The sequence below is a fragment of the Rattus norvegicus genome, chromosome 2, assembly GCF_036323735.1.
Source record: "Rattus norvegicus strain BN/NHsdMcwi chromosome 2, GRCr8, whole genome shotgun sequence".
In the NCBI taxonomy this organism is placed as follows: domain Eukaryota; kingdom Metazoa; phylum Chordata; class Mammalia; order Rodentia; family Muridae; genus Rattus; species Rattus norvegicus.
In genome coordinates this window covers 71,975,518-72,047,606 of record NC_086020.1, presented here as the reverse complement: position 1 = coordinate 72,047,606, position 72,089 = coordinate 71,975,518, and positions in this window count along the sequence as shown.

Below are 72,089 nucleotides of genomic sequence, written 5' to 3'. Positions count from 1 at the left end.
ATTGTGTAAATTTGGTTTTGTCATGGAATATCTTGGTTTCTCCATCAATGTTAATTGATAGTTTTGCTGGATACAGTAACCTGGGCTGGCATTTGTGTTCTCTTAGGGTCTGTATAACATCAGTCCAGGATCTTCTGGCCTTCATAGTTTCTGGCGAGAAGTCTGGTGTGATTCTGATAAGTCTCCCTTTATACGTTACTTGACCTTTTTCCCTTACTGCTTTTAATATTCTTTCTTTATTTTGTGCGTTTGGTGTTTTGACAATTATGTGACGGGAGGTGTTTCTTTTCTGGTCCAATCTATTTGGAGTTCTGTAGGCTTCTTGTATGTCTATGGGTATCTCTTTTAGGTTAGGGAAGTTTTCTTCTATGTTTTTGTTGAAGATATTTACTGGTCCTTTGAGCTGGGAGTCCTCACTCTCTTCTATACCTATTATCCTTAGGTTTGATCTTCTCATTGAGTCCTGGATTTCCTGTATGTTTTGGACCAGTAGCTTTTTCTGCTTTACATTATCTTTGACAGTTGAGTCAATGATTTCTATGGAATCTTCTGCTCCTGAGATTCTCTCTTCCATCTCTTGTATTCTGTTGGTGAAGCTTGTATCTACAGCTCCTTGTCTCTTCTTTTGGTTTTCTATATCCAGGGTTGTTTCCATGTGTTCTTTCTTGATTGCTTCTATTTCCATTTTTAATTCCTTCAACTGTTTGATTGTGTTTTCCTGGAATTCTTTCAGGGATTTTTGTGTCTCCTCTCTATGGGCTTCTACTTGTTTATTAATGTTTTCCTGGAATTCTTTCAGGGATTTTTGCGATTCTTTCAGGCATTTTTGCGATTCCTCTCTGTAGGCTTCTACTTGTTCTCTAAGGGAGTTCTTCACGTCTTTCTTGAAGTCCTCCAGCATCATGATCAAAAATGATTTTGAAACTAGATCTTGCTTTTCTGGTGTGTTTGGATATTCCATGTTTGTTTTGATGGGAGAATTGGGCTCCGATCGTGCCATGTAATCTTGGTTTCTGTTGCTTGGGTTCCTGCGCTTGCCTCTCGCCATCAGATTATCTCTAGTGTTACTTTGTTCTGCTATTTCTGACAGTGGCTAGACTGTCCTAGAAGCCTGTGTGTCAGGAGTGCTGTAGACCTGTTTTCCTCTCTTTCAGTCAGTTATGGGGACAGAGTGTTCTGCTTTCGGGCGTGTAGTTTTTCCTCTCTACAGGTCTTCAGCTGTTCCTGTGGGCCTGTGTCTTGAGTTCACCAGGCAGCTTTCTTGCAGCAGAAAATTTGGTCTTACCCGTGGTCCCGAGGCTCAAGTTCGCTCGTGGGGTGCTGCCCAGGGGCTCTCTGCAGTGGCAGCAACCAGGAAGACCTGTGCTGCCCCTTCCGGGAGCTTCAGTGCACCAGGGTTCCATATGGTCTTTGGCTTTTTCCTCTGGCGTCCGAGATGTGTGTGCAGAGAGCAGTCTCTTCTGGTTTCCCAGGCTTGTCTGCCTCTCTGAAGGTTTAGCTCTCCCTCCCACGGGATTTGGGTGCAGAGAACTGTTTATCTGGTCTGTTTCCTTCAGGTTCCAGCGTTGTCTCAGGCAGGGGTCCTGCCTCTTCTGGGCCCTCCCCCACGGGAGCCCAGAGGCCTTATACAGTTTCCTCTTGGGCCAGGGATGTGGGCAGGGGTGAGCAGTGTTGGTGGTCTCTTCCGCTCTGCAGCCTCAGGAGTGCCCACCTGACCAGGCGGTTGGGTCTCTCTCTCACAGGGTCTGGGGGCAGAGAGCTGCTGCGGGCCGGGATCTGCGGGTGTGGGACCGAGATATTTCTTATAAGTCAAAGATTATTTTAAAAGGAAATCATAGAAGAACAGTTATAGGAACATGGACAGTTATGGACTGTAAATGGTACTATACACACACACACCCACAAACACACAAATATATATATATATATATATATATATATATATATATATATATATATTCCTTGATTTACATGACTATATGTATACATTGAATCAGTATATTAACTTTGTAGCTAATGCAAAACATTGACCCTTTTCAGTCAATTTATAGGGTACAATAAGTATGATGGTTTAAATAAAAACAAATCTAGTTTTAAAAACATTCTATCATCTTTGAGAATGAGAGCTAATGAATCATAATTTTCTGAGTCATGATTTTCTCATAAGGCACAGAAACAAGTGACTGCTATTTTTGAACTTGGAAATGTGTATAGTTAGAAGAGTTATTATTGAAACAAAATGTTCTATTGTCATTGGTTAATGTTAGTATGTTACCCAACAGTTATTTTTAATACTGGGGATGAATAGATGGGATCTTTTTTTTCCCTTCATATCGTGTGAGCTCCAACATCTCCATCTGTTCCTGTAGTTCATAGGGCTGGTTAGCTTTACTTTTATCTTTTCTTCCATACTTTCTCTAAACAAGCTTTCCAAAAATGATGAATGTTGTAACTCTCCTAAACTCTTTGGTTGATATGTTTTGTGGATCCTAAATGAACTCCTAAATATCAGCCTTGTATCTGGAAGCTCCAACAGTTTCTTCCTCTTAAATGTAAAGTGCAATCTGTGAGTACTTCCTAACTCATAGGATGTGATTAAGACCAAATTCAACTACACCTTAGATTTTTTTTACCTTGATTGAGACTCTCTAGACAATTGGAGAGAAGTCAAGACCTGTTCCTCTTGAAGAACAACTGTCATAGAGCATTAGAATGTAAAGGAACAGTAACTTGGAAATAACATGTGTGTTGGATCTGAAAACATTTACACAAAGGTGCATGCAATTCAGGGATTCTATCAACCACAAAGTAAGGTTGGAAAATGAAAGAAGTTTCTAGAAGCAATACAGCTGTAACTAACAACTCATCTTGTTTGGGCCATGTTGATCAGAGAAGAAAGAAAATCATGTTGGGATTCTCATCTCATTCGAAGTAGTGAGCATTTGAATCTTCTTCAGGCAGATGCTTCTGTGAAATTTATCATACTGAAAATGAAAACAACATTCCCATAATTCTCTCATGGATTTCTGACTTCTTGATGAATATTTAATCGTTGGATACTGCAGAGTTAAGATTATAGCCAAATTTTAGGCTTGCTTTATTCATTTTTATTTTGTGAAGCTGGAAATTTTATATAATGTGTATCACTGATATTTCTAATTCAGATTAAACAAGCATAAAAAACAAACAAATGAACGAACAAAACCCCACCTAATTTGTTCTGTTGGAATAATAATGACTTATGAATTTAAGCAATGCACATTGATAAAGTACATACTTCATGATAATACTGTTTATAAAACAAGAATGACAATAGACATTAAAATGTTCCTTTTCCTATGTAAGAACATTTATTTAAAAGATAAATAAAAGTATATATAAATTCTATCTTAATGGTGCTTTTGTGTGAGTTTAGAAGCCACTTTTTTTGCTATTTCTTTTTATTTTATTATTAGATATTATATTTCAAATATTATCACCTTTCCTGGTTTCCCCTCTGAAAATCCCCTACCCCAATTCTCCTTCCTCTGCTTCTATGAGGGTGTTCCCCCACCCATCACCCCCCCCTTCTACCTCCCCATCCTGGTATACTGCTACACCAGGCAATTGAGCCTTCCAAGGACCAAGGAACTCTCCTCCCACTGATGCCCAACAAAGCCATGCTGTGCTACATTTACAGTTGAAGACATATGTCTATCCATGTGTAGTCTTTGGGTAGTAGTTTAGTCCATGGGAGCTCTAGTTGGTTGATATTGTTGCTCTGATATGGTTGCAAGCCCCTTCAGTTACTTCAATCCTTTCTCTAACTCCACCAAAGGGGACCACATTCGCATTTCAGTGGTTTGCACTGAGCATCCACCACTGTATTTGTCATGTTCTTGCAGAGTCTCTCAGGAGACAGCTATACCAGGCTTCTGTTAGCATGCACTTCTTGGCATCAGCAATATTGTATGGGTTTGGTGGCTGTATGTATATATGGGCTGGCTCCCCAGGTGGGATGGTCTCTGGATGGCTTTTCTTTCAGTCTCTGCTCCAAACTTTGTCTCTGTATTTTCTGCTATTAATATTTTTGTTCCCCTTTGTAAGATGGACTGAACATCACACTTTGGTCTTCCTTCTTGAGCTTCAAGTGGTCTGTAGATTGTATCTTGGGTAATCCGAACTTTTGGGCTCCACTTATCAGTGAGTGAATACCATGCGTGTTTTTTTAAAATTTAATTTAATTGGGTTACCTCGCTTAACATGATATTATCTAGTTACATCTATTTGGCTTTGTATTTTATGAAGTCAGTTTTTTAATAGCTGAGTACATTGTGCAATGTACCAAATTTTCTGTGTTCATTCCTCTGCTGAAAGGCATCTGGATTCTTTCCAGCTTCTGGCTATTATAAAAAAGGCTGTTATGAAAATAGTGGAACATGTATTCTTGCCATATGTTGGAGCATCTTTTGAGTACATGCCCAGGAGGGGTATAGCTGGGTCCTCAGGTAGTATTATGTCCAATTTTCTGAGCAACTGCCAGAATGATTTCAAGAATGATTGTATGTGCTTGCAATCCCACCAAGAATGGAGGGGTGTTCCACTTTCTCCACATCCTCGGCAGAATCTGTTGTCACCTGAGGATTTTTATTTATTTTTTTTTATCTTAGACATTCTGACTGGTGCGAGGTAGAATTTTGGGTTGTTTTGATTAGGCTGGATCCCAGGGATGCAGGGATGGTTCAATATATAGAAATGCCTCAATGTAATCTACTATAATATACAAATTCAAACACCTGATCGTTTCATTAGATGCTGAGACATCTAATGCATTTGACAAAATTTGACACCACTTGTTGTTAAAAGTCTTGGAAAGATCAGGAACTCAAGGCCCACACCTAAACATCATAAAAACAATATACAGCAAACCAGTAGTCAACATCAAACTAAATGGAGAGTAATTAGAAACAATCCCACTAAAATCAGGGACTAGACAGGCTACCCACTCTCTCCGTACCTATTAAATATAGTGCTAGAAGTCCTAGCTAGAACAAATTAGACAGCAAAAGGAGGTCAAAGAGATACAAATTGGAAAGGAAATATGACTATTTGCAGATGATTTGATAGTATATTTAGTGACCCCAAATTTCCATCAGAGAAATATTAAGCCTGATAAATAACTGTTAAGCAAAGTGGCTGGATATAAAATTAACTCAAACAAATCAGTAACCTTCTCCAACTCAAAAGATAGACAGGCTGAGGAAGAAATAAGTGAAAGGACACCAATAGTCACAAATAACATAAAATACCTCAGTGTGACTCCAACCATGCCATTGAAAGATCTGTATGAAATGAACTTCAAATCTCTGAAGAAAGAAATTGAAGAAGATCTCAGAAAATGGAAAGACCTCCCATGCTCATGGATTGACAGGATTAATATAGTAAAAATGGCCATCTTGCCAAAAGCAATCTACAGATTCAATGCAATCCCCATCAAAATTCCAACTTAATTCTTCATAGAGATAGAAAGAGTAATTTGAAAATTTATTTGGAAGAACAAAAAAACCTAGGATAGTGAAAACTATGCTCAATAGTAAAAGAACTTCTGAGGGTCGCACCATCCCTGACATCAAGCTGTATTACAGACCAATAGTGATAAAAACTGAACGGTATTGGTACAGATATAGGTAGGTAGATCAATGGAATAGAATTGAAGACCCAGAAATGAACTCACACACCTATGGTCACTTGATCTTTGACAAAGGTGCTAAAACTGGCCATTGGATATAAAACAGCATTTTCAAAATATGGTGCTGCTTCAGTTGGCAGTCAGCTTTTACAAGAATTCAAATTGATCCATACTTCTTGCCCTGTATAAATCTCAAATACAAGTGGATCAAGGAACTCCACATAAAATCAGATACACTCAAACTAATACAAGAATAATTGTGGTAGAGATTTGAACACATGTGCACTGGGGAATATTTCCTGAATAGAACACCAATGGCTTATGCTCTAGGATAAACAATCAACAAAAGGGACTTCATAAAGTTGCAAAGCTTCTATAAGACAAAGGAAACTGTCATTAGGACAAAATGGCAACCAACAGATTGGGAAAAGATCTTTACTAATCCTAGTTCTGATAGAGGGTTAATATCCCATATACACAAAGAATTTAAGTTAGACTCCAGAAAATCAAATAACCTTATTAAAAATGTGGTACAGAGCTAAACAAATAATTCTCAACTGCGGAATATCGAATGACTGAGAAGTACCTAAAAAATGTACAACATCCTTAGTCATCAGGGAAATGAAAATCAATATAAAATTTAATGAGCCAATAACTGCCAATGCTCATTTCATTAGCTATCCTTCTCTGAGTTAAATGATAGCACAAGATACTGCTGTTATTTCCTAATGATTTATTTGAATGAGACACTTTTTATAATTAAAATACAAACATTTTATATTTGGCTAAAAAAATAGTCATTCTAAAAAATACAGGACTTTCCTTTTCATCTCAGTGAAATAGGAGCATAATATGGATGTCTCCTGAAAGGCTTTTCCAGAATCTGACCAATACAGATGCAGATGCTTGCAGCAAACCATTAGAACGAGCAAGGGAACCAATATAGGAGTTAGAGAAAGGAATGAAGAAGCTGAAGGGGTTTGCAACCCCATAGGAAGAACAATAATATCAACCAACCATACCCCCCCCCCAGAGATCCCAAGGACTAAACTACCAACCAAAAAGTTCACGTGGAGGGACCCATGGCTCCAACCAAATATGTAGCAGTCAATGGCATTGTCTAGCATCAGTAGGAGCAGAGGTCCTTTGTTCTGTGAAGTCTCAATGCCGAAGTGTAGGGAAATTCCAAAGAGGCAAGAGTTTATGGGTGGATGGGGAAGCACCCTCAGAGAAGCAGGGTGAAGTGGAAAGGAATAGGGAGTTTCCATAGTAGAAATTTGGAAATGGTAACATTTGAAATGTAAAACAATAAAATATCCAGTTTTAAAAAAATGCTTTTCTATTACATCATTAATGTTCTTGATTTTAAAATGGTGTTTTTAATACACTTTTCTTATATAATAATTGTAGAATTTCCTGGGATGAAAAAATTGACACAAACACACACACACACACACACACACACACACACACACACACACACGTCCATCCTGACATTAGAAAGGAAAATACTTTGCTATCAGTTTTCAAGGAGCACCTAAAAATCTGTGGCTTATTAAAAAAATGTATAAATGAATGGAACTAATGGAGATGGTTTAACCAGTAATGCCACTGTTCTTCTGTCATCCATCTCTAAAAATAATGCTCCACTATTTGGTTTATAGTTATGTTTCTTCCAAGAGACAAAAGGGGCAAACTCCAGACAGAGACACCCAAACCAGCAAACACTAGGTATAACCAGATATTGCGAGGCAAGCACGAAACCATAAGCAACAGAAACCAATACACACACGCACCGTCAGAACCCAGTTCTCCCACCACAGCAAGTCCTGAATACACCAACACACCTTAAATTCAGGAAGCTGACCTAAAATCCTATTTCATGAAGATAATAGAGTCCTTTAATGAGGATATAAATAACTCGTTGAAAGAAATACAGAAAAACACAGGAAAACTGGAATAAGCTCTTAAAGTGGAAACAAATAAATCCCTTAAATAAGTACAGGAAAACACAAACAGGTGAAGGAATTGCATGAAGTGGTCAGCACCTCATGGTACCTTCTCCAAAATCAACCATATAATTGGTCACAAAACAAACCTCAACTGATACAAGAAAATTGCATGCATCCTGTCAAACCACTATGAACTTAAGCTGGTTTTCTATAACAGCAAAAGCAATGGAAATCCCACATACATGTGGAAATTGAACAACTCACTACTCAATGACAATTTGGTTAGGGAGGAAATAAAGAAATTAAAGACTTCCAGGAATTTAAGAAAAATGTTGACACATCATTCCCAAACTTATGGGACACAGTGAAAACAGTGGTAAGAGGAAAATTCATAGCACTAAGTGCAATGTTAAAGAAACTGGAGAGATCTTACACTGGGAACTTAACAGCAAACCTGAGAGCTGTAGGAAAAAAAGAACCAAACTCATCCAAGAGGAATAGATGGTAGAAAATAGTCAAACTCAGAGTTGAATTCAACCAAATAGAAACAAAGAGGAAAAAATAAAGAATCGCTAAACCAAAAGCTGTTTCCTTGAAAGAATCAACAAGATAGATAAACTCCAAGTCAAACTATAGAAGTCAGAAGCAGTATCCAAATTATCAAAATCAGAAATGAAAAGGGAGACACAACAAACAAAACAGAGGAAATTCAAAAAAATTATCTCATCTTAATTACAAAAGTCTATACTCAGCAAAACTGGAAAATCTAGATTAAATGCACAGTTTTCTAGACAGTTACCACATACCAAAGTTAATTCAAGATCAGATAAACTTTCTGAACAGGCCCATATACAATAAAGAAAGGGAAGAAGTCATTAAAAAACTCCCAACCAAAAGAAAAAAATCAAAGACAAAAACAAAACAAAATCCCAGGGCCAGATGGATTCAATTCAGAATCCTACAAGAACATCAAAGAAGACCTGATCCAATATTTCTCAAAATATTCCATAAAATAGACAGAGAAGAAACACTACATAATTCATTCTATGGAGCCACAATTACTCTAAACCACACAAGGATTCTACAAAAAAAGAGAAATTCAGAGCAATCTCACTTGTGAATATTGATGCAAAAATACTCAATAAAATTCTTGCAAACAAAATCCAAAAATAAATCAAAATCATCATTCACCATTATCAAGTAGGTTACATCCCAAGGTTGCAAGGTTGGTTTAAAAGTCAAAGAAAAAAAAACACATGATCATCTCCTTAGATGCAGGAAAAGCATTTGACAAAATACAACACCCCTTCATGTTAAAAGTATAAGAGAGATCAGGAATTCAAGGCTGATACCTAAACATAATAAAAGCAATTCACTGCAAATCAACAGTCAATATCAAATTAAAAGCAGAGATACTTGAAGCAATCCCAATAAATTGGTGATAAGACAAGGATGTCCAGTCTCCCCATATCTATTCAATATAGTACTCAAAACGTTAGCTAGAAAAGACAACAAAAAGACCAAGAGGATACAAATTGGCAAAGAAGAAATAAATGTGTCACTCGTTGCAAAGATATGATAATATACATAAGCCACCAAAAATTCTACCGAAGAATTTCTTCAGCTTATAAACTACTCCAGCCAAGTGGCCTGATACAAAATTAACTTAAAAAAATCAATAGCCTTTCTTTGTACAAATGATAAGTAGGATGAGAAAGAAATTAGGGAAACAACTCCTTTTAATGTAGCCACAAATAATATAAAATATCTTGGGGTAAAACTAACCAAACAAGTGAAAGTTTTTTATAATAAGAAGTTCAAGCCTTTCAAGAAAAAAAGGAAAGAGAGAGATTTCCCATGCTCTTGAATTGGCAGAATTAACATAGTAAAAATGGCCATCCTATCAAAAACAATCTACAGATACATACAATTGCCATAAAATCCCAATAAAATTTGTCACAGACATGGAGAGAGCAATTCTCAAATTGTGGAAAGGAAAAAATCCCAGAATAGCAAAAACAATTCTTAACAATAAAGGAATGGCTGTAGGAATCACCATCCTTTACCTCAAGCTCTAATACAGAGGAATAGTGATAAAAACTGCATGGCATTCATATAGAGATAGTCAGGTTGATCAATGGAATAGAACTGAAGACCAATAAATAAAACTGCACACTTAAGCATATTTAATCTTGGAAAAGAAGCCAAAAATATACAATGAAATAAAACAAAACATCTTTAATAAATGGTGGTGGTCTAATTGGCTGTCGGTATGTAGAAAAAAGAAAATAGACCCATATTTTTCACCATGCACTAAGTTCAAGTCCAATTGGATCAGGGATCTCAACATAAAACCAGATACACTGAATCTAGTAGGAGAGAAAGTGGGAAAGAACCTTGTGCTCATTGGCACAGGGGAAATTTCCTAAACAGAACTCAAATGGCTCATGCTCTAAGATCAAGAATTGATATATGGAACCTCATGAACCTGGAAACCTGTAAGGCAAAGTACATAGTCAATAACACAAATCAGAATCCTACAGATTGGGAAAAAACTTCACTAAATCCACATTTCATAGAGGACTAATCTCCAAAATATATAAAGAACTCAAGAAACCAACCACCAAAAAATATCAAACAACCTAATCAAAAAATGAGTTATAGAACTAAACAGAGAATTCAAAACAGAGAAATCTCGAATGGCTGAAAAGCACCTAAAGAAATCTTCAAAGTCCTTATTGATCAGAGAAATGCAAATCAAAATGACCCTGAGATTCTGCCTTAGACCAGTCAGAATGACTAAGATCAAAAGCTCAGTTGACAGCACATGTTGGTGAGGATTTGGAGAAAGAGGAACACTCCTCCATTTCTTGTTGAACAGCAAACTGGTATAACTACACTGGAAATCAATTTGGAGGTCCTCGGATAATTGGAAATAAACCTACCTAAAGGCAAAGAAATAAAACCCTTGAGAATATACCCCAAAGATGCCCCACCATACCACAGGGGCAAGTGTTCCACTTTGATCATAACAAACTTATTTGTGATAGCCAGAAGCTGAAAACAACCCAGATGTCCCATGATAGAAAAATGGATACTGACAACCTAGTTCATTTACAAAATGGAAAACTACTAAGGTATTAAGAACGAGGACATCCTGAGTTTTGCAGGCAAATGGATGGAACTAGAAAATGTCACCCTGAGTGAAGTAACTCAGACTCAAAAGGACATGCGTGTTATGTTCTCACTAATCAGTGGATATTAGCTAAAAAAATTTACAGAATACCCAAGATACAGTCCACAGAACTCAAAAGGTCATCAAGCTGAAGGGCTCAAGTGAGGAAACCTCAGTCCCACTTCAGAGTTAGAAGAAAGAAATCACACTGCGAGTGGGGAGGGAGGAAGGGACAGCAGAAGGAAAGGTGATTGAGTATGGGGAGGGGAACTTGATGTGGTATTACAGGGTTGGGGGCTGGGGGGAACTGAAGCCATGAGGGCCAACTAAAAGAATGGAAACAGGTGTGCTCAGGAAGAAGGAGGTTGGGAGGATCCTCTAGAATGTACCAGACACATGGGAAGTGAGAGACTCAGGACTCAAAGGGGATAACCTATATGAAAGGCCTACAATGGGGAGAGGGAACTTATTGAACCCACCTCCACTAGAAAGACAGGGCATCAAGTGAGAGATGGGATTGCTATCACACAGTCAAAGATCTGATCCATTAGTTCTTCCCATCTGGAGGAACTGCCGGGATAGAAATGGGGAAGAGCCTGAGGAAAAGAAGGTCCAGCAAATGGTCTGAAGTGGGGTCCATCTTAAGGGGAGTCCCCAAGACCTGACAACATTACTGAAGCTATGGGGCATTTGCAAAAAGGGACCTATCATGACTACTCTCCAAAAGACCTAACAAGCAGCTGAAAGTGTCAGGTGCAGATATGTGCGTCCAACACATGAACAGAGAATCTACTGACCTCTCTGGTACAATTACTGAAAAGCTAGAGGAAGCTGAGGAAGAGGGTAATACTGTAGAAGGACCAGCAGTCTCGATTAACTCGAACCCTGGGAACTCTCAGACACTGGATCACCCAGCCAACATATAGCATAGGAGATGAGGCCTCCATCACATACACAACAAAGCTCTCCAGGATCTATGTTCAGTCAGAAGAGATGTACCTAACCTTCAAGGAACCCTAACGCCAGGAAGTGGGGTGCATATGGAGGAGGAGGGGGTATGGGATGTGGAACTGTGAAGGAGGGGTGGACTATGTGGAGAATAAAATCTGGAGTGTAAAAGTAAATAAATAAATAAATAAATAAATAAATAAATAAATAAATAAATAAATAAATAAATAAATCTTTTTAAGTCAAGCCATATACAGCTGTCTTGGGGAGAGTTAACATATTGATCACAAAAATTTCAAGAATTCCTAATTTCTACCCTCTCTTTTACCTCTTACCAAAAATATTCTCCAGGTAGATCCATTGTTTTCAATGGTTCAAAATTTATATTATTCAGAATCTGATTCCTAACATTTTATTCAATTGACAGATTTAAGGCTATTTTTCCAAATATTAACAACATTTTAAACTATTTTCTGCTTTTTGATATCAATCCTTTAAATGATTTATGTTTAAATAATGTCAGAACAAGAGAAAAAAACAAGTGAATATTTGACAGAAAGGGAATTTAATTGTCACTTTTTTAAAGTGGATTTTGTACCTATTATAGCTTAAAACTTTAAGTGTTTAGAACAAGTGTTGTATTGGCATCACCATCAATTTAACATGGAATTACAATTCTTTATCTACTGGTGATCTTTTAGTCTCTAAGTAATATAAATGTAACAGTTATCTTCCTGTGTTCTATTTATTTTAATTAGTGTGTATGTTTTCAACAATTGAAATTGTTATTCAATTATTTTAATTATTGAAATATTGAAATTATTTTAATTTTCATCTGAGAACACAAAGGTTGACCAAAATACTTTTATTATTTTTAAGGCAGTCTAGAATCCCTAGATTTACATACTTCAGGTCTGCACATTCTGTCAGTCTTAAAATATCAAGATGTGATCTCTAGTGAACAAATATAATAAACAAAAAGGGAGAGAGCAATTAAGCATTCAAAATGAATGCTGTTCATTTGTCTATGTCATCTAATCTGTATATTAAGAGTATCAATTTTGTGAGTTTACAAATTTTTCTTTCTTAGGAAAAAAAAGCATGTATCTTCTTCAAGATTTCTTTCTACATGTATTTTACATTTATTTGTTAATAAAAGGGGATGAGATTTTTATATATAATTAGGTTTCTAAGCACATAGGAAAATAAGTTAAAAATCAAAGCATGAGTTCTGCAAACAATTGTAAATAATGTTCAGATAACACTTTCCAAATATTTTTGTTATTAATCATCATCAGAAAGAAGAATTTTATATGTTTGAGGAATTTGAAGGCACAATTATTACTGGAAGAAAAGTAAATAAAAGATTCTATGACTCTCCTTCCCCAATCATGGGAAACTTTTTTGGATATATCAACTTGATGAGGAATTCCACAAAGTTCTTATGTTTCTTAATTTAAGTTTCCACTCATAAATATGAATGGACAAGCAAAATCTGCTAGCTGTTTAAGGAAAATCAACTTACAAATTAAGATAAAAATATCTAAATGGAACATTCAGCTTAACTTTCATGATTTAGGGCTAAATCAAGAAGTAGAAAAGAATTTAAAGCAACCTTAATTAGTTGCTTAGAAAGAGTCAGAAAGTTAGTGGATATATGAAAATGAAATAAGCTGACATATAGAGGAGAAATAAAAAAAGAACTAAGAAATAGCTTATACATGTAGAAAGTGTGAGTGAGTAAGTAAAATATGTAATCTAAATGCTAGAAGAAAGGAATCATGGAATTCTCCCAAATGTGTGTGAGAAGGCATAGAACTTTTTAATATGATGGGATATGTTAGTCTTTAATTTGAGAGATTTAATATTTATTTCAAAGGAATTGCATAAAAGGAGAGAATAGAAAGTTGAAGATATTCAATAAAATGAGGGAATCCAGTTCGTAAAGATGAGACACATGCCTTGAAACCATCTAGTAGAATGTCAGATAGATCAGAATATAAGACATCAAAGGAAAGAATAATGGCCCTGTGATGAAGGCAAGTGAATTTAATAGTTAAATATCCCTACTGTTTCTTCATTCCATTCATTCATTCTACTTTAAATCTCTCACATTCTTGAGGTTGATAGAACCAATATCAATGTGCTGCTAAGTTGAGTTCAGGCCAGGGTACTTTGTCTAAAACTTCATAATCTAATTTAATCTTTTTCGTTTTCTAACACCAACACTACACTCTTAGGATGTCACCTTATGCGTGCATTTAAATTTAAGAACCTCCTTCAAACACCTCGTGGTAGAATAGAGAATCATATTTGTATTTGTTGTTTTAGAATATGAATGCACATACAACATGTGCAGAAGAACAATGCTATATTTGGAAACACAAATTAATACATGTTTTGTATTGAAAGAAACTTGGACACAAGCATTTTAGGTAAAGCCTAAACAAAATTTTGAGATGATTGAATTCATTCATCAATTCAGTTGGCTACAGAGTGTCCACATATTTGTTTAAATATTGTCATGAGCATTCCAAAAAGAATAATTTAAACTACAAAAGTAATGTTTAAAAAAATCTGTCTATGGAGCTAAGTGATAGTGTTAGTTAAGGAGAAGAGAGAGTTCAGTTTCAGAACCTTTTGAGTCATTCTACTGGACTTGGAGGCACTAAGAAAATAGTACCTTGTAATCATATAAATATGTATATATACATATAAGTTATATTTAAAAGTCTTTCCAGCTAAGCTTCAGATATGGAATCTTCCCCTTCCTATTTCCTCTTCTAATTTTTCTAGAGAATTTTGACTGCGAACCCAATACATTGTGTAGGGGTGTCAAGGAAGAATTTAGAAGAATCATGGTAGATCTATAATTATTAAAATGAATGACATAAATATATACCTGAATATTAGAATGAGTTATGACCTCATAGAGTTATTCAGAGACCAACAATAAGAATTTCAATATTGTTTCATTAAAGAAAAATCTTTGGTAGTTTCCTAATACCTTCAAACAACTTAAGTTATTTATATTCCCCAATTTCCCTGAATATACATGGATTAACAGTAATACCCAGTTCTAATCTCAGGTACCTGCAAACAAAGAGAAGATTGAAAAAAATGCAAGAGTCACAGAAAGAAGAGAAATGTAGTAAAGATAATTGTACACTGGACATAACACAGCCATAATATTCAAGATATCAATTTTATTCTAGGTATAATTTTTTAAAAAAATGTTTCCATGCTTTGCCTAGAAATATTTGTTTTCTATATTTCATTCCATCACTGCTCACTCCAGTTGTTTTATGAACAGTAAACTTTGGAGATAGAAGAGAAAATAAACAGAGTTGACAGAAAAGTCATTTTAGTGATTCAAATGAGAAAACAACATGCATGATGCAAAGCTAATTTAAGATATGGAAGAGAATTTTAAAGAATCCTAATTAGTATCTGCAGAAGGATTCAAGACAACATTTCATCCATAAGATGAACAGCTCAAAAAAAGATGCAATTAGATGCTGAAGGAATTCTTGGAAAATGAAAATGAGGTCAACTCTGTCAGCCATTCAGTTATACATCAGAAAGGCAGAGTCACTGCCAGTGTCATAAGTGTCACTGATGGTATATTCTATACTCAGGGGAAGAAACCTCACGGTTGGTTCAAGAAACTTTTTATGTGAAAAGGTAGAGGTAAGCATTGTAAAAGTCTTCTTTCAGTAACCCCTATGTACTGTTGATTAATGATAAATGTGAGCTCATTGAGACCAAAGAAATATTTCCAGGTTTATTTTGCCTTATTTATTCTGGTTGCCCTAGATTGCATTGTTTGACTTCAGTAAATGTTCTCTTGCTCACTTTGATCATTGTTTACCATTCATTTTTTAATCTTTTTATATTTACATAACTGAACTTTATGGCTTTAAAAATATTAGTTGAATGTCTATCAATTTCACATTTGAAAATACTGTTCATTAATCCCATTCAAAAATATTAAGTCATTATATAATTATCCAGTCCTGTAATGTAAACTTTATGGAATAAATTAGAATTTTTATGGAGTCATTTAAAATAATCAGTGTTCTTTTTACTTATATTATATTTGCTCTCACATGGTAACTAGGATTTTCTAAATTTAACATTTACAAAGGGGAATTTCAACCCTGGAAGTATGAGCTTTGTTTTTACATATGTATGTTGAAATAACAAATCTCATTACATAAATTATTTAAAAATACATCCAAATTCCTAAATAATTTGTTCACAAAATTTTAGGATAAATTATTAAACAACTTAAATTTTAAAGCGGAAATGAAGTAGAAAACAACCCCATGATGTGGGATTTATATTCAAGATTTTTTCAAAACTTATGTTAATAAATATAATTTTAGTTCTAGGATTTCCCTTCTCCACATAAGCATGCTTATTAATGTCATCTTGTACAGTTCTTGTTTAGACAAACATGTTGACACTCCACGGATATAGTTCCTCCTACATTTTTAAGATACGAAATCTCAGATCAGAGAAGCAAAATATCTTGCTCTTATGGCTCTTACAATTTTTCCAGCATTGTTATGTTGATAGTCACTGCGTGAATATAATAAACACAAAGAATTTTGAGTGAGATATTCAATAAAAAGTATGAGTTATGTTTTACATTTATCAGATGGTAATGGGATCACATATTCAATATTCTCTGCAATTTGACAAAATTGTTTTCTGGAATCACTTTTTTTTTGGTTCTTTTTTTTTTTTCGGAGCTGGGGACCGAACCCAGGGCCTTGTGCTTCCTAGGCAAGTGCTCTACCACTGAGCTAAATCCCCAACCCCCTGGAATCACTCCTGTTTCAATGAGAACTATAGGAAATTAAGTTATAGGGAGGGTGGAAAAAAACTGATGGGAGAGGAACCCATCAGTTATTTACCAAATGATCTTTCTATAATAATATACACAAAATGACAATATATGGACTGAGAAGTTTTTACTTATATATTTAAAAATATAAAGTCACATAATTAAAAAAATTATTTACACATACAAACATGTACATACATATATGATTTTGAATGAGCTAAGTAAAAAGTACATGAAAGAATTTATAAGGAGATTATAGAAGACAGAAAATGATGTCACAACTTTTATAATTTATTCAGTTTTCTGCAATGCATGGTGAACCAGTTACCCTTTCATGAACATACTCAAGACAGGGCACAGCAAAGCTTTTCCATTGAGATATGCTTTTCCACTTGCTTGAGGTGGACATTGGTATGAGTCTCTCTAAATATATGCATTATATAAATTTTTCAGCCTGCTAATTATCAGTTATTATTACTGTTTTACTACTGCTATGAAAACATATAGTTTGATAGCAAACACTAATTTACTTCTTTCATGTAGAGTCCACCTCCTTAGCATTGTGTATAACCCTATAAAAATCTCATGTGATCTTTGTGGTAACACTTCATAATTCATAAACAAACTCTGCCTGATTATGTTGACTTAAAGAATTATGTCAGCCCTTGGGCCATAATGTAGTGTAGCTATAAATGCCCCCTTTATTTCCTCAGAAGAAGTGATGAGATGAGTGCTATATCCAATCCAGGGTCTAGGTGAACCTAGAGAGTTTCTACTTTTCTTTTAAATATCTGTAGTCCTAAAGCCTGCCATTTTCTAGCCTATGTACAATCCAATCTTCTGCAAGCATATAACCTAAATTCTTAGCTTTCATCCTATGTCTGTTTCCTTAGGCATAGAATGTTTCAGACTCAGAGCTGTACTGAAAAATTAACTCACCCTTATTAGCTCTTTCTGAATCCTGGCTGGCTGGTTCAACTCAGCTGTTGTAGGTCAAACTCAAACTCTAATTTGATTGATTCAAATTTACTTTTCTTGACTTGTGACTGAACCGGTCTGTGTGGAAGTAATGCCTTTGAACTGCACCAAACTGAGCTTTTGAATTCAACTTCTCTGCTCTAAGTTTAGCTCAACTGAACTGCATCAAACTGAATGAATGGAACTGAATTCGACTCCTCTATTCTGAACTGAAGTCTCCTCTCTCTCCTTTGCTGCTCTTGAAGTCGCCACTCTCTCTTTTCTGCTGTTATGACAGTTGGGCATATTCTATCTCTAATTTATTCTGTTAAATCTTTCTCTCCTCATTCATCAATTTGTCTGACCCATAATTAGATGACAATATCTGGAACTAATGGTATATACCAAGCTTATGTCTGTTTGATAACTTTAGATGTGACTCCTTGACAGAGAAGCCATAATGTTAGGTTAAAATTACTCTACTATTCATTATCTGTTTCACTAAATTTTCATGCTGTGTTCTGGTCTTATCATATTTCTTTTATCTCTTAGTGGTTAGCTTAAATAAAACACTAGTTAAAAAGTGAGAATGCTGGCTTTTTATACCCTAAAATTTGAATGTTGACAGTGTTTGTAAGAGAGTACAACATATAATTTATATGATATAGAATTCTGACCAACAACCATTCTAATTGAAAATTAATAAGTAAAAAGGTTTCATAGTGATCAGTCATGACTGAATAACAGGGACACTATTCTAAATTTGTCTCAAAATCTGTAGTTAACGTTATTAAAAATTCTTTAAATTTTGAAAAATTCTTGAAATGTCAACATTTTGTCAAAAAATTTCACAGGACATATATCATTTTCTAAAATTATTCTTTATTTGAGCATTAAATTTCAATAAAATGTGGACAAAATACTATCAAACTTTTTAAAATTATTATCATACTATTGACCATTATCCTGCTAAAACATTTCAAGTTGTTCAAATCTAGTAACAATGCAATGATGTTTTGAATTTCAATTTATATTTTCTTGATTTTTATTCGGGTTGAAAAACTCCATAATTTCATTGATCCTTTGCATGACAATTGTGTTATGTTTGTGATTATAACATCTATCTGTTTATACAGAAAAGAAAATGCAGCACTCCCTTCAAATCTTCATGGACAGCAGGCTGATGAGTCACAAGACAAAAAGACAGTGTTGGGTAAACTTCTGGCATCTGATTCTAATTGCCGTTTTCTAGGTTTTCTTAAGCACAGCATGCTCTGGTGGAAACTATACTTTTGGCAATTAACTCAGTTAAATATACACAACAAAGTACACCTAAATCTCTTCGAAGAACGAAGTAAGGTAACTATAAATTAGATTTGACTACATAAAAATAATGTTGCAAAGTCCATGTGAAACCTTCAGAAAGAGAGGTTCTACAGATTGAGAGAAAAACTAGTTCATGAAAAGGGTCTAGCAGCATGCATTTACCCACACAGATTGCACAATGGTCATCAGGCTAGAAAGCATGCCCATTCCAGCCTTTTGTGTTGAAAATAAGTTCTTCATTGCTTTCCTGAAAGAACTATCCTTTGTGTTTTATATTCCAGGTTCCCATAATATGTGGTTGGAAGCACAAAATTTTTCTTTGTTCCCTACATCATCTCCTCCTCCTCCTTCTCTTCCTCCTTCTCCTCCTCTTTTCCTCCTCCTCCTTCCCCCTCCTCCTCTTCATTCTCCTCCTCCTTGTTTTTAATTAGAAAATTGTGGTTCTTATAAAGACCAAGGTAGAATGCCACGCTTTCATGGCTAGTACAATTATTATAGGTAAGCATTACAGAATTATGAGAATAGGAAGTAAACAACCAAAGAAAGGGGTTGACGGGGTTGGGGATTTAGCTCAGTGGTAGAGCGCTTGCCTAGGAACGCAAGGCCCTGAATTTGGTCCCCAGCTCCGAAAAAAAAAGAACCAAAAAAAAAAAAAAAAGAAAGAAAGAAAGAAAGGGGTTGACATCTTCACAATGATTGCAATTCAAAAGTCACTTAAGAGACTTTTGTTAACACTTTATAAAGATTATAAATTTGACCACTGGTAGGATGAGAAAATCCTAGCACATTAAAACAATTCATAACAGGTAATTGTTGAAAACCAAGTTTATGCTTTAGAAACAATAATTTACACTAGCAATATCATTTTTAAACTGTAGTTGTCAATGTCTGCATCTATTGATTATTTACTGCTAATATTTTCTATATGATATTAATAGTTCTACTAATTATACAAAACATTTTTAATTATTTTGATATTTCTGCAACGTTAAAATCTTATTTATATTTCAGCAATAATTAGATTAATAATGATGATGATGATAATAATAAAAGTAATAATTGACGTGGAAACTTTAGTGTTCCTTGGAAAGTCAGTTCTGTTGAATGATATTTTGTTGGTACAAACACGTTAAGGAACATTTCACTAAAACCAATATAGGAGAAAGGTTGTTTTGCTAAACACATGAAAGAACAAGTGGTAAAGGATTCTTTGCTAAGAACAAGATTGTATTGGTCTTCCTTACAGTGTGTAGCTGAGCTTCTTTGGTCAGAACTCCATAGATAGAAATACTCAGAAAACTTGGTATGCTGGAAAATTCTTGTTGATACTGTGGATTTGGGCTGATTGGCAGAGTGATGTCAGCTGAGATAGACACAAGTGCTGAGACAAGAAACCCGCTGAGGCAAAAAAGGGAGTATAAAAAGTACTAGACATACAGTGATGGAGGATGACATTGACTTTGCTATAGAACTCTCTGTACAATGCTTGTTGATCTTGGATCTTAGGTGATTTTTACTTTGCTGAGAGAGTCAGAGAACTTTTCCTGGTATTCTTGTCCCTTGTCATTCCTGCCATTTTGTGCCAAGGCTATCTTAGTGAGAAGGCACCACCACTGCTGAGTCATGTTTGCTATTTGACTCTACTGAACTGGATTGCTGAAATGTTTGCCAATAGATTAAGCTGCCACCACTAACCATTGAACTGAACTTCTGATTTCCAGACAACACAGATTATAGTTGGTAAAAAGAAACATTTCTAAACAAGTCTCTTAAATTCCTATTCTTTCTTTTCCACTACCTCTCTTGAATTTTGGGGTTACAGGGAGGTTAAAATGCTTAAGAACAATCATTAAAAAGAGAGAATCCCAGGGGCAGAAGATACCATAAAAAAACATCAAAATAACCATCAAAGATAAAGTAAAATGCAAAAAGCTCCTAGCACAAAACATCCAGGAAATCCAGGACAAGATGAGTAGATCAAACCTAAGGACAATAGGTATAGAAGACAGTGAAGACTCCCAAATTAAAGGGCCAGTAAATATTTTCAACAATATTATAGAAGAAAACTTCCCTAACCTAAAGAAAGATGCCCCAAAACATACAAGAAATCTACAGAACTCCAAATAGATTGGACCAGAAAAGTCCAAAATTGTTGGATTCAATTCCCCAACAAAAAAGCATAAGCTAAAGACTGGATAACTAAAGAGGACCCAGCATTTTGCTGCATACTGGAAACACAGTTCAGAGACAAAGGCAGATACTACCTGAGAGTTAAAAGGCAGGAAAACAATTTTTCCAAGCAAATGGTCCAAAGAAACAAACAGGAGTAACCATTCTAATATTGAATATAATCGACTTTCAACCAAAAGTTATCAAAAAAGATAAGGAAAGACACTTGCTATTCATCAAAGGAAAAAGTCCACCAAGGTGAACTCACAATCCTAAATACCTGTGCTCCAAAATCAAGAACACCTACATTCAAAAAAGAAACCTTACTAAAGCGCTCAAAGCACACATTGCACCTAACAGAACAATAAGAGGAGATTTCAACACCCCAGTCTCATCAATGGACAGACCATGGAAACAGAAACTAAACATAGACATAGAGAAACTAATAAAAGTTATGCACCAAATAGATTTAACCAATATTTATGGAGCAGTTCATCCTAAAACAAAAGAAAATACCTTCTTCTCGGCACCTGACAGTACTTTATCCAAAATTGACCCTAAAATCGATCACAAAAGCAGCCACAACAGATACAAGAAGATTGAAATAATCCTCTCAGATCACTATGGACCAAGGCTGGTCTTCAATAACAACAGAAACGACTGAAAGCCCACATATACATGGAACTTGAACAACACTCTCTTCAATGATAACTTGGTCAAGAAAGAAAAAAAGAAAGAAATTAAAGACTTCTTAGAATTTAATGAAAATGAAGTCACAACATACCCAAACTTATGGGACACAAAGAAAGCAGTGCTAAAAGGGGGGAAAATCATATTTCTGAGTGCCTCCAAAAAGAAACAGGACAGAGCATGCATTAGCAGCTTGACAGCACACCTAAAGCTCTAGAAGAAAACAAAGCAAATATACCCAAGAGAAGGAGAAGGCAGGAAATAATCAAACTCAGGGCTGAAATCAACAGATTTCAACCAAGTAGAAGCAAAAAGGACTGTGCAAAAAAATCAACAAAAGCTGGAGCTGTTTCTTTGAGAAAATCAACAAGATAGATAAACCCTTAGCCAGACTTAAAAAAAGGCCCAGAGACAGTATTGAAATCAACAAAATCAGAAATGAAAAGGAAGACATAAAACAGTATCTGAAGAAATTAAAAAACAATCATCGGATTGTACTACAAAAGCCTATATTAAACAAAAGTGGAAAATCTAGAGGAATTGGACAATTTTCTAGACAAATAATAGGTGCCATAGTTAAATCAGGAGCCAATAAACCATCGAATGAACCACATAACTCATAAAGAAATAGAAGCAGTTATGAGAAGTCTCCCAACAAAAAAGAGCCCAGGACCAGATGGGTTTAGGGCAGACTTTTATGAGACCTTCATAGAAGACCTCATACCAATACTGTCCAAACTATTCCACAAATTAGAAACAGAGTGAGAAGAAACCAATTCCTTTTATAGAGCCACAATTATGCTTATAACTAAACCACACAAAGACACAACAAAGAAAGAGAACTTCAGACCAACTTTCCTTACACATATCCACACAAAAATACTCAATAAAATTCTTGCAAACTGAATCCAAGAACACATCAAAATGATCATCTATCATGATCAAGTAGGTTTTATCCCAGGGATGTAGGAATTGTTCAACATTTGAAAATCCATCAACATAATCCACTATATAAACCAAGCTTAAAGATAAAAAACACATGATCATTTCATTAGATGCTGAGGAAGCGTTTGACAAAATTCAGTACCCTTCATGATAAAAGTCCTGGAAAGTTCAGGAATTCATGGCCCATACCTAAACATAGTAAAAACAATATACAGCAAAACATAGCTAATAAAAATAAATGGAAGGAAACTTGAATCAATTCCACTAAAATCAGGGTCTAGACAAGACTGCCCATTCTCTCCCTACTTATTCATTAGAGTACTTGAAGCCCTAGCCAGAGGAATAAACAATGAAAGGAGGTTAAAGGGATACAAATTAGAAAGGAATGAGTCAAAATATCACTGTGTGCAGGTGATAAGATAGTATACTTACATAACCCCCAAAATTCCACCAGGAATATTAAACCTGATAAACAAATTCAGGAACATATCTGGGTATAAAATTAAATCAAACAGATCAGTAGCCTTCCTTTACTCAAAGGATAAACAGGGTGAGAAAGAAATTAGGGAAATCACACCCTTCACAAGTGTTCTAAATAATATAAAATACCTCTGTGTGACTTTAACCAAACAAGTGAAAGATCTGTTTGACAAAAACTTCAAATGTCTGAAGAAAGAAATTGAATAATATCTCAGAAAAAATTGAAGAAGATCTCCCATGTTCATGGATTGGCACGATTAATACAGTAAAAATGGCCATTTTGCCAAAAGCAATTTAGAGATCAATTCAATCCCCATCAAAATTCCAATTCAATTCTCCATAGAGCTAGAAAGACCAATTTGCAAATTCATTAGGAATAAAAAAACAAGAATAGCAAAAACTATATTCAACAATAAAAGAACTTCTAGGGACATTACTGTCCATGACCTTAAGCAGTATTACTGAGCAATAGTGATTAAAAAAAACAAAAAACAAAAAACTGTGTGGTATTGGTACAGAGACAGACAGATAGACCAGTGGAATAGAATTGAAGACCCAGAAATGAACCCACACATCTGTGGTCACTTGATCTTTGACAAAGGAACTAAAACTATCCAATGGAAAAAGATAGCATTTTCAACAAATTGTGCTGGTTGAACTGGAAGTCAGCATGTAGAAGCATGGGCATCGATCCATTCTTATTGTCCTATACAAAGCTTAAGTCCAAGTGGATCAAGGACCTCCAGATCAAACCAGATACTCAAACTAATAGAAAAAAGTGGGGAAGAGTCTCGAACACATGGGCACTGGGGAAAATTTCCTGAAAAAAAAAACAAAAAACTAATAGCTTACGCTTTAAGATCAAGAATTGACAAATGGGACCTCATAAAACTGCAAGACATCTGTAAAGCAAAGGGTACTGTCATTAAGACAAAATGGCATCCAACAGATTGGGAAAAGATCTTTACCAATCCTACATCTCATAGAGTGCTAATATCCAAAATGTACAAAGATCCTAAGAAGTTAGACCCCAGAGAGCAAAATATCCCTATTAAAAATGTGGCACAGAATTAGACAAAGAGTTATCAGCTGAGGAATATCGAATGGCTGAGTAGTACCTAAAGAAATCCTCAACGTTCTTAGTCATCAGAGAAATATAAATAAAAACAACCCTGAGATTCCACCTCACTCCAGTCAGAATGGCTAAGTTTAAAAAAAAACTCAGGTGACAATAGATAGTGGCAAGGATTTGGAGGACTAGGAACACTCCTCCATTGGTGGTGGGATTGCAAACTGGTACAACCACTCTGGATATGAGTCTGGAGGTTGCTCAGAAAATTGGACATTTCACTACCTGAGGACCCAGTTATACTTCTCCTGGGTATATACCCAAAATATGTTCCAACATACAACAAAGAATCATGCTCCATTATGTTCATCGCAGCCTTATTTATAATAGCCAGAAGCTAGAAAGAACCCAGATGCCCTTCAAAAGAGGAATGGATACAGAAATACTGGTACATCTACACGATGGAGTACTACTCTGCTATCATAAACAATGAGCTCATGAAATTCATAGGCACTTGGATTGAACTAAAAAATATCCTGAGTGAGGTAATCCAATCACAGAAAAACATACATCATATGTACTCACTGATATGTGGATATCAGCCCAAAAGCTTGAATCATCCAAGATATAATCCACAGACCACATGAAGCTCAAGAAGAAGGATGACCAAAATTTGGATGATTCATTCCTTCTTAAAAGGAATAACAAAAATATTCATAGGAGTGGATATGAAGGCAAAGTTTGGAGCACACAATGAAAGAATGGCCATTCAAAAACTGCCCCACATGTGACCCAAATAAATACATTCACAAAACTAGATAAGATTGATGAAGCTAAGAAGTGCATGCTGACAGGAACTGGATATAGATGTGTCCTGAGAGACACAGCCAGAATGGAACCCCTGTTGGAGGTATTAGAGAAAGACTTCAAAGAGCCGAAGGGGCTTGCAAGCCCATTAGAACAACAATGCCAACCAACCAGAGCTCCCAGGGACTAAACCCCTACCCAAATACTATACATGAACTGACCCATGGCTCCAAATGGGTATGTTGCAGAAGAAGGCCTTGTGGGACACCAATGGATGGAGAAGCCCTTGTTCCTGCCAAGGTTGGACCCCCAATGTAGCTGAATGTCGTGGGGGTGAGGGGAATAGATGAAAAGGGTCCATCCACCCTTATAGAAGAAAAGGGTGGGGTGGGATAGGGGGCTTATGTCTGGGAAACCTGGGCAAGGGAATAATATTTGAAATCTAAAAAAAATGCAATTTAAAGAAAGGAAAGAAAAAATAGTATGTCCAAAAATTAAAGTTACATATAATAAATAATCCCACTGTATCATCAATCATTACAGGATCCAACAGGTGCAAAGAATTATCACAGTTTTGAATAAGAGATAGAGTAATTCTTTTGATTAATTTCAGAGAATTACTAAGCAAAAACATTGTAAGAGAGCCTACCTCACATATTACTTTAATAGATCCTATAGGAAGAGAAATATAAGGAGTCTTTTCTAAAATAAATTAATTAAAATATATCTATCCCAAGGCAGGTATTTGCTAGATGGAAGAATAAAATTATAAAGAAGAATTATACTGAGGGATATAAGTATATTTAAAGCATAAAAATGTGGAAATCAAACCATTGATAGAAATATCAAGAGAAGTGCTCAGAAAAAGTGTGTCAGTATTTGTGAAAATACTTCAACACCTGCTAATTTTCTATAATACACATGAGTAAATCCTATTCCATATAAACTTTATTTATTAGTGCAGACAGGTATAAAAAGTTTGTTGTTGCTGTATGCCATGTATCATATGAAGCCTAAGGTTATTCTTTAAACCACAGGCAACAGTGATATTCTCGGTAAAATAATATCCACAATTTTAAGCAGTATATATTTCTTTTCCTTTATAATTTTATAATTTTCTCTATATTTTTAATTTAAGTATTTGATAGTGTCATTCCATAATAGTACTGTGAATTATAATAAATTCCAGTAACATAATTAATATCCCAAATATTAAAAATTGGTTTAAAGTGTTTTTTAGTATAAACAGGACCATTATCAGTTTGTATTTGGAATACGAGTCTTAGAATTTAAAAGTTGTATAATAAAAGGGTCATAGCATCTTAGGTAGTTTCACTTCTATGAACAGAATTAAGATCATTCTAGATAAAGCATTTATATCTTAAATAAATACATTTTAAAATGTCCAAATTCTGAGTTATGATAATATCTGTAGGCCAAATTGCCATTATTTTAAACCTTTGGTAATTCTGCAGTAGACGATAGTGGGGGAAAGAATAGGAAAGAGGGTGCTAAAATTTTTTGAGGGGTTATTTAAGAAATAAAGAGAAAGGTGAGGATTTTGAATGGCTAAGAAGCATATACTAAAAAGTTATGGGAAGTTTAGAAAGTGTATCTGTACAACCTGAAATAAGTACAATAAATTTTTGTAATAGATTTGGAAATTGTATAATATATATATATATATGTATATGTCTGTATTATTCAGATGTCTATTATATTTATACACATACATATATATTATGTGAGTGTAGTATAGATAGGTCTATTATATTTATACATATACATATATATTATGTGAGTGTAATATAGATATGTCTTATATATATATATATATAAACATATGTGCATATGTAAATTTTGGTTACTTTAGTTAATCAGTCAGACCTGTCAAACTGGTATTCCTTTTGGTTGATGTCTCTGTCTCTGTCTCTGTCTCTGTCTCTGTCTGTCTTTCTGTCTCTCTCTCTCTGTTTCTCTTGCTCTCTCTCTCTCTCTCTCTCTCTCTCTCTCTCTCTCTCTCTCTCCTCTTTTCTGTCTCAACAACTTTCTTTCATGTGCTTTCTCACTGTTTCTGGTATTACAAAACTCATTAATTGCACTTTACTTTTGTGCTTTATCCTAGTTGTATCCTAGTTTTTATACCTTTGCTGGAACAAATGCCCTATTTTCCAAGTCTCTGCATATGTGTTACTTTGTTAGATCCTTGTCCGTTGCTTATCATCATCATCATCATCATCATCATCATCATCATCATCATCATCATCATCATCATCATTACTCCTGCTATTATTATTATTATTATTATTATCATTATCATTATTATTATTATTATTATTATTATTTTACTGAGTTTTATCTGGTTTAATCAGGTATTTTTGTATTTTGAATGAAAATATCAGTAACAATTTTTTGAATTAATGTTTTAAATGAATATAAACATTTTAACATAGAAGATAATAATAAAATGTCACAATTAGTATTTAGTAGCAGTAAAGAAAGATTAAGCATAATAACTAGTAGAACGGAATTTGAGAAAAAATGCTATCAATTAATTTTAAATGCACCTAATTTTTTATGGTTTTTTCCCTGTTTTTATTAGTTTGGGTCGATTTAGCCTAAATAGTGATCATGTTCTGTATTTTAGAAGATTCCACTTAGGGTAAATGTTGAGTAATACTGTAGAACAATTTAACATTTTAGTGTATTAAATGATTTAGGGATAAATAAAATATCTTTAATCAATAACAAAAATGAAATTAATATTGATAATTGATAGTTTATAAACACATTCACGTTTCCACACTTTATTCATTTGTTTGTTTATTTATTCACATGTTTGTATAATATATTTAGCGAGCGTGTGTGGTGTGTGTGTGTGTGTGTGAGTGTGTACTGTGTGTGTGTGTGTGTGTGTGTGTGTGTGTCTGTGTTTGATAGAGTCACATGGATAGCTAGATAAAATTTCATGCCAGTACTGGCTGTTCAATTATTTTTAGGCAGCAACTTGTGTTATTCTATACATTCTATAAATGAACATGTTAAGTTGGCTAACTCAGGAGCTGCCAGCAAATATTTCTTTTCAACTTCCAAGCTCCCTAACATTGCAGAAATGTTTATTATTGCTAGACTTTTACATAAATTTAACTGATCTGAATTCAGATCCTCACATTGTCATGGGAAATGCTTTTGCCACATAGCCATTATTATGCTCTCCAATGTAAGTTCTAGATAATTAATAAGTACAACAATATTGTATAAAATTTAAATTCATTTTGACGAAATTTAGTGTTAATTATATGATCATATAAAAAGCTGTAAAAATGTGATCATATATCTCTTTGCCTTTGAATACAAGAGAGTCTGAGATGATAAGTGGAAATATTGTCTAGATAGGTGTTCCTTCAACATTGAATAAAGTGCTTGAATATTTTAACAAGGATGCTATTCTCCTTGGTTGTAGTCCAATTCACTTATATGAAGAAGCCATTCTCACTGACTATCAAGAGAATCCACTATATTCCTCAAGGTGTTTAAGTAAGAAAAATAAGATAGAGGATGATGAGAACCACCAATTTTTTAAAATGTTGTATTTTGGAAAGAGTGTGCTGAACCTATCATTAGTATTAAAGACAGCAATTTGATTTTGGAATGGAATAATATAATTCAAAAACAGGTGAGAAAAAGAAGCAATAAGTCTGTCAATATCAAGATCATTTCTAGAAAGTTAAATCAATGTGTTTCATATGCAAATTAAAAAATTCAAGTGGCATGCTCAATATGCATGCGAGTACATCATCATACAAAATGCATAAACATTTTAAGTAATAATATATTTATAAAATTCAGAAGCATGACTTCATCTAATGACCTTATCCATATCAAAAACTCTGGAAACATGAAAATAATGTGTAGCTAAATCCATTGCTACAATTTCTAGGTTTCAGAGTCAGTGGAGAAGCAAATTATAAAGAATAATATTTGATATTTTCCAGTGCATATAAATATGCTATTTCTTTTGCATAAAACGTAAATTTGGTTATAGACTTTGAAAAGACTGATTATAAGCTCTAAGTGATTTAAAATCCTACATTAAAACTGTTTAATTTATTTGATTTATAAGAGTGTACATATTTCATACCATGTTTGAGTACATAGTTCATTTGCTATGCATTTGTGAATTTCTCTATATTTACATCCATTATACTACCTTGAGTGGAGTTTAAATTGCAAATATATATGTATGAACGTACTTCGTCCTTGAACAAAAGTTGATTTAAAATATAAACTCATGAATTCCTTTGCTTTCTTTAAACTATGGAACACAAAGGTGCAGCCTAGAAAGACTATTCAACAAATAAAGATCATTTGTTGCTGTTAAAGAAAACATGGACTCAGTTTCCATTGTCTACATAATGGTCCACAACTATATTTAACTTTAGTTACAAGGGACAAGACATCCTCCCCCTGATATCTGATGGCATCAAGTCATGTATATGATGCAAATAAAACACACACAGACACACACACACACACTTGTGTATGCACACACACATGCACACACACATACATATTTATATTTATTTATATACCAAAATATATAAAATTTGAGAAGGTAAAAGGACTGAATTTCCTGGTCAAACATAAACATTCTGTGTGCCAATTGTTGCAAACTCAGAGGGTGGGCTAATAGCTTGTAAAATATTATCTTGTTGGTCAGGTGTCCTGTTACACAAAGTTATCTTCATTGTCTAGAACTCATTTTTTCTTCTTTTATCCTGCAGTTTTGAACCTACAGTTGTAGGATACTATAGGTGTGCAATAGAACTTGGGTAAGCACAATAAGTTATCATGTGTCTTGCTTATTCCACTTTAAACTCCTGGAAAAATATACCCTTAGAAATTCCTGAATCAGACATTTAAGTAACACAACTTAAGTTCAGTCATCAATTCTTTTTGTAAAAGCAGATTATATTTTCTTTTCTTATCCCTTCCCTTCTCTCAGAAAAGTATAAAAATTTAGTTATGCAGTTGATTCTACATAACAACAGTAGATATATTTTTGAGGAATATAGGAAAACAAAATTTACTGTAAGTACTTTTATTCATTTACATTTACTGGTAAAAGAAGAATTTCTCGGATTCTTGGTGATTATTCAAAATGTCATTCCTGTTTAAAGCAGTGTCTAATGATAATTGTTTTAAAAAACTAGTATGTCTTCTAAAGACCATCAGTTAAGCAGTGCAGCTGAATCTATTTCAGATTCTTATAGTACTATGAAGATCTTGGAGGTGGTGGGAACCCACTGCAGTTTGAACCATCTAGTTATCGGAAACAAATGTTAAGACTGAGATAAAGGAAATAGAAAAATAAAGCAGATATAGTTTATTAGGTAGGTGTACAGTTCCAAGAAAGGAAGTGTACCAGAAATAGGATAAAGATTATAAACTCATTGACAGTGATGTAAAAATTTTTATAACCCAATATTTCATGATTATTTGCATAGCATGAGCTTTAACTAAGGATGCTCTGTTAGAAATAAGAAGTGTGTGTAAATAGTGTGTAGACTTTCTCTGTCAACTGTTTACTTTGACATGTATATCTCTACCTTCCTGTAAGATATATAGATAGATATAGATATAGATAGAGATATAGATAGAGATAGAGATAGAGATAGAGATAGAGATAGAGATAGAGATAGAGAGAGAGAGATAGATATAGATATAGAAATAGACATAGACATAGACATAGAAATAGATAGATACATAGAGATAGAGATAGAGATAGAAGATTTTTCCTTTTGATCTCGCTTCCCTCAGTCTTGCCAGAAACTGATCTAAATGCAAAAGAGGCTTATAAACATGAGAAGACAACAAGTTCACACCTGCTTCTGTATCAAAAGACACTGCACCTATTTATTCATTGGAAAATGTCTTTTTCTTTAAGAACTACAACTTCTGTAATGAGATTTATCATTTATGCCTCAACATCAAAACCCCATTTCTTTAGTTCAATCAGGTTGACTGTATCTAAAATTCAAGACCTGCCAGAGACAGGAGACCTGGCAGTCTTCATAACTTTGTAGGTAACCTATTTTTTTTCCAGCATTCGTCATTCAGGAACTATTGGCAAACCCCTGATAGCTTTGAGGCAGCACTCCTAGGCCAATCAACATCACTTGTAAATTCTCAGCTAGATACACAAGAACTGCTAAACATTTAGGCAGTACAGGCTCAACCTTATAGCAGGCATCCTGTGCCACAAAAAGTTTGAGTTGTTACTTTCCTGATTGGTTTTCTTTTTTTATTGCATTTTTTTATTTTCATTTCAAATGATATTCCCTTTTCCAGTTTCCTGTCCATAAGCCCCCTATTCCATCCCTCTTCCCCCTTCTTCTGTAAGAGTCTTCCCCCCTCCTCAACCATCACCCCTTCCTGCCCTGATAGTCCCCTAAACAGGGGGGTCCAATTTCAGCACAGCCAAGGGCTTTCCTCCCATTGATGCTCAACAAGGCCATCCTATGCTACATATTCGGCTTTAGCCATAGGTCTGCCCACGTGTACTCTTTAGATAGTGGTTTAAGTCTCTGAGAGCTCTGTTTGCTTGGTATTGTTGTTCTTATGGGCTTGCAAGCCTCTCTGTCTCCTTCAATCCATTAACTCCAACTGGGACCCTGTTCTTGGTTCAACGATTTGCTGCTAGCATTCACCTCAGTATTTCTCATGCTCTGGTTGAGCCTCTCACAAGACAGCTATGTCTTGTGTCTTGTCACAAGTTCCTTAAGCTCCTGTCAGCTTGTAACTGACAGGCATTCTACATTTCTCTTTAATTAAAGATCATTCTTTGTAAATACAATTTTATTCTTTTATTAAGTTATTTATATATTTACATTCTGAAGTTTCCCTCCTTTCAGGTGCCCACTCCCTGAATTCTTCATCCCTCTGCCTTTGAGAGGCTGCTCCAACTTCCACCACCCCATCAGCATTTCTCTTCCCTAGGACATCAAGTTTTCAGTGCATTCTCTTGTACTGAGGCTAGTCAGTCCTCTGTTACACATGTGGCCAAGGCCATGAACCAGCCCATGTATGCTCCTTGGTTTTTGGCTTAGTCTTTGGCAACACTGAAGGATCAGGCTTAGTTGACACTATTGTTCTTCTTATGGGGTTGAACACCTTCAGCTCATTAAGTCATTCCTCTAATTCTTCCCTTTTGGTGCCAACCTAAATCCAATGGTTGGCTGAAAATATCTGCATTTGTCTCAGTCAGTTGCTAGTAGAGCCTCTCAGAGAACAGCCTTGCTAGGCTCTTGTCTGCAAGCACAACATGGCATCAAAAATAGTATTAAGGTTTTATGGCTGCACATGGGATGAATTCCAAGTTGGGGAGATCTCTAGATGGCCTTTCCTTCACTTTCTGCTCCAATTTTTGTTCCTGCATTTTCTTTAGACTGGAACAATTCTGGATTAAAATTTTGAAGATGGTTGCATGGCACCCTGCCTCAAATTGGGACCATGTCTCTCTACTAGAGGTGTTTACCTCTAGTTCCATCTCCCCACTGTTGGGTAGTCTTTCTCCATACTGATCCTGTCCCTCCTTTTCCTTCCCTCTCCCTCCTAGTTTCATTGCTCCCTCTGACACTCATGATTATTTTGTTCTCCTTCTAAGTGGATTTTAGGTATCTACTTTTGGACCTTTCTTCTTTTATAGAACTAAACAGAATTCTCAAGCAGAGGAATCTTGAATGCCTGAAAAGCACTTATAAACAGGTTCAGCATCCTTAATCATCAGAAAAATGCATATCAAAATGACCCTGAGATTCCACTTTACACCAATCAGAATGGCTAAGATCAAAAATTCAAGTGACAATATATACCATTGAGGATCTGGTGAAAGAGGAAAAATCCTCCATTGCTGGTGGAAATACAAACTGGTACAACTACTCTAGAAATCAGTCTGGCAGTTCCTCATCAGATTGGAAATAGCTCTACCTGAAGACACACCTATAAACCTCCTGAAAATTTACCCAAAAAACATTGGTCCACATCACAAGGACAAGTGTTTCACTGTATTCACACCACTCTTATTTGTAATACTCAGAAGCTGGAAACAACCCAGTTGTCCATCAACAGAAAAATGGATAAAAATTATTTTTGCTTATTCACTCTTTATAGACCCTAAACTTCAATGCTTAGAGGGAGAATAAGACTATAACTTGAAATAAAAAAATCAAATGTCTTCTGAAAGACATATTTCAGGTACCTTTTAGACAGACACAGTTTTTATTAATATTCTTTTATTAAAGAAGTTTTTGAATTTTTTTAAAGATTTATATATATATGATATATATCATATATATATATATGATATATATGTACACTGTAGTGCACTAAATCTGTTCTTCAGTCACACCAGAAGAGGGCCTCATGTCTCATCATGGATGGTTATGAGCCACCATGCAGTTGCTGTGATTTGAACTCAGGACCTCTGGAAGAGCAGTTAGCACTCTTAACCACTGAACCATCTCTGCAGCCCATTAATATTCAATATTATCTATTGTCCAGCATACAATGAAATGTACCTAGTTAATGTAGAATTTTGGCTGTACAGCTATGACTGTAGCTGAATGATATGGCGTGTTTCTGGAGGGGCTACTGGGAAAGGGGATAATGTAAATAAAGGAAATATCCATTAAAAATTGTTCAAGGAGGTATTTTACCAGGAATTATGGAATGACTATATTCATCTGATACAAGATATTCCCCCTCTTTAATATTTATTATATCAAAATAATAATTTGTTTTTCATGCTTCAAACAATGACAAATGCGTTTGATTTTTATGAAGAAGAGAAGAGGGTATTGTTGTTGGTATTTTAAATCTGAACATCTTAAGACATGGCCAGAGAAACTGAAGCAATAATAAAAGAGAAAATTGTGAGAAACATGCCATAATTAAATAATTCAGAACCTTGACAAGGCAATGTACAATTATATAGTCTAATCTAAATGCCTATTCCTAAGCAACTGTTCTGTTGTTTTATCTGTTTATTACTTATCACACAGTGATGAAAGTTCTGGGAATAGTCAGGGGTATAGCACTCGCTTATAAGATTCATGGTGTCAAGGTCTACTCTCAGCAGTGCAGGGAGAGACATTACAAGATCAAGAAACAGAAATAAAGGAGGAAAGATGTGGAGATGGAGGGAGAGAGGGGAAGAAAATATGCCCCTTTGTATAAATCAACCAGCATCAACCAGTATAGTAGAATATGCAAGTAGAAAAATCCATCTAGCACATAGTTAGGTCTACTTTCAGCTAATCGAATTATTCTCTCACCATGTAAATTAGGTATCTGAGATTATTCCAAATGCCCTAATGAAGCTGACCATCTTAATCATTTGAATAAAATACTTAGAATATTTTTAATTTTATATCATGGGGTATGGAAACTTAGAAAATTATATCCATATACAGAGAGAGGTACAGTGTACACATTTTAATACTTTTATTAAACAAAATGATACTAAAACTGGTTAAGAATAATATGTAATAATTGATAGAATTCTATTAGATTCCTATGTTTAATTTTAGATTACTTTTCCAATTAGACATAAAGTTTTACTATGTATAGAGTGTTAATAGCTTAATAGTGACAGCGGTCTATGCCTTTAAACCATATATGGTTATTCACTCTGGTTCATTATAATAATATTTCTAACGTCAAATATCTTTTAGAAAATTGAAGCATAAGAGCTAAAAGTAAAATCTTCCAAAAGTTTACATTATTTCAGGAAGATTCTGTTTCAAAAATGGAGAGGTATAGAAGAAATTACAGTAGTCATGGATGAAACCTGCTGTTGAATACAAATGCTACAGTGTTCTTCCTTCTCTGATTCTATAGCTAGTGCATACAGTTTTGTAATCACAGATGCATTTTGGGAGAAGCTCTGATGATTCTCATGAGGTAGAACTAGGAAGCAGAATGTATTGGATTCCTCTCAGCCTTGTATATTTTAAAGACTACAGATGAGCAAAAAATTTAGGGCAGAACTCATCACGCAGTAACAACTCTGGACTTCTCTCCCTTGAAGCTGATGCTCTAAATTCTTATATCAATTATGTTAAATAGTCTTCTGTCCAGCTAAGATTTAAATGTCTAGCAGTATATGCTTAGAGACCTTTTTCAATTTTCAGAATATTATATCTTTGATATTTTTATTAAAACTTTAACACCTTAGATACATAAATCATTATGTGTGTTTTGGATGTTATTGACCTTACATCCTAAGAGGAATTTAGTTGTAGAAAGGTAATTCATCTTCCATTTCAGGCAAGTCCAAGAGATTGAATTGTGTTAAGTGATGTGCAGCACTTTTGCAGCTGTGCACTACAGCCCAGTATAGATTTTGCTGAGAAGAAAAAAACTCAAAGAATCTCTCTATGTTAGCTTCACTTATTGAGTCAAAACTCAATACTATTCTTTAGAAGTAGAGTAGATAACATCTGAAAACAGTGAAAAAGAACAATTATTCCAAATGTTTGGTATATGAAAGTTTGCATGATCTAGATTACAGCAACATTTTTTTAATTATCAGAGGCATGTATGAAAGTTTTTTGCTGACAGAATTATATACATTAATGGTTACATATACTGAAATATTAAGTTTTACTTAAGAAATAGAGATAGTAGGTTTAAATTTTATATAGGTTTCGCTTAATTTACTTATTACAACACATATATATTACCTGCCTTTGGGAAACTCCTCTAAAATGAACTAGTTACTTTCCATGCATATAGGTTTGGTGAAAATAAATATATTATCAAGGTCTCATTATTTCAGTTTGAAAATTCATTTTTAGCCATGTTTAACTTTTATGTCTTTCTGACCTTCCACTACACCCTAACTTCTGAATGTATGTACCATCATGGATGGTGTTCCTACTTATTATTATCTGCAGAAAGTTATCATAGACTTTGGCCCAAAAAAATGTGTAATCTGAAAATCATATCCATGGATAGTTTAACTATACATTTGGAGTCTCAACAGACTGTATTCTAAGACTATCAAAGTATGTCTAGGTTAAGATAAATATCAGTTATATTCTCTGATTTTAAGGTTATGGCTTATAATAACACATATTTAATTTAGGAGTTTTTGGAAAGCCATGTGATACGTTATTGTTATTATTATCATTATTATAAGGAATATACTCTTTTCATGCAATACATTCAAATACAGATTTCCCTCACTTCATTCTTTCACATGCCTTCTACCACAGATCACCCCTTCTATCTCCTCTTCAGAAAACACCAGGAATGTTCTAATACCAACACTTAGCATTTGCTCTTTATCCCTTCAAGGAATACCAAGTAAAATATTTTATTGTCCAACAGTCATGGATGAACGTCACAAAGGGGATGCACATTAAAATCTTGGGGTCATAACCTCTCATAGAGTCATAAAGTTGAATGTATGAGTCTCACAGTATTTAACAATAATGAGGTGTACATAAACAAAAAATTCAAAACATAATCTAAAACTATCAGTAGGTTCTAGCCAATGAACCCTGTATGTTCATTGAAGTCTTGTTTCTGAATACAGCATATGTATTTCATAGTATGGACTGCCAACCATTCAAGATCAATGAATTCTATCAGAAAGGCCACAACCTGAAGGGTTCACACTATTGTATGTTAAAAAATACTTAAATAGATTTTGACTTTCCATTATAAAGTAACTTTAAAATTTTTTTGAATTTTTAAGCATGTTTTTCTCTCCGTGAAGTTTGGCAAAGCTTCATTGTACACATTGCTTATAAAATAAAAATAATTATTTCTGAAAATATGAAAAATGATTTAGTTGTCATATTGTCATATTTGAATGGAGTAAAAATTCATTAGTAGCTTTAACTCCAAGTGCATAGAGAGAAAATTTGAGTGAAATAAAATTATTCAATATAAGGATGTGTCATCAATATTAGTTACAGAGTATCCTCATATAAAGAAGTACTGTAATAAAATAAATTTTCTCAATATTTTTTCTCACATATCAGTAAATACATTTTAACAGTAAGGATATAATTGTTTTATGTAAATGCAGGCTACATCCATCTCATTATTTCATTATTTCATATGAAGTTTAATTGTCCCACAAAAAGCAGATTTTATTCCAATGTTAGAAAACGAATACACATGGACAAACCCATGGCTCCAGCTGTATATGTAGCAGAGGATGGTTTTGTTGGGTACGAATGGGAGGAGAAGCCCTTGATCCTGCCAAGGCTGGATTTCCCAGTGTAGGGGAATATCAGGGCGGGAAGGCAGGAAGGGGTGAGGGAACACACTAATAGGAGAAGGGGAAGCGGGGAGGGGATAGGGGGATTATGGATGAGAAACTGGGAAAGGGGATAACTTTTGAAATGTAAATTTAAAAATTATCCAAATATGTATATATTTCATACATATATATGAAAATGATTTCCGTTGTAGAAACATTTTGCAATGTACTTTGCTTTAAAGGTTAAAAAAGAGAGAGTGAAAAATTAAACTGGAAAATTCTCTGGATATTAATAAAAGAAAAATTGTGTTAGCCCTTCCACAAAAATAAAAAACAAATGTCAGTTTAAGTACCCACTGAGGAAAGCATCAGGTGAACTAGTAATTTTACTATGGAGCATGTCAAAGAAAAACAAATATTTCAAAGATTCATCAGTAATATAAATTGGGCTGATGATTTTGTAATCCTATCTACTTTACATTTAGCCTCTATAGCCTTACCTGTCCATTCCATAGACGCCCACCTTAGCTTCCTCCATAGGCACTATTATACAAATGGTAAAATTATATGTATGCCTGAAATCATACTAAGATTTTCTTATACTCTATTAACAATTAATATATGATTTTATATTTTATTTGCATGTTCGTGCATTCTCAGTTTTTTTTCAAGAAGAATGGAGCAAAATTTCATAAATAGTTGAGTGCAGAGTGAGAAAATTTGGAGTCAAATAAAATTACCAATTGCAATATTTAATTATCAATATTAGCTAGAGACTATTCTAATATAAAAAGTACTAAATTAAAAGAAATCATAGTCTCAATGTTTCTACAACCTAATTATATGATTTAGTATTCTCTGTCCTTATATATAGGTTTTCATATAATTGAATCTAAATTATTTTTCCAAAGTGTATTCTAGTAGACTCTCTTATAACAAAAACTTTATTAAAGTTTTTTTACTATAAAATTAATAGAGAATAATAAACCAATCTGATTCAAGTAATTATTACTATGATAATACCATATTCTTGAACCACATTCATTTATCCAGCTTGTAAGCATGATTTCTGAAGATACCACATAGTAGAACACAGGACTTTCAGTAAGCAAAATGCAACTCATCTTGAAGCTACTCACTAGGAAATGGGTAACATAGCACTCGAAGGAGTCATACAAACTGGCTGGGAAAAGGGCACCTGAAGTTCCTTCTTTTTTTTTTTTTTTTTTTTTTTTTGAAATCCTTTTCTTTATTTGGATATTTTTTAATTTACATTTCAAATGGTATACCCTTTCCAAGTTTCCAGTCCAAAAGACTCCTGTCATATCCCCCTCACCCTTCTTCTATACCTGTGTTTCCCCTCTCAAACCACTTCCCCTTCCCAACTCCCCACTCTAACATTCCCCTGCACTAGGGGGTACAGCCTTGGCAGGACCAAGGGCTGGTCCTCCCATTCATTCCCATCAAGGCCATTCTCCACTACATAGGCAGTTGGAGCCATGTGTCTGTCCATGTGTACTCTTTTGGTAGTGATATAGTCACTGGGAGCTCTGGTTGGTTGTCATTGTTGTTTATATGGGGTTTCAAGCCCCTTCAGCTCCTTCAATACTTTCTCTAATTCCTCCAATGGGGAATCCTTTCTCAGTTCAAAGGTTGGCTGCTAGCATTCACCTCTGTATTTGTCACACTCTGGCTGAGCCTCCCACGAACCGACAATGTCAGGCTTCTGTCAGCATGCACTCCTTGGCTTCATCAATAGTATCTAGTTTTGGTGGCAGTATATATATGGGCTGGATCCCCAGGTGGGGCATTCCCGAATGGCCAATCCTTAAGTCTCTGCTCCAAACTTTGTCTCTATATCTCCTCCTATAAATATTTTAGTTCCCCCTTTTTTTTGTTTTGTTTTTATTTTTTTATTTTTTTTATTAACTTGAGTATTTCTTATATACATTTCAAGTGTTATTCCCTTTCCCGGTTTCTGGACAAACATCCCCCTCCCCCCTCCCCTTGCTTATGGGTGTTCCCTTCCCAACCCTCCCCCCATTGCCGCCCTCCCCCCATAGTCTACTTCACTGGGGGTTCAGTCTTAGCAGGACCCAGGGCTTCCCCTTCCACTGGTGCTCTTACTAGGATATTCATTGCTACCTATGGGGTCAGAGTCCAGGGTCAGTCCATGTATAGTCTTTAGGTAGTGGCTTAGTCCATGGAAGCTCTGGTTGCTTGACATTGTTGTACTTTTGCGGTCTCTAGCCCCTTCAAGCTCTTCCAGTTCTTTCTCTGATTCCTTCAACGGGGGACCTATTCTCAGCTCAGTGGATTGCTGCTGGCATTCGCCTCTGTATTTCCTGTATTCTGGCTGTGTCTCTCAGGAGCGATCTACATCCGGCTCCTGTCGGTCTGCACTTCTTTGCTTCATCCATCTTGTCTAATTGGGTGGCTGTATATGTATGGGCCACATGTGGGGCAGGCTCTGAATGGGTGTTCCTTCAGTCTCTGTTTTAATCTTTGCCTCTCCCTTCCCTGCCAAGGGTATTCTTTTTTCTCATTTAAAGAAGGAGTGAAGCATTCACATTTTGATCATCTGTCTTGAGTTTCGTTTGTTCTAGGGATCTAGGGTAATTCAAGCATTTGGGCTAATAGCAATAACTTATCAATGAGTGCATACCATGTATGTCTTTCTGTGATTGGGTTAGCTCACTCAGGATGATATTTTCCAGTTCCAACCATTTGCCTACGAATTTCATAAAGTCGTTGTTTTTGATAGCTGAGTAATATTCCATTGTGTAGATGTACCACATTTTCTGTATCCATTCCTCTGTTGAAGGGGATCTGGGTTCTTTCCAGTTTCTGGCTATTATAAATAAGGCTGCGATGAACATAGTGGAGCACGTGTCTCTTTTATATGTTGAGGCATCTTTTGGGTATATGCCCAAGAGAGGTATAGCTGGATCTTCAGGCAGTTCAATGTCCAATTTTCTGAGGAACCACCAGACTGATTTCCAGAATGGTTTTACCAGTCTGCAATCCCACAAACAATGGAGGAGTGTTCCTCTTTCTCCACATCCTCGGCAGCATCTGCTGTCACCTGAGTTTTTGATCTTAGCCATTCTCACTGGTGTGAGGTGAAATCTCAGGGTTGTTTTGATTTGCATTTCCCTTATGACTAAAGATGTTGAACATTTCTTTAGGTGTTTCTCAGCCATTCGGCATTCCTCAGCTGTGAATTCTTTGCTTAGCTCTGAACCCCATTTTTTAATAGGGTTATTTGTTTCCCTGCGGTCTAACTTCTTGAGTTCTTTGTATATTTTGGATATAAGGCCTCTATCTCTTGTAGGATTGGTAAAGATCTCTTCCCAATCTGTTGTTTGCCGTTTTGTCCTAACCACAGTGTCCTTTGCCTTACAGAAGCTTTGCAGTTTTATGAGATCCCATTTGTCGATTCTTGATCTTAGAGCATAAGCCATTGGTGTTTTGTTCAGGAAATTTTTTCCAGTGCCCATGTGTTCCAGATGCTTCCCTAGTTTTTCTTCTATTAGTTTGAGTGTGTCTGGTTTGATGTGGAGGTCCTTGATCCACTTGGACTTAAGCTTTGTACAGGGTGATAAGCATGGATCGATCTGCATTCTTCTACATGTTGCCCTCCAGTTGAACCAGCACCATTTGCTGAAAATGCTATCTTTTTTCCATTGGATGGTTTTGGCTCCTTTGTCAAAAATCAAGTGACCATAGGTGTGTGGGTTCATTTCTGGGTCTTCAATTCTATTCCATTGGTCTATCTGTCTGTCTCTGTGCCAATACCATGCAGTTTTTATCACTATTGCTCTGTAATACTGCTTGAGTTCAGGGATAGTGATTCCCCCTGAAGTCCTTTTATTGTTGAGGATAGCTTTAGCTATCCTGGGTTTTTTTTTTTTATTCCAGATGAATTTGCAAATTGTTCTGTCTAACTCTTTGAAGAATTGGATTGGTATTTTGATGGGGATTGCATTGAATCTGTAGATTGCTTTTGGTAAAATGGCCATTTTTACTAAATTAATCCTGCCAATCCATGAGCATGGGAGATCTTTCCATCTTCTGAGGTCTTCTTCAATTTCTTTCCTCAGTGTCTTGAAGTTCTTATTGTACAGATCTTTTACTTGCTTGGTTAAAGTCACACCGAGGTACTTTATATTATTTGGGTCTATTATGAAGGGTGTCATTTCCCTAATTTCTTTCTCGGCTTGTTTCTCTTTTGTATAGAGGAAGGCAACTGATTTATTTGAGTTAATTTTATACCCAGCCACTTTGCTGAAGTTGTTTATCAGCTTTAGTAGTTCTCTGGTGGAACTTTTGGGATCACTTAAATATACTATCATGTTGTCTGCAAATAGTGATATTTTGACCTCTTCTTTTCCGATCTGTATCCCCTTGATCTCCTTTTGTTGTCTGATTGCTCTGGCTAGAACTTCAAGAACTATATTGAATAAGTAGGGAGAGAGTGGGCAGCCTTGTCTAGTCCCTGATTTTAGTGGGATTGCTTCAAGTTTCTCTCCATTTAGTTTAATGTTAGCAACTGGTTTGCTGTATATGGCTTTTACTATGTTTAGGTATGGGCCTTGAATTCCTATTCTTTCCAGGACTTTTATCATGAAGGGGTGTTGAATTTTGTCAAATGCTTTCTCAGCATCTAATGAAATGATCATGTGGTTCTGTTCTTTCAGTTTGTTTATATGATGGATCACGTTGATGCTTTTCCGTATATTAAACCATCCCTGCATGCCTGGGATGAAGCCTACTTGATCATGGTGGATGATTGTTTTGATGTGCTCTTGAATTCGGTTTGCCAGAATTTTATTGAGTATTTTTGCGTCGATATTCATAAGGGAAATTGGTCTGAAGTTCTCTTTCTTTGTTGTGTCTTTGTGTGGTTTAGGTATAAGAGTAAATGTGGCTTCGTAGAAGGAATTCGGTAGGGCTCCATCTGTTTCAATTTTGTGGAATAGTTTGGATAATAGTGGTATGATGTCTTCTATGAAGTTTTGATAGAATTCTGCACTAAACCCGTCTGGACCTGGGCTCTTTTTGGTTGGGAAACCTTTAGACTGCTTCTATTTCCTTAGGAGTTATGGGGTTGTTTAACTGGTTTATCTGTTCCTGATTTAACTTCGATACCTGGTATCTGTCTAGGAAATTGTCCATTTCCTGAAGATTTTCAAGTTTTGTTGAATATAGGTTTTTATAGTAAGATCTGATGATTTTTTGAATTTCCTCTGAATCTGTAGTTATGTCTCCCTTCTCATTTCTGATTTTGTTAATTTGGACGCACTCTCTGTGTCCTCTCATTAGTCTGGCTAAGGGTTTATCTATCTTGTTGATTTTCTCAAAGAACCAACTTTTGGTTCTGTTGATTCTTTCTATGGTCCTTTTTGTTTCTACTTGGTTGTATTCAGCTCTGAGTTTGATTATTTCCTGCCTTCTACTCCTCCTGGGTGTATTTGCTTCTTTTTGTTCTAGAGCTTTTAGGTGTGCTGTCAAGCTGCTGACATATGCTCTTTCCTGTTTCTTTCTGCAAGCACTCAGCGCTATGAGTTTTCCTCTTAGCACAGCTTTCATTGTGTCCCATAAGTTTGGGTATGTTGTACCTTCATTTTCATTAAATTCTAAAAAGTTTTTAATTTCTTTCTTTATTTCTTCCATGACCAGGTTATCATTGAGTAGAGCATTGTTCAATTTCCACGTATATGTGGGCATTCTTCCCTTATTGTTATTGAAGACCAGTTTTAGGCCGTGGTGGTCCGATAGCACGCATGGGATTATTTCTATCTTTCTGTACCTGTTGAGGCCCGTTTTTTGACCAATTATATGGTCAATTTTGGAGAAAGTACCATGAGGAGCTGAGAAGAAGGTATATCCTTTTTCTTTAGGATAGAATGTTCTGTAAATATCCGTTAAGTCCATTTGGCTCATGACTTCTTTTAGTCTGTCTACGTCTCTGTTTAATTTCTGTTTCCATGATCTGTCCATTGATGAGAGTGGGGTGTTGAAATCTCCCACTATTATTGTGTGAGGTGCAATGTGTGTTTTGAGCTTTAGTAAGGTTTCTTTTACATATGTAGGTGCCCTTGTATTTGGGGCATAGATATTTAGGATTGAGACTTCATCTTGGTGGATTTTTCCTTTGATAAATATGAAGTGTCCTTCCTTATCTTTTTTGATGACTTTTAGTTGAAAATTGATTTTATTTGATATTAGAATGGCTACTCCAGCTTGCTTCTTCTGACCATTTGCTTGGAAAGTTGTTTTCCAGCCTTTCACTCTGAGGTAGTGTCTGTCTTTGTCTCTGAGGTGTGTTTCCTGTAGGCAGCAGAATGCAGGGTCCTCGTTGCGTATCCAGTTTTTTAATCTATGTCTTTTTATTGGGGAGCTGAGGTCATTGATATTGAGAGATATTAAGGAATAGTGATTATTGCTTCCCTTTATATTCATATTTGGATGTGAGGTTATGTTTGTGTGCTTTCATTCTCTTTGTTTTGTTGCCAAGACGATTAGTTTCTTGCTTCTTCTAGGGTATAGCTTGCCTCCTTATGTTGGGCTTTACCATTTATTATCCTTTGTAGTGCTGGATTTGTAGAAAGATATTGTATAAATTTGGTTTTGTCATGGAATATCTTGGTTTCTCCATCAATGTTAATTGAGAGTTTTGCTGGATACAGTAACCTGGGCTGGCATTTGTGTTCTCTTAGGGTCTGTATGACATCAGTCCAGGATCTTCTGGCCTTCATAGTTTCTGGCGAGAAGTCTGGTGTGATTCTGATAGGTCAGCCTTTATATGTTACTTGACCTTTTTCCCTTACTGCTTTCAATATTCTTTCTTTATTTTGTGCGTTTGGTGTTTTGACAATTATGTGACGGGAGGTGTTTCTTTTCTGGTCCAATCTATTTGGAGTTCTGTAGGCTTCTTGTATGTCTATGGGTATCTCTTTTTTTAGGTTAGGGAAGTTTTCTTCTATGACTTTGTTGAAGATATTTACTGGTCCTTTGAGCTGGGAGTCTTCACTCTCTTCTATACCTATTATCCTTAGGTTTGATCTTCTCATTGTGTCCTGGATTTCCTGTATGTTTTGGACCAGTAGCTTTTTCCGCTTTACATTATCTTTGACAGTTGAATCAATGATTTCTATGGAATCTTCTGCTCCTGAGATTCTCTCTTCCATCTCTTGTATTCTGTTGGTGAAGCTTGTATCTACAGCTTCTTGTCTCTTCTTTTGGTTTTCTATATCCAGGGTTGTTTCCATGTGTTCTTTCTTTTTTTTTTTTTTTTTTTTTTTTTTTTTTTTTTTTTTTTTTTAATGCTGTAGATAATTTTATTTACAAAAGTATACATTTTCCTGGGGGACCCAATAAACCTATTTTCATTCTGAACAAAATTAAAAATGTTATGTAAAAATGTATATTTCCCCTGGAGTAGCTTTAAGGGAGAAAAAAAAGGAGAATGGCTACTCATCGAGTTCAAAGAATCTTTCTCCATCTTTTTTTTTTTTTTTGATTTTTTTTTTTTATTAACTTGAGTATTTCTTATATACATTTCGAGTGTTATTCCCTTTCCCGGTTTCCGGGCAAACATCCCCCTCCCCCCTCCCCTTCCTTATGGGTGTTCCCCTCCCAACCCTCCCCCCATTGCCGCCCTCCCCCCATAGACTAGTTCACTGGGGGTTCAGTCTTAGCAGGACCCAGAGCTTCCCCTTCCACTGGTGCTCTTACTAGGATATTCATTGCTACCTATGGGGTCAGAGTCCAGGGTCAGTCCATGTATAGTCTTTAGGTAGTGGCTTAGTCCCTGGAAGCTCTGGTTGCTTGGCATTGTTGTACTTTTGGGGTCTCGAGTCCCTTCAAGCTCTTCCAGTTCTTTCTCTGATTCCTTCAATAGGGGACCTATTCTCAGTTCAGTGGTTTGCTGCTGGCATTCGCCTCTATATTTGCTGTATTCTGGCTGTGTCTCTCAGGAGCGATCTACATCCGGCTCCTGTCGGTCTGCACTTCTTTGCTTCATCCATCTTGTCTAATTGGGTGGCTGTATATGTATGGGCCACATGTGGGGCAGGCTCTGAATGGGTGTTCCTTCAGTCTCTGTTTTAATCTTTGCCTCTCCCTTCCCTGCCAAGGGTATTCTTTTTCCTCATTTAAAGAAGGAGTGAAGCATTCACATTTTGATCATCCGTCTTGAGTTTCGTTTGTTCTAGGGATCTAGGGTAATTCAAGCATTTGGGCTAATAGCCACTTATCAATGAGTGCATACCATGTATGTCTTTCTGTGATTGGGTTAGCTCACTCAGGATGATATTTTCCAGTTCCAACCATTTGCCTACGAATTTCATAAACTCGTTGTTTTTGATAGCTGAGTAATATTCCATTGTGTAGATGTACCACATTTTCTGTATCCATTCCTCTGTTGAAGGGCATCTGGGTTCTTTCCATTTTCTGGCTATTATAAATAAGGCTGCGATGAACATAGTGGAGCACGTGTCTCTTTTATATGTTGAGGCATCTTTTGGGTATATGCCCAAGAGAGGTATAGCTGGATCCTCAGGCAGTTCAATGTCCAATTTTCTGAGGAACCTCCAGACTGATTTCCAGAATGGTTTTACCAGTCTGCAATCCCACCAACAATGGAGGAGTGTTCCTCTTTCTCCACATCCTCGCCAGCATCTGCTGTCACCTGAGTTTTTGATCTTAGCCAATCGCACTGGTGTGAGGTGAAATCTCAGGGTTGTTTTGATTTGCATTTCCCTTATGACTAAAGATGTTGAACATTTCTTTAGGTGTTTCTCCGCCATTCGGCATTCCTCAGCTGTGAATTCTTTGTTTAGCTCTGAACCCCATTTTTTAATAGGGTTATTTGTTTCCCTGCGGTCTAACTTCTTGAGTTCTTTGTATATTTTGGATATAAGGCCTCTATCTGTTGTAGGATTGGTAAAGATCTTTTCCCAATCTGTTGGTTGCCGTTTTGTCCTAACCACAGTGTCCTTTGCCTTACAGAAGCTTTGCAGTTTTATGAGATCCCATTTGTCGATTCTTGATCTTAGAGCATAAGCCATTGGTGTTTTGTTCAGGAAATTTTTTCCAGTGCCCATGTGTTCCAGCTGCTTCCCTAGTTTTTCTTCTATTAGTTTGAGTGTGTCTGGTTTGATGTGGAGGTCCTTGATCCACTTGGACTTAAGCTTTGTACAGGGTGATAAGCATGGATCGATCTGCATTCTTCTACATGTTGCCCTCCAGTTGAACCAGCACCATTTGCTGAAAATGCTATCTTTTTTCCATTTGATGGTTTTGGCTCCTTTGTCAAAAATCAAGTGACCATAGGTGTGTGGGTTCATTTCTGGGTCTTCAATTCTATTCCATTGGTCTATCTGTCTGTCTCTGTACCAATACCATGCAGTTTTTATCACTATTGCTCTGTAATACTGCTTGAGTTCAGGGATAATGATTCCCCCTGAAGTCCTTTTATTGTTGAGGATAGCTTTAGCTATCCTGGGTTTTTTGTTATTCCAGATGAATTTGCAAATTGTTCTGTCTAACTCTTGGAAGAATTGGATTGGTATTTTGATGGGGATTGCATTGAATCTGTAGATTGCTTTTGGTAAAATGGCCATTTTTACTATATTAATCCTGCCAATCCATGAGCATGGGAGATCTTTCCATCTTCTGAGGTCTTCTTCAATTTCTTTCCTCAGTGTCTTGAAGTTCTTATTGTACAGATCTTTTACTTGCTTGGTTAAAGTCACACCGAGGTACTTTATATTATTTGGGTCTATTATGAAGGGTGTCGTTTCCCTAATTTCTTTCTCGGCTTGTTTCTCTTTTGTATAGAGGAAGGCAACTGATTTATTTGAGTTAATTTTATACCCAGCCACTTTGCTGAAGTTGTTTATCAGCTTTAGTAGTTCTCTGGTGGAACTTTTGGGATCACTTAAATATACTATCATGTCATCTGCAAATAGTGATATTTTGACCTCTTCTTTTCCGATCTGTATCCCTTTGATCTCCTTTTGTTGTCTGATTGCTCTGGCTAGAACTTCAAGAACTATATTGAATAAGTAGGGAGAGAGTGGGCAGCCTTGTCTAGTCCCTGATTTTAGTGGGATTGCTTCAAGTTTCTCTCCATTTAGTTTAATGTTAGCAACTGGTTTGCTGTATATGGCTTTTACTATATTTAGGTATGGACCTTGAATTCCTATTCTTTCTAGGACTTTTATCATGAAGGGGTGTTGAATTTTGTCAAATGCTTTCTCAGCATCTAATGAAATGATCATGTGGTTCTGTTCTTTCAGTTTGTTTATATAATGGATCAGGTTGATGGTTTTCCGTATATTAAACCATCCCTGCATGCCTGGGATGAAGCCTACTTGATCATGATGGATGATTGTTTTGATGTGCTCTTGAATTCGGTTTGCCAGAATTTTATTGAGTATTTTTGCGTCGATATTCATAAGGGAAATTGGTCTGAAGTTCTCTTTCTTTGTTGTGTCTTTGTGTGGTTTAGGTATAAGAGTAATTGTGGCTTCGTAGAAGGAATTCGGTAGGGCTCCATCTGTTTCAATTTTGTGGAATAGTTTGGATAATATTGGTATGAGGTCTTCTATGAAGGTTTGATAGAATTCTGCACTAAACCCGTCTGGACCTGGGCTCTTTTTGGTTGGGAGACCTTTAATGACTGCTTCTATTTCCTTAGGAGTTATGGGGTTGTTTAACTGGTTTATCTGTTCCTGATTTAACTTCGATACCTGGTATCTGTCTAGGAAATTGTCCATTTCCTGAAGATTTTCAAATTTTGTTGAATATAGGTTTTTATAGTAAGATCTGATGATTTTTTGAATTTCCTCCGAATCTGTAGTTATGTCTCCCTTTTCATTTCTGATTTTGTTGATTTGGACACACTCTCTGTGTCCTCTCGTTAGTCTGGCTAAGGGTTTATCTATCTTGTTGATTTTCTCAAAGAACCAACTTTTGGTTCTGTTGATTCTTTCTATGGTCCTTTTCGTTTCTACTTGGTTGATTTCAGCTCTGAGTTTGATTATTTCCTGCCTTCTACTCCTCCTGGGTGTATTTGCTTCTTTTTGTTCTAGAGCTTTTAGGTGTGCTGTCAAGCTGCTGACATATGCTCTTTCCTGTTTCTTTCTGCAGGCACTCAGCGCTATGAGTTTTCCTCTTAGCACAGCTTTCATTGTGTCCCATAAGTTTGAGTATGTTGTATCTTCATTTTCATTAAATTCTAAAAAGTTTTTAATTTCTTTCTTTATTTCTTCCTTGACCAGGTTATCATTGAGTAGAGCATTGTTCAATTTCCACGTATATGTGGGCATTCTTCCCTTATTGTTATTGAAGACCAGTTTTAGGCCGTGGTGGTCCGATAGCACGCATGGGATTATTTCTATCTTTCTGTACCTGTTGAGGCCCGTTTTTTGACCAATTATATGGTCAATTTTGGAGAAAGTACCATGAGGAGCTGAGAAGAAGGTATATCCTTTTGCTTTAGGATAGAATGTTCTATAAATATCCGTTAAGTCCATTTGGCTCATGACTTCTCTTAGTCTGTCTACATCACTGTTTAATTTCTGTTTCCATGATCTGTCCATTGATGAGAGTGGGGTGTTGAAATCTCCCACTATTATTGTGTGAGGTGCAATGTGTGTTTTGAGCTTTAGTAAGGTTTCTTTTACGTATGTAGGTGCCCTTGTATTTGGGGCATAGATATTTAGGATTGAGAGTTCATCTTGGTTGATTTTTCCTTTGATGAATATGAAGTGTCCTTCCTTATCTTTTTTGATGACTTTTAGTTGGAAATTGATTTTATTTGATATTAGAATGGCTACTCCAGCTTGCTTCTTCTGACCATTTGCTTGGAAAGTTGTTTTCCAGCCTTTCACTCTGAGGTAGTGTCTGTCTTTGTCTCTGAGGTGTGTTTCCTGTAGGCAGCAGAATGCAGGGTCCTCGTTGCGTATCCAGTTTGTTAATCTATGTCTTTTTATTGGGGAGTTGAGGCCATTGATATTGAGAGATATTAAGGAATAGTGATTATTGCTTCCCGTTATATTCATATTTGGATGTGAGGTTATGTTTGTGTGCTTTCATTCTCTTTGTTTTGTTGCCAAGACGATTAGTTTCTTGCTTCTTCTAGGGTATAGCTTGCCTCCTTATGTTGGGCTTTACCATTTATTATCCTTTGTAGTGCTGGATTTGTAGAAAGATATTGTGTAAATTTGGTTTTGTCATGGAATATCTTGGTTTCTCCATCAATGTTAATTGAGAGTTTTGCTGGATACAGTAACCTGGGCTGGCATTTGTGTTCTCTTAGTGTCTGTATGACATCAGTCCAGGATCTTCTGGCCTTCATAGTTTCTGGCGAGAAGTCTGGTGTGATTCTGATAGGTCTCCCTTTATATGTTACTTGACCTTTTTCCCTTACTGCTTTTAATATTCTTTCTTTATTTTGTGCGTTTGGTGTTTTGACAATTATGTGACGGGAGGTGTTTCTTTTCTGGTCCAATCTATTTGGAGTTCTGTAGGCTTCTTGTATGTCTATGGGTATCTCTTTTTTTAGGTTAGGGAAGTTTTCTTCTATGATTTTGTTGAAGATATTTACTGGTCCTTTGAGCTGGGAGTCTTCACTCTCTTCTATACCTATTATCCTTAGGTTTGATCTTCTCATTGAGTCCTGGATTTCCTGTATGTTTTGGACCAGTAGCTTTTTCCGCTTTACATTATCTTTGACAGTTGAGTCAATGATTTCTATGGAATCTTCTGCTCCTGAGATTCTCTCTTCCATCTCTTGTATTCTGTTGGTGAAGCTTGTATCTACAGCTCCTTGTCTCTTCTTTTGGTTTTCTATATCCAGGGTTGTTTCCATGTGTTCTTTCTTGATTGCTTCTATTTCCATTTTTAATTCCTTCAACTGTTTGATTGTGTTTTCCTGGAATTCTTTCAGGGATTTTTGCGATTCCTCTCTGTAGGCTTTTACTTGTTTATTAATGTTTTCCTGTGCTTCCCTAAGTGTGTTCAGGTCTTTCTTGAAGTCCTCCAGCATCATGATCAAATATGATTTTGAAACTAGATCTTGCTTTTCTGGTGTGTTTGGATATTCCATGTTTGTTTTGGTGGGAGAATTGGGCTCCGATGATGGCATGTAGTCTTGGTTTCTGTTGCTTGGGTTCCTGCGCTTGCCTCTCGCCATCAGATTATCTCTAGTGTTACTTTGTTCTGCTGTTTCTGACAGTGGCTAGACTGTCCTAGAAGCCTGTGTGTCAGGAGTGCTGTAGACCTGTTTTCCTTTCTTTCAGTCAGTTATGGGGCCAGAGTGTTCTGCCTCGGGCGTGTAGTTTTTCCTCTCTACAGGTCTTCAGCTGTTTCTGTGGGCCTGTGTCTTGAGTTCACCAGGCAGCTTTCTTGCAGCAGAAAATTTGGTCTTACCTGTGGTCCCGAGGCTCAGGTTTGCTCGTGGGGTGCTGCCCAGGGGCTCTCTGCAGCGGCAGCAACCAGGAAGACCTGTGCCGCCCCTTCCGGGAGCTTCAGTGCACCAGGGTTCCAGATGGTCTTTGGCTTTTTCCTCTGGCGTCCGAGATGTGTGTGCAGGGAGCAGTCTCTTCTGGTTTCCCAGGCTTGTCCGCCTCTCTGAAGGTTTAGCTCTCCCTCCCACGGGATTTGGGTGCAGAGAACTGTTTATAAGGTCTGTTTCCTTCAGGGTCCGGCGGGGTCCTGCCGCTCCTGGGCCCTCCCCCACGGGAGCCCAGAGGCCTTATACAGTTTCCTCTTGGGCCAGGGATGTGGGCAGGGGTAAGCAGTGTTGGTGGTCTCTTCCGCTCTGCAGCCTCAGGAGTGCCCACCTGACCAGGCGGTTGGGTCTCTCTCTCACCGGGTCTGGGAGCAGAGAGCTGCTGCGGGCCGGGATCCGCGGGTGTGGGACTTCCGGTAAACACAGAACGTGCCCGGTTCTAGAGAAATTCTGCTTCCGTGTGTCCCAAGCTCACCAGGCAGCTTTCTTGCAGCAGAAAATTTGGTCTTACCTGTGGTCCCGAGGCTCAGGTTTGCTCGTGGGGTGCTGCCCAGGGGCTCTCTGCAGCGGCAGCAACCAGGAAGACCTGTGCCGCCCCTTCCGGGAGCTTCAGTGCACCAGGGTTCCAGATGGTCTTTGGCTTTTTCCTCTGGCGTCCGAGATGTGTGTGCCCCATGTGTTCTTTCTTGATTGCTTCTATTTCCATTTTTAATTCCTTCAACTGTTTGATTGTGTTTTCCTGGAATTCTTTCAGGGATTTTTGTGTCTCCTCTCTATGGGCTTCTACTTGTTCATTTACATTTTCCTGGAATTCTTTCAGGGATTTTTGTTTCTCCTCTCTATGGGCTTCTACTTGTTTATTTATGTTTTCCTGGAATTCTTTCAGGCATTTTTTCGATTCCTCTCTGTAGGCTTCTACTTGTTCTCTAAGGGAGTTCTTCACGTCTTTCTTGAAGTCCTCCAGCATCATGATCAAAAATGATTTTGAAACTAGATCTTGCTTTTCTGGTGTGTTTGGATATTCCATGTTTGTTTTGATGGGAGAATTGGGCTCCGATCGTGCCATGTAATCTTGGCTTCTGTTGCTTGGGTTCCTGCGCTTGCCTCTCGCCATCAGATTATCTCTAGTGTTACTTTGTTCTGCTATTTCTGACAGTGGCTAGACTGTCCTAGAAGCCTGTGTGTCAGGAGTGCTGTAGATTTGTTTTCCTCTCTTTCAGTCAGTTATGGGGACAGAGTGTTCTGCTTTCGGGCGTGTACTTTTTCCTCTCTACAGGTCTTCAGCTGTTCCTGTGGGCCTGTGTCTTGAGTTCACCAGGCAGCTTTCTTGCAGCAGAAAATTTGGTCTTACCCGTGGTCCCGAGGCTCAAGTTCGCTCGTGGGCTGCTGCCCAGGGGCTCTCTGCAGTGGCAGCAACCAGGAAGACCTGTGCTGCCCCTTCCGGGAGCTTCAGTGCACCAGGGTTCCATATGGTCTTTGGCTTTTTCCTCTGGCGTCCGAGATGTGTGTGCAGAGAGCAGTCTCTTCTGGTTTCCCAGGCTTGTCTGCCTCTCTGAAGGTTTAGCTCTCCCTCCCACGGGATTTGGGTGCAGAGAACTGTTTATCTGGTCTGTTTCCTTCAGGTTCCAGCGTTGTCTCAGGCAGGGGTCCTGCCTCTTCTGGGCCCTCCCCCACGGGAGCCCAGAGGCCTTATACAGTTTCCTCTTGGGCCAGGGATGTGGGCAGGGGTGAGCAGTGTTGGTGGTCTCCTCCACTCTGCAGCCTCAGGAGTGCCCACCTGACCAGGCGGTTGGGTCTCTCTCTCACAGGGTCTGGGAGCAGAGAGCTGCTGCGGGCCGGGATCCGAGGGTGTGGGACTTTCGGTAAAAGCAGAACGTGCCCGGTCCTAGAGGAATTCTGCTTCCGTGTATCCCAAGCTCACCAGGCAGCTTTCTTGCAGCAGAAAAGTTGGTCTTACCTGTGGTCCCGAGGCTCAAGTTCGCTCGTGGTTGCTGCCCACGGGCTCTCTGCAGCGGCAGCAACCAGGAAGACGTGTGCCGCCCCTTCTGGGAGCTTCAGTGCACCAGAGTTCCAGATGGTCTTTGGCTTTTTCCTCTGGCGTCCGCGATGTGTGTGCGGAGAGCAGTCTCTTCTGGTTTCCCAGGTTTGTCTGCCTCTCTGAAGGTTTAGCTCTCCCTCCCAAGGGATTTGGGTGCAGAGAACTGTTTATCCGGTCTGTTTCCTTCAGGATCCGGCGGTCCTGAAGTTCCTTCTAAGCTGTGATATATCCCAAGGTGCAATATTGCACTTATATATCTGGAGTAAACAAACCGCATAATTGGATTTAAGACTACTGAATAGGAGGGAAATGAGATCTTTTTACTATAAATCTAGGCAACTACCCATGGTTAATGTGAACTCTACAAGGGAACTGACTAAACAGTACTATGCTCAAGCTTTAAAACCAAATAAATTCCCAATACCAAATATATTCCAAATACCTATCTTTATGGCCATCCTTATCAAAGAAGCTTCTTTTTTTTAGTAAACAGAGACTATTACAGAAATGCCCAAATGCGGAGAATGCAAAGAAACCTGACGCTATGGTACTAATCCCCAGCTGATCCATCTAGAAAAGATCTATTTCACATCTACGGATGAACAAATATTACAGAAGAGGCAGAAAGGCTGTAACAGAGGATGAGGATGTTTTCCAATAGATAATAATGTTTATACATGACAGAGGTACAGTGATGAAATCTTAATATATTCACGTAAACAAGACCTGTGCAACTTCAATGCCTATAACCACTCATATAAAGGTAGAAATTCTCCTACATGAAGAACTACAAGCAACTAATGGCTGCTAGGAGAGGGAAAATCAATTTTTAGTAATGACATGATCCCTGAGAAGCTATCGATTCCCACATGGCCATTCTAAAACACAAATTTATCCTTGCAAGGGTAAATCAACTAAACTGAATATATTTATACATTAAGGAACAAGTGAAGATGAGAAAGAGTTGGGAGGACAAGATGGTTTCACTTAACATGGGTGCCAGGCATCAAAATCCAAAGGTAAGGGGAAAAGAAAAATTCAGTCTTGCAATTCACAGTCCTTACACAAAGAATAGAAAATGCTCAACAACTAAGTAATCATGGCAGACCTTTGTCATGGAATCATAAATTCATATCATTCTTCTTGGCTCACAACTCAAGATGAAGAGTATCTATCCTGACCCCACTTTTGTCTGGGTCTTACAAACTGGATGATGTGTTTCAAGAATATGGTATTACCCCAGAAATAAAAATAGTTACTTGACTCATATATAGTTTTATTGTGTTCTCTTAATTTTATAATTGAAAATAACTTTAGAAAAGTATGTTATTACTCATTATAAGAGATATTCTATTAGAATGCAGTATTGAAAAATAATTTAGATTCAATTGCATGTACATTTTTATCTTCTCTATTGTAATATAAAAACTATTATTTTCAGAGCAGTTATAATGAACTCTTTATGTTAATAGAAGTTTGCCTGTGAAAACATCATTTTAACATTTGAAATTATAACTAACATAAAAGTATCCTTGTACACATCCTTACATATATATCTAAGTATCCAAAAACAATTTAAGATATTATAATATTATTTTTCTGATACATTTTCTGATGGAATTAAAACACCAGAATCTCATGGGAAAAGTGCACACGGATAAAATGCCTGGCGGTGAGAGTTGTCCGCACACAGTGTACTGTTTTATCTTAGAAAAGCATCCTGATGCAGGTTACTTGATCTCTGGGTATTATTGCTCATGTTTGGCCCATTTTGAATATTTGATCAGTAGTAATTAATTTGAACAAATTAGGATGCTGTTATGCCTAATGAGCTTCTTCAACTTAAAAATACACACGCACAAAAGCCATGAAAGCAAGCTAATTATTCACAGCATACCTTGGAGTGTGAACAGATGTTTTAATTAAAATTGACTATGCAACATATTACCCCATTGTGGAATTTAATGACTAGCTATCAAAACAACAAATTGTAAAACAAATATTTACTTGACCATTGCTGAATTCCTTGTTCATTAGAATGTATACACTATATGCTTTGTGTCGCTATTTATAATCTTTTTTAAAATATAGCTTTTTCCTTGGATGCTTGCTGGCCTGCCTTTGTATTCATCAACTTCCCAGAAATTTTGTGACAGCTTTATCATCACTCCACTTTCACAGTCAGTAAATAAGCAGTTATCTTTGCAAGATAAACAGAATAAAAATAGAAAGACCATTGATGGTGATCATATTTCTGCAAATATAAACTGTTTTTTCTTCCTGCATTCTTATTTCAATGTTCACTACATTGAAATAAGAATTGTTATTTTCTTGTTACAGCAGATGTCCAAACCATCTATTGCTAGGAGTCTTACCTAGTGTTACACTCTTAGATTGCTGTGATTTTCCATTGCTCTAAGTTTCTAGAACTTCCCTGTTATCCCACCTGCCTTATTCCAGTTGTCTCTTGAAGTTCTCTCTTTCTCTGTACTAACTCTATTTTATGTTTCCTGTTCCCATTCCCACCCATTTCCCTACCAAGTCCATCCATCAGCTCTGATGTCTACTCTATTCCGCCTTCTCAGTGAGATTCAGGACTTCCAATGGAGAGGCCTTCCATTTTCTGAGGAGAAAGGGAGAAGAGGAGTGTATGGGGAGGCAGGTGAAGGGATAAAGTGGGAACAGTAGGAGAGGACAGATGGGAAGCTGTGATTCAGGTGTAAAGTAAATAAGTAAATTATCAAATAATTACAATAAAAGAGAATACTTACTGTCATTTTCAGTTACTTGGATGCATATGTAGATAGAAGGGAAAGGATGAAGTGAATCAGAGAAAAGAAAGTGAGGGAAGTGACAACCAACCAGAGCTTCCAAGGAATAAGCCACTATCCAAAGACTATACATGGACAGACCCTGGGCTCCAACCGCATAGGTAGCAATGAATAGCCTAGTAAGAGCACCAATGGAAGAAGAAGTCCTTGGTCTTGCCAAGACTGAACCTCCATTGAATGTGATTGTTGGGGGAAGGGCAGTAATGGGGGAGGATGGCGATATAGAAGAGGAGGGGGAGGGGTTAGGGGGATGTTGGCCTGGAAACCTGGAAAGGGAATAACAATTGAAATGTAAATAAGAAATACCCAAGTTAATAAAGATGGAGGAAAATAAAAAACAAAAAAGAATGAAAGTGAGGGAAGAGAATTGTTTTTGTCAAAAAAATGTTTTGCAATGTATTTATTTAAATATCTAATTTATGATACTAGACATTGAATGCACAGATTTTTACACAATAAAAGAATTACACTGTCGGCTAAACCTTCAGAGAGGCAGACAGGCCTGGGAAACCAGAAGAGACTGCTCCCTGCACACACATCTCGGACGCCAGAGGAAAAAGCCAAAGACCATCTGGAACCCTGGTGCACTGAAGCTCCCGGAAGGGGCGGCACAGGTCTTCCTGGTTGCTGCCGCTGCAGAGAGCCCCTGGACAGCACCCCACGAGCAAACCTGAGCCTCGGGACCACAGGTAAGACCAAATTTTCTGCTGCAAGAAAGCTGCCTGGTGAGCTTGGGACACACGGAAGCAGAATTTCTCTAGAACCGGGCACGTTCTGTGTTTACCGGAAGTCCCACACCCGCGGATCCCGGCCCGCAGCAGCTCTCTGCTCCCAGACCCGGTGAGAGAGAGACCCAACCGCCTGGTCAGGTGGGCACTCCTGAGGCTGCAGAGCGGAAGAGACCACCAACACTGCTCACCCCTGCCCACATCCCTGGCCCAAGAGGAAACTGTATAAGGCCTCTGGGCTCCCGTGGGGGAGGGCCCAGGAGCGGCAGGACCCCTGCCGGAGACACCGCTGGACCCTGAAGGAAACAGACCAGATAAACAGTTCTCTGCACCCAAATCCCGTGGGAGGGAGAGCTAAACCTTCAGAGAGGCAGACAGGCCTGGGAAACCAGAAGAGACTGCTCCCTGCACACACATCTCGGACGCCAGAGGAAAAAGCCAAAGACCATCTGGAACCCTGGTGCACTGAAGCTCCCAGAAGGGGCGGCACAGGTCTTCCTGGTTGCTACCGCTGCAGAGAGCCCCTGGACAGCACCCCACGAGCAAACCTGAGCCTCGGGACCACAGGTAAGACCAAATTTTCTGCTGCAAGAAAGCTGCCTGGTGAACTCAAGACACAGGCCCACAGGAACAGCTGAAGACCTGTAGAGAGGAAAAACTACACGCCCGAAAGCAGAACACTCTGTCCCCATAACTGACTGAAAGAGAGGAAAACAGGTCTACAGCACTCCTGACACACAGGCTTCTAGGACAGTCTAGCCACTGTCAGAAATAGCAGAACAAAGTAACACTAGAGATAATCTGATGGCGAGAGGCAAGCGCAGGAACCCAAGCAACAGAAACCAAGACTACATGCCATCATCGGAGCCCAATTCTCCCACCAAAACAAACATGGAATATCCAAACACACCAGAAAAGCAAGATCTAGTTTCAAAATCATATTTGATCATGATGCTGGACGACTTCAGGAAAGACCTGAACACACTTAGGGAAGCACAGGAAAACATTAATAAACAAGTAAAAGCCTACAGAGAGGAATCGCAAAAATCCCTGAAAGAATTCCAGGAAAACACAATCAAACAGTTGAAGGAATTAAAAATGGAAATAGAAGCAATCAAGAAAGAACACATGGAAACAACCCTGGATATAGAAAACCAAAAGAAGAGACAAGGAGCTGTAGATACAAGCTTCACCAACAGAATACAAGAGATGGAAGAGAGAATCTCAGGAGCAGAAGATTCCATAGAAATCATTGACTCAACTGTCAAAGATAATGTAAAGCGGAAAAAGCTACTGGTCCAAAACATACAGGAAATCCAGGACTCAATGAGAAGATCAAACCTAAGGATAATAGGTATAGAAGAGAGTGAAGACTCCCAGCTCAAAGGACCAGTAAATATGTTCAACAAAATCATAGAAGAAAACTTCCCTAACCTAAAAAAAGAGATACCCATAGACATACAGGAAGCCTACAGAACTCCAAATAGATTGGACCAGAAAAGAAACACCTCCCGTCACATACTTGTCAAAACACCAAACGCACAAAATAAAGAAAGAATATTAAAAGCAGTAAGGGAAAAAGGTCAAGTAACATATAAAGGGAGACCTATCAGAATCACACCAGACTTCTCGCCAGAAACTATGAAGGCCGGAAGATCCTGGACTGATGTTATACAGACCCTAAGAGAACACAAATGCCAGCCCAGATTACTGTATCCAGCAAAACTCTCAATTAACATTGATGGAGAAACCAAGATATTCCATGACAAAACCAAATTTACACAATATCTTTCTACAAATCCAGCACTACAAAGGATAATAAATGGTAAAGCCCAACATGAGGAGGCAAGCTATACCCTAGAAGAAGCAAGAAACTAATCGTCTTGGCAACAAAACAAAGAGAATGAAAGCACACAAACATAACCTCACATCAAATATGAATATAACGGGAAGCAATAATCACTATTCCTTAATATCTCTCAATATCAATGGCCTCAACTCCCCAATAAAAAGACATAGATTAACAAACTGGATACGCAACGAGGACCCTGCATTCTGCTGCCTACAGGAAACACACCTCAGAGACAAAGACAGACACTACCTCAGAGTGAAAGGCTGGAAAACAACTTTCCAAGCAAATGGTCAGAAGAAGCAAGCTGGAGTAGCCATTCTAATATCAAATAATATCAATTTCCAACTAAAAGTCATCAAAAAAGATAAGGAAGGACACTTCATATTCATCAAAGGAAAAATCAACCAAGATGAACTCTCAATCCTAAATATCTATGCCCCAAATACAAGGGCACCTACATATGTAAAAGAAACCTTACTAAAGCTCAAAACACACATTGCACCTCACACAATAATAGTGGGAGATTTCAACACCCCACTCTCATCAATGGACAGATCATGGAAACAGAAATTAAACAGTGATGTAGACAGACTAAGAGAAGTCATGAGCCAAATGGACTTAACGGATATTTATAGAACATTCTATCCTAAAGCAAAAGGATATACCTTCTTCTCAGCTCCTCATGGTACTTTCTCCAAAATTGACCATATAATTGGTCAAAAAACGGGCCTCAACAGGTACAGAAAGATAGAAATAATCCCATGCGTGCTATCGGACCACCACGGCCTAAAACTGGTCTTCAATAACAATAAGGGAAGAATGCCCACATATACGTGGAAATTGAACAATGCTCTACTCAATGATAACCTGGTCAAGGAAGAAATAAAGAAAGAAATTAAAAACTTTTTAGAATTTAATGAAAATGAAGATACAGCATACTCAAACTTATGGGACACAATGAAAGCTGTGCTAAGAGGAAAACTCATAGCGCTGAGTGCCTGCAGAAAGAAACAGGAAAGAGCATATGTCAGCAGCTTGACAGCACACCTAAAAGCTCTAGAACAAAAAGAAGCAAATACACCCAGGAGGAGTAGAAGGCAGGAAATAATCAAACTCAGAGCTGAAATCAACCAAGTAGAAACAAAAAGGACCATAGAAAGAATCAACAGAACCAAAAGTTGGTTCTTTGAGAAAATCAACAAGATAGATAAACCCTTAGCCAGACTAACGAGAGGACACAGAGAGTGTGTCCAAATTAACAAAATCAGAAATGAAAAGGGAGACATAACTACAGATTCGGAGGAAATTCAAAAAATCATCAGATCTTACTATAAAAACCTATATTCAACAAAATTTGAAAATCTTCAGGAAATGGACAATTTCCTAGACAGATACCAGGTATCGAAGTTAAATCAGGAACAGATAAACCAGTTAAACAACCCCATAACTCCTAAGGAAATAGAAGCAGTCATTAAAGGTTTCCCAACCAATGAGAGCCCAGGTCCAGACGGGTTTAGTGCAGAATTCTATCAAAACTTCATAGAAGACATCATACCACTATTATCCAAACTATTCCACAAAATTGAAACAGATGGAGCCCTACCGAATTCCTTCTATGAAGCCACAATTACTCTTATACCTAAACCACACAAAGACACAACAAAGAAAGAGAACTTCAGACCAATTTCCCTTATGAATATCGACGCAAAAATACTCAATAAAATTCTGGCAAACCGAATTCAAGAGCACATCAAAACAATCATCCACCATGATCAAGTAGGCTTCAACCCAGGCATGCAGGGATGGTTTAATATACGGAAAACCATCAACGTGATCCATTATATAAACAAACTGAAAGAACAGAACCACATGATCATTTCATTAGATGCTGAGAAAGCATTTGACAAAATTCAACACCCCTTCATGATAAAAGTCCTGGAAAGAATAGGAATTCAAGGCCCATACCTAAACATAGTAAAAGCCATATACAGCAAACCAGTTGCTAACATTAAACTAAATGGAGAGAAACTTGAAGCAATCCCACTAAAATCAGGGACTAGACAAGGCTGCCCACTCTCTCCCTACTTATTCAATATAGTTCTTGAAGTTCTAGCCAGAGCAATCAGACAACAAAAGGAGATCAAAGGGATACAGATCGGAAAAGAAGAGGTCAAAATATCACTATTTGCAGATGACATGATAGTATATTTAAGTGATCCCAAAAGTTCCACCAGAGAACTACTAAAGCTGATAAACAACTTCAGCAAAGTGGCTGGGTATAAAATTAACTCAAATAAATCAGTTGCCTTCCTCTATACAAAAGAGAAACAAGCCGAGAAAGAAATTAGGGAAACGACACCCTTCATAATAGACCCAAATAATATAAAGTACCTCGGTGTGACTTTAACCAAGCAAGTAAAAGATCTGTACAATAAGAACTTCAAGACACTGAGGAAAGAAATTGAAGAAGACCTCAGAAGATGGAAAGATCTCCCATGCTCATGGATTGGCAGGATTAATATGGTAAAAATGGCCATTTTACCAAAAGCAATCTACAGATTCAATGCAATCCCCATCAAAATACCAATCCAATTCTTCAAAGAGTTAGACAGAACAATTTGCAAATTCATCTGGAATAACAAAAAACCCAGGATAGCTAAAGCTATCCTCAACAATAGAAGGACTTCAGGGGGAATCACTATCCCTGAACTCAAGCAGTATTACAGAGCAATAGTGATAAAAACTGCATGGTATTGGTACAGAGACAGACAGATAGACCAATGGAATAGAATTGAAGACCCAGAAATGAACCCACACACCTATGGTCACTTGATTTTTGACAAAGGAGCCAAAACCATCCAATGGAAAAAAGATAGTATTTTCAGCAAATGGTGCTGGTTCAACTGGAGGGCAACATGTAGAAGAATGCAGATCGATCCATGCTTATCACCCTGTACAAAGCTTAAGTCCAAGTGGATCAAGGACCTCCACATCAAACCAGACACACTCAAACTAATAGAAGAAAAACTAGGGAAGCATCTGGAACACATGGGCACTGGAAAAAATTTCCTGAACAAAACACCAATGGCTTATGCTCTAAGATCAAGAATCGACAAATGGGATCTCATAAAACTGCAAAGCTTCTGTAAGGCAAAGGACACTGTGGTTAGGACAAAACGGCAACCAACAGATTGGGAAAAGATCTTTACCAATCCTATAACAGATAGAGGCCTTATTTCCAAAATATACAAAGAACTCAAGAAGTTAGACCGCAGGGAAACAAATAACCCTATTAAAAAATGGGGTTCAGAGCTAAACAAAGAATTCACAGCTGAGGAATGCCGAATGGCTGAGAAACACCTAAAGAAATGTTCAACATCTTTAGTCATAAGGGAAATGCAAATCAAAACAACCCTGAGATTTCACCTCACACCAGTGCGATTGGCTAAGATCAAAAACTCAGGTGACAGCAGATGCTGGCAAGGATGTGGAGAAAGAGGAACACTCCTCCATTGTTGGTGGGATTGCAGACTGGTAAAACCATTCTGGAAATCATCTGGAGGTTCCTCAGAAAATTGGACATTGAACTGCCTGATGATCCAGCTATACCTCTCTTGGGCATATACCCAAAAGATGCCTCAACATATAAAAGAGACACGTGCTCCACTATGTTCATCGCAGCCTTATTTATAATAGCCAGAAGCTGGAAAGAACCCAGATGCCCTTCAACAGAGGAATGGATACAGAAAATGTGGTACATCTACACAATGGAATATTACTCAGCTATCAAAAACAACGAGTTTATGAAATTCGTAGGCAAATGGTTGGAACTGGAAAATATCATCCTGAGTGAGCTAACCCAATCACAGAAAGACATACATGGTATGCACTCATTGATAAGTGGCTATTAGCCCAAATGCTTGAATTACCCTAGATCCCTAGAACAAACGAAACTCAAGACAGATGATCAAAATGTGAATGCTTCACTCCTTCTTTAAATGAGGAAAAAGAATACCCTTGGCAGGGAAGGGAGAGGCAAAGATTAAAACAGAGACTGAAGGAACACCCATTCAGAGCCTGCCCCACATGTGGCCCATACATATACAGCCACCCAATTAGACAAGATGGATGAAGCAAAGAAGTGCAGACCGACAGGAGCCGGATGTAGATCGCTCCTGAGAGACACAGCCAGAATACAGCAAATATAGAGGCGAATGCCAGCAGCAAACCACTGAACTGAGAATAGGTCCCCTATTGAAGGAATCAGAGAAAGAACTGGAAGATCTTGAAGGGGCTCGAGCCCCCAAAAGTACAACAATGCCAAGCAACCAGAGCTTCCAGGGACTAAGCCACTACCTAAAGACTATATACATGGACTGACCCTGGACTCTGACCCCATAGGTAGCAATGAATATCCTAGTAAGAGCACCAGTGGAAGGGGCAGCCCTGGGTCCTGCTAAGACTGAACCCACAGTGAACTAGTCTATGGGGGGAGGGCGGCAATGGGGGGAGGGTTGGGAGGGGAACACCCATAAGGAAGGGGAGGGGGGAGGGGGATGTTTGCCCGGAAACTGGGAAAGGGAATAACACTCGAAATGTATATAAGAAATACTCAAGTTAATTAAAAAAAAAAAAAAAAAAGAATTACACTGTCGTATATCCTGATTTCAGTGGTTATTTTTTGGAGGTGTTAATATAATTACATCTTTTCCTTTTCTTTTGTCCCTTAAACTTCTTCCATTATTATTCCCTACATTCCTTCAGATTTATGATCTCTTTTCCATTGATTGTTATAATATGTATATATTCCATTGTGTGTGTATATATATGTATATATATATGTGTGTGTGTGTGTGTGTGAAGATATACAAATGTACATGAATATATATGTATGCCTTAACATAGATGATGGAACTATTTTATATGCTGAACCTAATAATGTAAGAATTTGTAATCCTTATGTATACCTATGAGGAGATGAGAAACAGAGACACACATGTAGACATACATATATATCATATATCACTCATGTTACTAGTTACATAGTTATTTGTATTTATGCACAATATTTGTACATGCAATATATACATATATATATCACCTTATAAATATATTGGGAAATATTTTAGAAAGACTTTCATTGTATTCATTTATCACAGTTAAATAAATAAAGTTAAATAAAGTAAAACCCAACACATTCCATAATTGTCTTTCAGAGATGAGATAATTCTCAAGATTGTATACATGAAATGTAATACAGCACCACTTACTGTAATATCCTATATGAGCTTCTGCTAAAACAAATTTACAGCAATACATTTAAATTGTTTTTTTTTACCTTTTGAAATTATAATTATGTCATTTCCTTCTTTCCTTTCTTCACTTCAAACCTTCCCACACATCACTTTTCTTCCAAAATACTAGAGTATGGAATATTTTTGTTATCATTTTACACACACAAACAGACACACACACACACACACAGGCACGCACGCACACACACATACATCCATCCCTTAATGCACATTTCTCATGTCTCTGTTAGTAAAATTTTTCTCATATGTATGGTTTTGGTTGTCCTGCTATCAGTAATCCTTACTTCCCTTGTGGTTCTTTCCGCAACATTGAGAAATCTTTAGCTTACCTCATCCATATTAATATGCTTATTGCTGTTCCTATTTATTTCATGTTTAGAGGGCTATATTTGTGAGACTTTAAGGTTACAGCTCCTGACATACTCAAGAGAAACAATCTCACGGCAAACAATGTTGCTCTTAAAATCTTTATACTCTTCTTCCATATTGATTGAGCCTATCATAGGATGTCATTTACCTTTTTTTACTGTGTGACTGGTCTTCACAATTCTTTTAGTGGTTGTTGGTAGCATTGAACACTACAGCTAGCCAGTGTGGTATATTCCTTTAATTTTAGCATTCTGGTGCTGAGGCAGGTAGATCTTTAAAGTTAAGTCAGCCTGCTTTACAGAGAGTTGAAGGCCAGCCAGGGCTACATAAAGATACCCTGACTTAAAATACCAAAGAAAAGGAAAAAGAAATGAAAAGTGGAATATAACAACCACAAAAAAAATAATCAAAGAAACAAACCACACTGTGGAGATTCAGACAATCCTAAAGGCATACTTTAAGCACCTGTACTCCACTACCAAATTGAATATACCAAAAAAAATGTTGCTTGTCCTGTGGGGTTACAAACCCATGGAGTACCATCAGTCCTTTCTCTAACTTTATCAACCAATCAGAACCCCAACCCCAGAGCTCCCAGGGTCTAAAACATTAACCAACGAGTACAAAGAATAAGTATGGGACAACCCATCACTCAGGCTGCATATGTAGCAGAGGATGGCCTTGTTGGTCATCAATGAAAGGAGAGGCCCTTGGTTCTGTGAAGACTCAATGCCCCAAAGTAGGAGAATACCAGAATGGGGAGGTGGATGATGAGTGGGGGAGCACCCTCATAGAAGTATGAGGAGGAGGGATGGGTTAGGGGATTTCTGGAGGGGAAACCAGGAAAGGGGATGACCTTTGAAATATAAATAAATGAAATATCCAATACAAAAAAAGAGTGATAGTCTTGATAGGTACCACTTACTAAACTTAATATCAGATAAACAATTTAAATAGAAGTAAATCCCTAATGAAATAGAAGTTTCATTTAAGTTCTCACAAGCACAAGAAACCCAGGGCCAGATGTTTTCAGGGTAGAATTTTATCAGACTTTAAAAGAATAGTTAAAACCAATATTCCTCAAAGTTTTTAAAAAATAGAAAGAGAATGAACAGTATTCAACTCATTTAACAAGGCCATAGTTACCCTGATACTGAAACCATATACTCAATAAAGATATATCACAGAGAAAAATTCCTTATGTAAACAGATGAAAAATATTAAATATACTTGTAAACTAAAGGCAAGTATACATTAAAAAATCTTCCAACATTACCAATCAAGATTCGTTGAAGAGAAAAGGAATGTTTCCATATACAAAAATCAATAAATGTAGTCTGAAATAAAGACACAAAATGAAAGAATAGAAAACACAGGATTATCTGATTTGATTCAGTAATCAATTATGACACAATCTAATCCTCCTTTATAATTAAATTTCAGAACTATCAGGGACAAACCTAAACATAAGAAAGGTAATTTATAGTAAACATATAGTCAGTATTATTTAAAGTCGAAAGAAGCTTATAGTAATTCCACCAAATTCAGGAGCAAAACAAGGCTTTTCCATTATTTCCATATATATTCAATGTAGTTCTTAATATTTTAATGAGAACATCAAGAAAACTCATGGAGATCAAGACCACACAAGCTAGAAAGGAAGAATTCAAAACATCATTATCTGGAAATGATGTCATCATAGATCTATAACCCTAAAATTTCAACTAGAGGATTAGAACAACTCATAAAAATCTTTCTGTGAAGTGACTGAATATGAAAGTAACTCCAAATAGGTAGTTGATATATACAAATACCAATGGACTAAGAAAAAAATCAGTGAAACAACACATTTTAAAATAGCCTCAAACAATGTAAAATATTGTGATATAACTCTAAGAAAATAAAAGACTTGTATGATACAACTTCAAGAGGTTGAGAAGAAATTAAAGACAATATCAGATGATAGGGAGTAGAAAGATTTCCCATGTTTAGGTATCACGAGGATTAACATATGAAACAACCATTCTACCAAAAGCAGTGTTCGATCCAATGCAATCACATCCCATTTGTAAAACAATTCTTAACTCACTCTTTAAGGACAATACTCAACTACATTTAGAAAAACTAAAAACCTAATATAGCATTAAAATCATGAATAAAAAAAGTTGGATTTATCACCATTCTTAACTTCAAGCTGTACTTCAGAGCTATAGCAATCAAAACACCATTGAAGGGACTTCTGTGAAGATCTAGTGTAGTGGAAATTTCCTGGAATATATAATAGTGATTGTAATAAGTACTTCCTAGTCCTAGGGGAGATGGAGACTCAACTGGCCATATCTTTTATGCACACAAGGCTTTCTGTGTTGGAACGAGGGTTAATCCAATTGAGTTGTTGAGCAAAAGTGTCCGGTGGTAAATGCCAAGATACCCATGCTGTTGTAAATACAAGAACTACCCTTTGCAAACTTACACTGAGGCTATATTATACAGGAGAATACCCACATAACTCATTGAATATAGAGAAATCAGGTTTGTGACTACATAAGGACCTTAATACTATTTCAAAATTTGTTTGGTATGGGAAGATACTCTGAAGGCTAATGGAAGATAAACTTGGTCACCAACCCAGCCACAAAATATTGGAAGTACCGACTGCCCTGCCTATAAAATATTCTAGGGCAATGGTGCAACAGAATGTAGTGGAGGAGCCAAACAATATTTGACTTGACTGAAAGGATCCATGAGAAGAAACACACATCTTGGTACTGTTAGGGTAATCAGGAACCAGAGACTAGATAATCCAGATATCTAGGGTAAAACCAAATACTTCTGATCAATAATAAACAATAAAATGATTTCTCATTTTCTATATTCATAGATCAGTGCAGACATCATCAAAGAGGTTTTCTCGGGCTTCAGATGGGAATAGATGCAGTGACCCACAGCCAGACATTAGGGGCATAAATAGTCTAAATTGAAGGTCTCCAATGTATTCCTCCTGTTGAGTTCAGTGAAATATGTAGAAGAGGAGGAGGAGAATTTTTATATAGAGAGAGTTTGGAGGAAACCAGTGGAACAAAGTAAGTGTTAATTAAGCATGGTGCATATGGACTCACAGAGACTGAATCATAAAGCCTGCATGAACTTGCACCAGGTTCTCTTCATACATATCAAAACTATTAGCTTAGCATTTTTATATGTCACCTGACTGAGAGAATGAGTAGGACTCTCACTCTTGTGCCTGCTCTTGGAACACTTTTCTTTTGTTAATTTACAATGTTTACTTCAATATGACAGATTTTTGCTTCTTTTTTGTATTTTATTTTGTTCTGTATAATTGTAAGCTCTCAAAAGCTTGTTCTTTTATAATGATAGACAGAGGTGTAGTACGTTGGCAGGAGAGGGAGCTAAAGAGGAACTGGGAGTAGATGGAAAGTAAACTACTACCAGGTATATTGTATGAGAAAAGAAACTATTTTTAAAGTAAAGGTAATGTGTCTATATTATGAAATGTGGTTCTGTTTTTTCTTAGGCAAGTTGTAATAAATAAAATACATATAAGATTTCTTTATTTTATTTTTTGTCACATTAGTTTTATTGCTCTTAAAATCCCAAACTAGATTATATTATAAAATAATGTGAATAATTCTACAAATAGATTTTCATTAGTGGATTTCAAGAATTAATTCAGCTGAGAAAATGCAGAGTATAGGACCTTTTGGTAATTTACTCATAATTTTCTTAGTATAATAAGATCATTTATAAAGTTTTAAAAATTACTTTGTAAAATCAATAGAAAATAATTTTCCATGTACTAAATTCTGTGAGGTTGCTTAGCTACCTGATATTACCTTAATAAACATACTTGTCAGATTTAAAATAAGAACTGTATATTCACTAATGGAAATATATGTTCACAGAATGCAAATTTTAGTTCTAAATATGGACTTTTAAACATCTGTCCTCAACAGTGAGTAAAGAAACTCAGTCCCAGAAAGGCATGCATGTTATGTGATCATTTATTAGTGGACATTAGCCATAAAAGACAAAATAACATCCCTACAATCCATAGACCTAGAGAATCTAAGTAGTAAAGAGGGACCAAGGGATGCTTGAATCTCACTCAGAAGGTTGAAAAAGAATACATCAGAGGTGAATGTCAGGAGGTAACTCACTCAGTACAAAGAGATTAAAGAAGGAACTTAGATGGAATAAGGTGTCAGGAATGGGGCAGAAGAGGGCTGGGAGAGAGAATGGAAATCTATAGCACACATCTCTGAGGAAAGAGGGAGACCTGGGACTGGTGGCTGGGGAGGATCCTAGAAGTATATGGGGGTGAACCTAGCTGAGACTTCTAGCAGTCGAACGTACCTAGAGATGAGTGGCCGACTAATATAGCCAAGTGGAAGGAGAGGGACACCAAGCAATGCATAAAATTTTTGACCCAATATTTGTTCCACCTACAAGATACACAGGGATAAAGATGGAGCAGAGATTAAGGGAATGGCGAGTTCATGACTGGCCCAACTTGAGAAAGAGTCAAAGCTTGCCACTACTAGTTATACTAGTTATACTCTATATGCATGCAGAAAGGAGCCTAGTATAAATGTCTTCTGAGAGACTTCATCCAGCAGCTGATGAAACAATGCAGATACCCAAAACCAAACAGTAGGCAGAGCCTGGGGAGTGCTGTAAAAGAGATGCGGAAAGGATTGATGTAGCTAGAGAGGTCAAAGATACCACAAGAAGACCTATAGAGTAACCATCTTTGGCCTATGGGTACTCCTATACTGAATGACCAACCAAAGAGTATGCAATGAGCTGGTGTTAGGCCCCTTAAATGTTTGTAGCAGAGATAGAGCTGCGTGTTCGTGTAAAGCCCCTACCAATTGGAGAGGGAGTTGTCTCTGACTCGGTTGCCTACCTTTGGATCCCCTTTCCCTTTCAGGAGTGATTTGTTAAATTCTTAGTGCTGCTATAATAGGATAAGCCACTGGGGAGTTTCCCCTTCTTTGAGAAGAGAAGAAGATAATGGGTAAGAGGATTGTGAGGGTGGGGCTGGGAGGAAAGGAAGGAGAGGTAGCTGCCCTCACGTTGTAAAGTGAATAAATACAAAAATGAAGGGAGAAAAAGAAAAAGCAAATCTCAGTTCTAAGGAGTGGTTTTTAACCATCTTTCCTGACCCTTTAAAGATTTCTTAAAGTAATAGTATTGTATTTGCTTAAAAATTATAAATAAACCATTTACTTTGAGAGCTCTAGTGCAATTACCTAGAGTCTGTAGTGTTGTGTTCCCATATGATGACCTAAAGCTCTGAGTACTCAATGGGTTTCCAAGCCTAAAGTTCAAATGCCTTTCACAATCAGCAAAAACATATGACAATATTTGTAGCAGTATCATCGCATTCCTAGGAAAAATTTCTGGTTTAGATAGGATTTTTATCACAGGTATTTGTAAAATAACATAATCAAAAACAATTAGGAGAAAAATGAATTTATCTAGCTTACAAATAATTGTGGGGTTATATTGACGAACTCAAGTGAGAAACCTGAAGTCAGAATCTGAAGCAGAGGTAATAGATAATTTTATCTTACTAGCTTGACATTTGTGGATTTCTCAGTACATAATTCCCAGAAACATCTGGAGGGTGTGGCAACCCCCACTCCAACTCCCAGTGAACTTGCCCTTCTCAAATAAATCATTACGAAGGAAACTCATCAAAAATCATCAGATTCTACTACAAAACTGGAAAATCTAGAGGAAATGGACAATTTTCTAGACAAATACCAAGTACCAAAGTTAAATCAGGATCAGATAAACCATTTAAACAACCCTATAACTCCTAAAGAAATAGAAGCAATTATTAAAAGTCTCCCAACCAAAAAGAGCCCAGGACCAGATGGGTTTAGTGCAGAATTCTATCAGACCTTCATAGAAGACCTCAGACCAATATTGTCCAAACTGTTCCACAAAATAGAAACATACAGAGCACTACCCAAATCCTTCTAAGAAGCCACAATTATGCTTATACCTAAACTACACAAAAACCCAACAAAGAAACTTCAGACCAATTTCACTTATGAATATTCAGGCAAAAATACTCAATAAAATTCTTGCAAGCCAAACCTAAAAACATATCAAAACGATTATCCATCATGATCAGACTTCATCCCAGAGATGCAGGGATGGTTTACTATACAGAAATCCATCAATGTTATCCACAATATAAACAAACTCGAAGAGAAAAATCACATGATCATTCCATTAAATGCTGAGAAAGCATTTGACAAAATTCAACACCCCTTTATGATAAAATTCCTGGAAAGAACAGGAATTCAAGACCCATACCAAAACAGTAAAAGCCGTATACAGCAAACCAGTAACAAACATTAAACTAAATGGTGTGAAATTTAAAAAATTAAAAAAAAAATAAAATCAGGGAGTAAAAAAGGCTGCACACTCTCTCCCTACTTCAATACAGTATTCAAAGTCCTAACCAGAGCAATCAGACAACGGAAGGAGGTCAAATGGATACAAATTGGAAGGAAAGAAGTCAAAATATCATCATTTGAAGATGATAAGATAGCATATGAAGTTACCCCCAAAAGTTCCACCAACGAACTACTAAGCCTGATAAACAACTTCAGCAAAGTGTCTGAGTATAAAATTAACTCAAACAAATCAGTAGCCTTCTTCTACTCCAAGAATAAACCAGTTGAGAAAGAAATTATGCAAATTATACCCCTCATGATAGTCCCAAATATTATAAAATACCGAATGTGACTATATTCAAGGAAGTGAAAGATTTGTATGATAAGTACTTCACATCTCTGAAGAAAGAAATTGAAGAACTCAAAAGATGGAAACATTTCCCATGCTCATGGATTGGCATGATTAATATGACAAAAATGGCCATTTTGCCAAAAGCAATCTACAGATTCAATGCAATTCCCATCAAAATTCAATCTCCATTCTTCATAGAGTTAGAAAGAGCAATTTCCAAATTGATTTGGAATAACAAAAAACCTAGGATAGGGAAATCTATACTTAAGAATAAAAGAAGTTCTGGGGGAATCACCATCCCTGACCTCAAACAGTATTGCAGAGTAATAGTCATAAAAACTGTATGGTATTGGTACAGAGACAGGTAGGTAGATCAGTGATTTGAATAGAATTGAAAACACAAAAATGAATCCACACAACTATGGTCACTTGATCTTCGAAAAAGTCGCCAAAACCATCCAATGGAAAAAAAAAAGAACATTTTCAACAAATGGTGCTGGTTTAACTGGAGGTCAGCATGTTGAAGAATGCAAATTGACCCATTATTATTGCCATGTAACAGGCTTAAGTCCAAGTGGATCAAGGACCTCCACATCCAACCAGATACACTGACATTAATAGAAGAAAATATGGGGAAGAATCTTGAAGGCATGGGCACTGGGGAGAATTTCTTGAAAAAAGCACCAATGGCTTATGCTCTAAGATCAAGAATTGACAAATGGGACCTCATAAAACTGCAAAGCTTCTGTAAGTCAAAGGAAAATGTCATTAAGACAAAGGGGCAAGCAAGAGATTAGGAAAAGGTCTTTACCAATCCTAAATCTGATAGAGGGCTAATATACAAAATATGTAAAGAACTCAAGAAGACTGCAGAGAGCCAAATAACCCTATTAAAAATGGGGTACAATGCTAAACAAAGAATTCTCAGCTGAGGGATATTGAATAGCTGAGAAGTACTTAAAAAAATGTACAACATCCTTAGTCAGCAAAGGAATGAAAATCAAAACAACCTTGAGATTCCACCTCACACCAACCAGAATGGCTAAGATCAAAAACTCAAATGACAGCAGATGCTGGTGAGGATATTAAGAAGAGTAACACTCCTCCATTGTTGGTGTAATTGCAGGCTGGTACAACCACTCTGGAAATCAGTCTGGAGGTTCCTCAGAAAATTGAACATTGCACTGTCTGAGGACCCAGCTGTACCTCTCTTGGGCATATACCCAAAAGATTCTGCAACAAATAACAAAGACACATGCTCCACTGTGTTCATAGCAGCCTTATTTATAATAGCCAGAAACTTTAAAGAACCCAGATGCCTTCCAACAGA